General features: G+C 34.1%; 5 protein-coding genes across 6 annotated transcripts; 2 read left to right on the top strand and 3 right to left on the bottom strand.

Annotated features, from left to right (window-relative positions):
* Positions 1–21,896: 21,896 nt before the first annotated feature.
* Positions 21,897–25,293, bottom strand: LOC130932502 (WAT1-related protein At1g09380). Its single transcript, XM_057861830.1, has 6 exons — positions 25,118–25,293; positions 23,315–23,377; positions 23,053–23,169; positions 22,548–22,959; positions 22,243–22,394; positions 21,897–22,148 (listed from the first exon to the last, which is right to left on the bottom strand). The coding sequence occupies exons 1-6, from the start codon at positions 25,291–25,293 to the stop codon at positions 21,953–21,955; spliced, it is 1,116 nt and encodes a 371-aa protein (XP_057717813.1). The 3' UTR covers positions 21,897–21,952.
* Positions 25,294–28,519: 3,226 nt separating this feature from the next.
* Positions 28,520–32,229, top strand: LOC130933182 (GDSL esterase/lipase At1g09390). The gene is made up of 5 exons (XM_057862731.1): positions 28,520–28,844; positions 30,285–30,473; positions 30,767–30,927; positions 31,112–31,376; positions 31,636–32,229. The coding sequence occupies exons 1-5, from the start codon at positions 28,574–28,576 to the stop codon at positions 31,866–31,868; spliced, it is 1,119 nt and encodes a 372-aa protein (XP_057718714.1). The 5' UTR covers positions 28,520–28,573; the 3' UTR covers positions 31,869–32,229.
* A 1,430-nt stretch (positions 32,230–33,659) lies between these two features.
* Positions 33,660–35,416, bottom strand: LOC130932547 (uncharacterized). The gene has a single exon (XM_057861886.1). It carries the CDS (start codon positions 34,921–34,923, stop codon positions 34,432–34,434), a length of 492 nt encoding a protein of 163 aa, XP_057717869.1. The 5' UTR covers positions 34,924–35,416; the 3' UTR covers positions 33,660–34,431.
* A 760-nt stretch (positions 35,417–36,176) lies between these two features.
* On the bottom strand, positions 36,177–40,004 carry LOC130936210 (inactive glucose-6-phosphate 1-dehydrogenase 4, chloroplastic). Of its 2 annotated transcripts, none has more exons than XM_057866247.1 (12): positions 39,816–40,004; positions 39,478–39,727; positions 39,268–39,407; positions 39,049–39,143; positions 38,580–38,694; positions 38,241–38,446; positions 38,040–38,148; positions 37,897–37,934; positions 37,638–37,758; positions 37,371–37,573; positions 36,928–37,128; positions 36,177–36,841 (listed from the first exon to the last, which is right to left on the bottom strand). In XM_057866247.1, exons 1-12 carry the CDS (start codon positions 39,900–39,902, stop codon positions 36,604–36,606), a joined length of 1,803 nt encoding a protein of 600 aa, XP_057722230.1. In that variant the 5' UTR covers positions 39,903–40,004; the 3' UTR covers positions 36,177–36,603. The 2 variants fall into 2 exon arrangements, 1 of the variants encoding a protein (XP_057722230.1); XR_009068079.1 differs by having other exon boundaries at positions 36,607–36,841; positions 36,928–37,142.
* Positions 40,005–42,695: 2,691 nt separating this feature from the next.
* Positions 42,696–46,043, top strand: LOC130932762 (uncharacterized). The gene is made up of 5 exons (XM_057862175.1): positions 42,696–42,853; positions 43,493–43,835; positions 44,879–44,983; positions 45,068–45,115; positions 45,532–46,043. The coding sequence occupies exons 2-5, from the start codon at positions 43,551–43,553 to the stop codon at positions 45,769–45,771; spliced, it is 678 nt and encodes a 225-aa protein (XP_057718158.1). The 5' UTR covers positions 42,696–42,853; positions 43,493–43,550; the 3' UTR covers positions 45,772–46,043.
* Positions 46,044–68,463: the final 22,420 nt, after the last annotated feature.

Below are 68,463 nucleotides of genomic sequence, written 5' to 3' on the forward strand. Positions count from 1 at the left end.
TTTTTGCTCAGGTCCCTCAATTTCAGCCAGAAAATACCTGAAATTACAGAAAAACACACAAACTCATAGTAAAGTCCAGAAAAGTGAATTTTAACTAAAAACTAATAAAAATATACTAAAAACTAACTAAAAGATACTAAAAACATACTAAAAACAATGCCAAAAAGCATACAAATTATCCGCTCATCATCTGGCCTGGCCTGTTATAAAATAGGTACAGGCCCAGGCTCTTTTAAAAGCCTTATTACATTAATAGGCCAGGTCCAGGCTTACTAATTAGCCTTATAGGCCTGTTAGGCCTGCTTGGGCCTGTTAAAATATAATTAAATATATAAATAAATATTTATTATTAATAAAATTATGAAATATTTTAAATTTATTATATTTTATTATAAATATTTTTGTATATTTTAAATATGTTAAAAGTTTAAAATTTTTTATAAATATTAAATATATGACATATTACATATAACTATTTTTATTAAAAAATAATTTTTTTAAATAATATTTTTATTTTTGTAAAAAAAATTATCAGGCATTTTAACAGGTTTCAGGCCAGGCCAGGCTGAATAACAGGCCATGCCTAGTACTTTATAAAGAGCCTATAACAGGCTGCAGGCTAGGCTCAAGCCAATCAACTGTATGACAGGCCAGGCCTGTTAAGAGCAAAGCCTGGCCTGGCCTGACCTGTTTCCACCCCTAGTGGCTGACGGAGCTGCCGCCAAATCAGTTCAGCGACCGCCGCTGTTTCGTTTTCTTAGCTCAGTAAATATTTATGTTTCAGAAACACGTGTTAGTATTATGTTATGTTTATTTATAAACTCTGAGGTTCTTGTAATGTAGGGTCATGTTTTGAGCATTGCATGTCACTTTTAAGTTGTTGTGAGTGCTGCGAATGTGATCAGGGACTGAGTTTGCAGTTGATATTGGTTTCAGGTTAAGAGAAAAGATTTTGTTGACGCGTTTTGAGTTATGGTTTAGACGAGTCGAGGTAGGGGTTTTCTTAAAATTTATTCTATCTTATAGAGTTGTTATAAATAGATATTAATGTGAGAAACATATGTTTGTGATTATGATTGTTTTATAAATGTGGTTGTTTGTTGGACTGAATGACAGATTGCTTGATTGCTTGAGTGGTATGTAATTGTTGAGAAAAAATTAGTTTTAAAAGTTATTTAGTTGATTATTATGAAAAGTGGTTTTTCTTGATTTTGAAGTTATTTGGATAATGTAAATGAATCGGCTATGGAAATGATTTGAGATATGAAAATGAATTAATTTTGGAAGCGGTTTAATTTTGAATTAGTTTGATTTTATAAATGATTTAATATTTGAGTTGGTTTAATTTTGAAAAAAGATTTATTATTGAAAATGGTTGGATTTGAAAATAACTTGATGTTAGAACTGGTTGAGTTTTGGAAAATGATTGAGATTTTGGAAATGATTGAGAAAGGGTTTGAGGAAGGTTTGGACGGGACCCAAAAAGGGTGGCAGAGTCTGAATTTTAGAGAAGATGCTGCCGAAATTTTATAAAATTGGAAGTTTCGTTTGAAGTAATTTTTTGGAAAGATTTGGTTTTAAGCATTATATGTTTTAGGATTGATTTATTTAGAAAAGAAAGAATTATATTTTGAATTGGGATTGTTGATGAACGGAATGGAAAGAAGGATTATGAGAATTGACTTTGAAATATGATTTTTGAATGAATTTGGAAATGAGATATGGATAGACGAATGATGATGATATTGAGAATGACTTAGATATTGATGAATGTTGAATGAATTATTCATATGGCTTATGAATTTGAATTATCTAAGACACGATTTTCCCTGGGTAGACGCAGTGGCTTGCCACCACTTGCTCCAGGTTAAGACTCGATACTCTGTTGACCCTACGACGTAATGGTGACCGAGAACTTATAAATTTCCAGGATTGGTACCCCCATTGAGCGATTTGATATATATGTGAGAAAAAGCTATGCATAGACTCATGGGGATGCGCGTCAGGGGACACTTCAATGGTTTAGCAAACCGGACTTGTCGGGTTGGCTGTATAACCGACAGATGAACTCATTAGCTATAGGACAGGCATGCATCATATGCATTTGTATGCTTTTCTTGGGTTTGAACTTGTTTTGGTTTGCCTAATTGTTAAACTGTTCTTAACTGCTACTTAAACTATTTGCTGTAACTGCTACCTAAATATGTGCTTTTCTTATCTGTTTTATTAGTGTTTGTCCTGGTGTGCTACTTTCGAGAATAAGTTTTGGTGCTGAATTGATGATTGTGTTGATTGATTGCGTGGTTGGTTTTTGATTAAGATTTTCTTATAACAAAAGAAAATTTTTGGATTTCTGAAAGATTAAACATTGTTTCTTTGAAAAAGGTTTTGAATGATTAGCTATTGGTTTTTAAAAGATTCATAAGGCAATGATAATCACTGAGCTTGAAAACAATTTTCTTACTAAATATCTTATGACAATTCTGAAACTCCGTGATGAGATCGTGTGTTTAGGTTCCCACCCCCTACAGCTTTACCTTTTCAGGAATCGGATGAAGGAGCATTACGAAGAGTTATACTGCGTTTTAGTTTATATGATGTTGTATTAATTAGATACTTTTCTTCCCTCGTCTTTGTTATTACAATTTTGTAAGAGGGATAGAAGTTGTATGTTTTATATGTATATTATATTATAATATATTATGTAAGAAGTCTTGTATATGAATCTATGCTTGTTTGTTTTTTTAAGATAAAGTATTTGTTTCCTGTTTTCAAAGAAATTAGCGATACGGTATCGAGTCAAAGGCTCCTATTTTAATATTAAGTATATAAAGTAGTCGTAATACTTCTTGCTATCAGAGTGGCGCAGCCGGAAGCGGGACATTCTAGTATTGAGGATGTTACAACTGTGCGATAGAGGGAAAGTGAGCGAGCAGACAGTGGCTGTTCAAAGGAACGACAGCGACGGCATGAGGCAGTGGTTGGACGGAGGTGAGGGACGACCAGGAGCTTGATGAGATTGAGAGGAGCCCTCCCTAGACTGAGTGTGTGTGACAGTGTGAGAGGTGCTCTGGAGTCTGGAATGCTAGATCTGGGTATGCAAGGATGGAGTTAGGGCTTGCTGAGTCCCTCAGTGAGTGAAACGGCAACATTTTGTTGCCTTTTCAAAAAACCGGTCGGACTATGATTCGGTTCGACTGACCGGTTCCCGACCCGTTCACCGATTTAACTACGATTTATGAAATCTATAGTTTTAGCATTTGTCCAAACTGCTTTTCTTAGTAGTTCACAGTTCAACCGATTTGATCGGTCGGTCCAAACCGATTTTCAGAATCTTAATACTTCTCTCTTCTCAAGTTATTTTAGAAAAGTATCTTTATAATTATATATGAAAATGAGCATTTAATGCATAATTAGACTAATTGTCAATTATTAATATTTTCAATCATTCTAATTATATTAATTATCAATAATTCTAATTATCAATCATTATAATATAATTTTTAATCAAATATAATCTATGACAAATAGAGATTGATATTAATAATAAAAAAATTAAACATAAATTTATGATTTTAATTGGCATTAATATGATACTAATATAAATAGCTTTATTAAAATCCTCTATAATGCACGTGTGTATTAATTAACGAGAAATTGATATCATATCAATAATTAATTCCGTACTACTAAAGGTTATATATAATATTTTTTTATGGTTCATGAATCTAAGTTTGAGAACCAAAATATTTTGTTTAATTTTTTTTAATTTGTTATTTTTCTTACTACATCATAGAATAAGAATGTATTCTTCGTTTTTCATCGAAGTTGATTCTTTTAAGGTACACATTATAATTTTTTATGATTTTTTTATGTAGCCAATCTATTATTATTCTTTTGATAATCTGATAATTATTCTTACTCAAACTTATTCCTTTCGTCTATCGAACAATTGCTTCTAAGGAGTTTTATAGGTCAAGTTCAAATTCCATCCCGTCCATAGAGTAGACGGTGGCTTCGAAGGTTGCGATGGCTGCTGCGCAATGGAGGCTTTGAAGGTTGCGCAACGGAGGCTTCGAGGGTTGCGATAGCTGCTGCGTAATGGAAGGGAAGTGAGCGAGCAAACGGTGGCTGTTCGAAGGAACGACGGCAGCGGCACGAGGCAGTGGCTGGACGGAGGTGAAAGACGACCAGGAGCTCGATGAGATTGAGAGAAGTCCTCCCTGGACTGAGTGTGTGTGATAGTGTGAGAGGCGCTCTGGAGTCTGGAATGCTAGTTCTGGGTATGCAAGGATGGAGTTAGGGCTTACTGAGTGCCTCAGTGAGTGAAACGGCAACGTTTTGTTGCCTTTTCAAAAAATTGGTCGGATCACAGTTTGGTTCGACTGACCGGTTCTCAACCACTTCACCGATTTAACTACGATTTCTAAAATCTACGATTTTAACATTTGTTCGAACTGCTTTTCTCAGCAGTTCACGATTCAACCGGTTCGATCGGTCGGTTCAAACCGATTTTCAGAATCTTAATACTTCTCTCTTCTCAACTTATTTTAAAAAAGTATCCTTATAATTATATATGAAAATGAGCATTTAATGCATAATTAGACAAATTGTCAATTATTAATATTTTCAATCATTTTAATTATATTAATTATCAATCATTCTAATGGTCAATCATTATAATATAATTTTTAATCAAATATAATCTATGACAAATATAGATTGATATTAATAATAAAAAAATTAAATGTAAATTTATGATTATAATTGCATAAATATGATACTAATATAAATAGCTTTGTTAAAATACTCTATAATGCAAGTGTGTATTAATTAACGAGAAATTGATATCGATATCAATAATTAATTCCGTACTACTAAAGGTTATATATAATATTTTTTTGGTGGTTCATGAATCTAAGTTTGAGAACTAAAATATTTTGTTTAATTTTTTTTAATTTGTTATTTTTTTTTACTATATCATAGAATAAGAGTGTATTCTTTGTTTTTTTTTATCGAAATTGGTTCTTTTAAGGTACACATTATGATTTTTTTATGATATTTTTTTTATGTAGCCAATCTATTATTATTCTTTTGATAATCTGATAATTATTCTTACTCAAACTTATTCTTTTCATCTATCGAACAATTGCTTCTAAGAAGCTTTATAGATCAAGTTCAAATTCCACCCATCTATACTTTTTATGTTTATCTGAAAATCTTTGAATTGGAGCATATAATGAGATTTAATTTTCTCAATTTAGGTTCAATTTTGCTAGAATTATGTCAATTTTAGAGATACAATTTTAAAATATTAGTTATGTATTTAAATTTTTTCTTTTAAATTTTTCATAATAAAAATAATTTTATAAAATATTATATTTTTTTTTCAAAAATTACTGGCTTTCTGCTGCATTAATGCAATATCAGCTATTGATGGGAATAAATGTCAATTTATTTTTTCGGTGTGTCTATTTTATACCTTACTATATTATATGAATGGCGGATAATGAAACTTATTTAATAAGAGAATGGTCTGCATTTGTACTGATTCTAAATGTTTGATTTGATGACATTGTTTCAGTTGGATGTCGTTAATAGAATGACTCTAATATATATGTGTCTAAAAACTAGAATAACTTTAATATTATTTAAATAATTTAATTCTAATATTAGTATTTGATTAAATTAATTTTAAAAAATTTAAATTATTGTCTCAATTTATATATTACAACTATTATTTTTAGATATGTTATTTTTAAATTTTATTATATGAACTTTTTTTAAATTTATTTTTAATTTTTAATTTTTTTTCAGTATAACCAAAGAAAAAAATAAAATATTTAAGTTAAAAATTCTGCTAATAATGAATAATATCTTTGATGATAATTATTTTAATCAATTATGTAAAATTATTGTAAATAAATAATAAAATAAATTAATAATTGGGTTAAAATTTTATTAATTAACAATAGTATTTATTGAAAATTTTAGATGTCCAATAATATATTTGGTTAGGTTAAAATTTTATTAATATATATTAATGTATAATTAATTACACGTATAATCATATAATAACCTATAATAAATAATATATTAGGATAAAATTTAGTTCTCCAATAATATATATATATATATATATATATATATATATATATATATATATAATTGGTATAAATATGTTAATAACTAAAATTTATAACTATAATTAATATATATCAAATTAATTTAGTATTAATTAAAAGTTTATTTTTCTATCTTAAAAAAATCAATTCTATCATTATTACTATTAAATAAATATACCATTATAATTAACATTATTTTACGTCATTATAATACCATCCTTAATTTTATTATTTTTATTATACCACTGTTTTTATACAAATTTAGGTTTAGTAATAATTTATGAAGATTACAATGATTAATATAAATTATCATGATTTATGAATATTACACGTACACTAATATTAATAATAAAAAATAAAAAAATCATTGAATGATTGTCTGCTAAAAAAAATTTATATATAAAAGAAATCATAATTAAAAAATAAATATATTCTGAAAATAAAAAATTATTAATTATAAAAAATAATTATAATAAAAAAATAATTAATATATATAACTTAAATATATTTACTTATAATTAATATGATACGCATATATAAATAATAAAATATTTAGAATTATCTAAAAAAAATAAATTTGTTTTAAGAATAAGAAAAACTATTAATTACTCAAATAATATATATGTATATATAAATAAAAAATTATCACGATTTATGAAGATTATTATATATAAGTGATATTGATAGGACAAAAGAATCATTGAATAATTGTGAATAATTATGAGTTCAAAAGAAATAATGATAATAAAAAAATAATTAATTTATATGACTTAAATATATTTACGTATATTATATATATACATAAGTAAAAAATATCTAAAATTATTTAAACAAAATAAGTATATCCTCATAATAAGGAAACTATTAATTAGATAATTAATAGACTAGTCGAAAGAATGAAGTAAAATTGCATGGGATATGAGGCATTGAAAGTAAAGGCTTTAGTATGACTAGTTACAAGATTTTTTTTAAGCATCTTGTTATGTTTTATTATTTCTTTGAATTTTTGTATTATGTTGTGTGGTTTAAATTTGATACACAAAGACTAATAACTTAAGACACAAAGAAATAAATAATATTATCTGTTATGTGAATCTATCTTTTAAAATTATATTAGTTCACGATGATATTATAACTGTTTTGTATTTTTACCTAGTTTGTTTGAATGTATGGATTGATTGAACTTATTTATGTTGTAACTATCATATATTCCTATAGAAAGAAAATATAAATAAAATCTACTAGGATAAGTGAGGTTGAATTAGTATCTTCTTAGAAGACACGAATTTTGAGGACAAAATTCTTTTTTAAAGGGGTGAGAATATAACATCCCAACTTTTTGTTTCAAGTCATTTTTTTAATAACTAATTAATTAATTAATTAAAATGGTAATGATTTGAGATTTAAATTTAAAATTTAAACATATGAAAGCACTAGTGGTAGTAAATCTATAACCGACAGTAAACAACCTTTTAAAATATAGTCATAACTAATTCTGCATTTATTAAATTTAAATGATATTTTGTTATATGAAAAGATAAGAATACTAGCTCTATTTCTTAAGTTCAGTATAAAATCAAATTCAAATTAAATTAGGTAAATAAATCAGTTACAAGTTCATAGTAGAAAATCGCGCTCTTATCACCCAGCCTGATATACTAACAGTATTTCGGAAATATCTCAAGCTGTGGTTATCCGATTGACTTCGTTTAAAATTATTTTTAAAGCTAATTCAATTTTCTATAAATTTGTCTCTAATAGTTATTTCCAAATTCCAAACATAGAAAAAGTTATACGGCTCACAAAGTGACGATTTAAATTAAAGATTTCACCTAAATGCCTCCTAACATAATTTGTACATACCTGAGAGCTATTTGATCCTTTCTTTCTCATTCTATCTTCTTTTTCTATACAAAACATTCTAGTATACACAAAGTCTAGCTATGGAACAAGTCTCTTTTCACTAACAAACCGCATCTATTTGAACACCTATCGGAACTTTACTTGAGGTAGGGGTTTTGTGCTAATTTTTATATGTTTTTGAGCATCTATGTTTTTGAGCATATATGTTAGCATTACACGTCATGATATAATGTCTTTTTTCTTCATACACATTATGCATTATAATAACAATCTTATGTGCATTAAAGAAATGAGGGAATGATCCTTTGGTAAGGGAAGGTGACCCCCAAAGACAAGATAATCGAGATGATCCTTCGGTAAGGGAAGGTGATCGGCAAACTTTTGGGAACATTTGGTAAGGGAAGGAGACTCACATCAATTTTATAATAATATATCTTAGTTGCCATTACTTCCTTCTTGTGTATGTCTAAATAACCTTGATTGTAAATTAAATTGAGGGAATGATCTTTCGATAAGGGAAGGTGACCCCCAAGACAAGGTATCGATATGATCCTTCGGTAAGGGAAGGTGATCGAGATGATCCTTCGGTAGAATTTTTTATATAAATAATATTTAAATTTTATTTGATACAGAAATAGAGATACAACCTATAGATGTGCAACAATCAATGTTAGCGACAAAAATATGTACGCACATTTTCTCATAAAAATTAAGACATTAATTTTAGGGATGGCGAAACTCCCCTAGACGCAGGGATTTCTGCGGAGACTGTTTCGAATGGGGATCCGACTGTGGAAAATTTTTCCCGCAGGGATGGGAATAATGGACAAAATTTTCCCGAGGCAAGCGCGGGAACCCGAGCGGGGATTCCGCCCTGTCCCCCCCCCCCCACACACATATAGAAACCCAAAACTCCTAATCTTTGTCTACATAACTCTTTTTCAATTCAGAGATCCCTAACACTGTTCATACTCCATCCAACCTCTCTGCAGCTACCCCCTCGCCACTCTCCCTTTTCACCGCATCGTCACACCTCATCGTGCCATCACCCTCACCGCGTCATGGTTTCTATTTGCGGCGTACCTTTTCGTAACTCTGCCATCGTGTCCATTCTACTCTCTGATGCCGTGTTTTTCACCTCGTCCATTGCTTTGTCCTTTGACTCGTTGTTGCATTACCCCCACTGCGTCATTTCGAAAGAAGTCAGTATCATGTCATTTAGACTTTTTGTATAAAATCTTGCTGTTTTTGTACATGATGGATACTCGCAACTCTAATCATATGAAAATTAATAATTAATTAGAACTATCAGATAAATGGAGAATGTGATTCCCGCGAAAAATGGGGTCCCGTAGAGAATGGGGAAGGGAAACAATATTCTCCTACGGCAGGAATTGGGGGCGGAGATGGGGAGCAAATATGAGGACGGGAATGGGGAACAGGAGGCATCCCCGGCCCCGGCCTGCCTCGTTGACATTCCTAATTAATTTATTGCATATTACACCTTTTTCTTTAATTAATCTACTTATTTTGTGAAATTTTTTTGTTATATACTATTATTTAGTATTCACATGAATAAAAAATAAATTAGACTTAATTTAAAATTAAATATTGATGAGTTTGGAAAACTCTAAACTAAATTGATGATGATCAAACATTATTAACAGCAAAGTTATTAAGTTAATCTTGATTAATGTGTTAATTAAAATAATTTTGTTGTGCAGGTTTAATATTGGGCCGAAAACAATTTTCTGGTGCAAGTCCAAAATACATTCAGCCTTTGGTTTTGATAATATATGATGAATATGGCTGATTTGATGTTACTTGGGCCCAAATGATTTTGATTGCTCTAAGCCCAAGTGTGTTACATGCTTTCCATTTGCTTTGTGCAAGTTCCAAATTTCATCAGGAAAGCAAATGTTACTATTGGGTCAGAAATTTAAATAATGTCACAAGCCCAATTTGTTTAGCATGCATGGTCCGAAAGAAGAAATGGGATTGGGGCACATTAATGAAAAACCCAACTCTTTGAATTTGGTTGCTTGCCTCCAACGGATTCCATTTCTCACTTTGGATGGAATTCAAATTTAATTTAATGCATTGGAAACATAAGAAAGAGAGAGAAGATTGATTTGATGGCTATTATGACTATGCACGCCACTCTAAGGGAAGTAAAAGCAAGCTATTCTCAAATTAATGTGTTTAACCACTCTACATTACTTTTCTTCAGATTCTTTAATTCTCTCTCATCTCTTTCCTCTTCTTTCTTCGGTCCTTGTCCAGAAAACAATGGAAGAAATGTTCTTCAACCAAGAAAAGGAAGAAGCTGCATGCAACAAGACCATCAAGCTAATGATGGCAAGAAAACATACTAAAATAAAAATGAGCTGTGGCTGAGATTTTCACCAAATGTGGTTAGATTTGGTGAGGTAATCTCGAGCTCTTCATGCTCAGAAAAGGAAGATGAAGATTCGGCCAAGAGAAGAGATTCTTGAAGCATGGCTTGTCTTTGATTCTGCTCAACCACCACAGGGAGTAGCTAGAGTGGCGAAGTGATGGTTGAAGGCAGAGATTGAAGCAGATGAAGTCATTATCATCATGAGGCATCAAGGGCCAGAAATCCATCTTGGAGAGCAAGCCAAGGATGGAGAGCCCGGATTGATGAAGGGTGATGATCAAGAAAGGACTAGAGGTAATTGCATGTTGGTTAATGCATGGTTATCTCCTCTCTCTCTCTGTGTGGCCGAACCGGTTCTGTGTTTGTTGAAGGAGGAAGAAGTTGGTTCGGTTTTGGCTTCAAGTGTGGAGGCTTTCCTCTTCTTTAAAAAGGGGGAACAACCACTGTTTGAAGCAAGGAGAAAATTTGAGAGTGCAAGGCACAGAGTTCTCAGAGCTACCTGAGCTAACAGTTTTCTCTTCTCCTTCAATGTTCTCTGTTTTGTAATTTTTCTGTTTAATTTTGTCATGTCTTGAGTCTCATGGAAAAAGGCAAACAAGTGAGGTTTGTATGAAAAAGCCATAGAGCGAAAAAAGGCAGAGAGAGCAAAATTAAAAGAAAAAGCCATAGATGTCTTAGAGGTCCTTTGTTCATCTATGTTGTGTATCATGATTCTATGGGAATCCCCTTGTAAGTTGGGTTAGCACTTTACAAGTTGTAATCAGATTGATTATAGTGAAATTCCATCATGTTTGTGATGGAGACTGGATGTAGGCTGCACTGCACTTAGCAGCTGAACCAGGATATATCTGGGTGCAATCTTCTTCTCCTTTCTACTCCATTTCTGTTTTCAAATACACAGGAGCAAAAACCAGAATTTTTTATCTCGTGCCAAGTGACGAGACAAAAAGAAAAGTCTTGTGGCAAGGGACGAGACAAAACAAAGTTGCTCGTGTCCAGTGACGAGCAAAAACAGAAAAGTCTTCTCTGAAGGTCAGCAAGTGTTAGCATCAAAAAGGGGGCTAAGATTCAACCCCCCCTTCTCTTAGCCACTGAAACCATCAATTGGTATCAGAGCTTGGTCTCAAAGAGATCAAGCTTTGCAGCTTGGAGTAAAGATCCTCATGGCAGAAAACAGTGGCGCAAATGTGGTGTGTTACAATCTGGCTGAAGGTCAATCAAGCAACAGACCTCCTATTTTCAATGGGAAAAATTATACCTATTGGAAGGAGAGGATGAAGATATTTGTACAAGCCGTGGATTACAGACTTTGGAATATCATCTTGGAAGGTCCTAAATTTCCAACTACCACAAATGCTCAAGGAGTAATCTCTCTTAAACCAGAAGCAAGCTGGACCGAGGAAGATAGGAAGAAGGTGGAGTGAAATGCCAAGGCAACCAATCTGCTCAACTGTGCTATCAGCTTTGAGGAGTACCGACGAGTATCATGATGCACAACGGCAAAGGAAATCTGGGACAAGTTGCAAATCACTCATGAAGAAACTACCATTGTAAAGAAGACTCGGACAGACATGTTAAATAGGGAATATGAAATGTTTGCAATGAAGGAAGGATAGTCCATTGATGAACTATTCGAACGGTTCAATACCATCACTGTTGGCTTAGATGCTCTTGGAATCACACATTCAGAATCTGTGCTAGTGAGAAGAGTGTTGAGATGTCTCACAAAAGAGTGGGAAACAAAAGCTTTAATTATTTCTGAGAGTAGTAACTTAGATTCCATGACACTTGATGATTTGAGAGGAAATCTTCTTGCTTTTGAAAACACATATTTGAAAAAAGATTCAAAAAAGAAAAGGGTTGCTTTTTCTTCTGTGACTAACCCTCTGGATGAGGAATCCAGTGATAACTCTTCTGAAAATGAGTTTGTGTTGTTTGAAAAAAAATTCAGGAAAATGGCAAAGCTCAAAGGCAAAGGCAGCAGCTCAAGGAGGATGAAGAAAGACCTTAGCAAAGTAATCTGTTACAATTGCAAGGAAATGGGGCATTTCAAATCTGATTGTCCCAAGTTGTAGAAGGAAGAAAAGCCGAGAAAAGGAAAGAAGAAAGGACTAATAGCTTCATGGGAAGAATTGGAAAATGACTCAGATGATGATGATGAAGAATCAGAGACCAAGTCTCAACAGTGCCTTATGGCAGATCATGTAAATCAGGTAGTCTTTCATAACCCCGACACTGAAGATCTTCATCTTATGATAGACCACCTTTCTGAAAAAATAAGATGCTTTCTGCTGGAAAATCAAGAACTTGAAAAACAAATCACCATTCTTCAAGCTGAAAACAGTTTTCTAAAAGAAAAAGTGAGAGAGGCCGAAACTGCTTGTAATCTTGTTGAAGAGAATAAGCAGTTAAGAGCCCAAGTTAGAAGTTGTGAAAGTGACCATTCGGTCCTTGCATATGTTGATTGTTTTAAGCAAAATGAAGAGTTACTTAAAGAGGTTAAAAGACTTAAAGAAGACTTAGCCAAGTTCACCCAAAGTTTTGAAAATTTGAATCAAATCTTGGCTAGTCAAAAACCTCTTTATGATAAAGCTGGGTTGGGTTTTTATAAATCTGAAAAATCACATTCTGAAAACATTGCTTCATCTTTAAATGATACAAAGTATCGAGACCCAACTCACTTTAACAAAACAGCAACTCCAAGATTTTGTAGGCTATGCAATCGAAATGGACACTTTCCTATTCAATGTTTCTTTGGTGAAAGAATGATTGGTGATAAAGTTTGTAAAGTTATTTTTGATTACAATGGCTTAGGACATAGAAGATGGTTTAACGCAAAAGGATCCAAAAAGATTTGGATACCTAAGGTCTCTTAAGCATTGTTTTGTAGGTGTGCCTAGCATCCAAAAGAAAGGAGAACATGTGGTATATGGACAGCGGATGTTCTAGGCATATGACCGGAAAGACAACATTCTTCATAAAGCTAGATGAGTATGATGGAGGACTTGTCACTTTTGGTGATGATGCAAAAGGAAAAATAGTGGCTGTTGGGAAAGTTGGTAAAAACTTTTCTTCTTGTATAAATGATGTGCTTCTTGTAAATGGTTTGAAACATAACTTACTTAGTGTTAGTCAATTGTGTGATTTAGGTTTTGATGTTATCTTTAAAAAATTTGTTTGTTTGGTTGTTTGTGAGAAAACTGGGGATATTTTATTTGAAGCCAAGAGATGCAATAATGTGTATGGATTAACTCTTGAGGATTTAAAGGAACAAAATATAACATGTTTTACATCTCTTGAATCTGAAAAATGGCTTTGGCATAGAAAGTTGGGACATGCTAGCATGTACCAAATTTCTAAGCTAGTTAAAAAGAATTTGGTTAGAGGAATTCCAAACATCAAGTTTGATAAGGATCTTACTTGTGATGCTTGCCAATTGGGTAAACAAGTAAAATCCTCCTTTAAATCAAAAGATGGAATCTCAACCAAAAGGCCATTGGAGATGTTACATATTGATCTTTTTGGTCCTACTAGAACTCAAAGTTTAGGAGGAAAACACTATGGTCTTGTAGTGGTAGATGATTACTCTAGATTTGGTTGGGTACTTTTCCTTGCTCATAAGAATGATGCCTTTCATGCCTTCTCCACTCTTTGCAAGAAAATTCAAAATGAAAAGGATTTAAAAATTGCTCATTTGAGAAGTGATCATGGAAGGGAATTTGAAAATCAAGATTTTGAAAAATTTTGTGATGATTTAGGAATTTCTCATAACTTTTCATGTCCTAGAACTCCCCAACAAAATGGGGTGGTTGAGAGAAGGAATAGAAGCCTTCAAGAGATGAATAGGGCTATGCTATGTGAGAATGAGATTCCTAAATTTTTGTGGGCTGAAGTTGTGAACACAGCATGTTATATTTTGAATAGAACAATCATTAGAAAGGGGTTAAAGAAAACCCCTTATGAGCTATGGAAAGGAACCCTTCCAAATCTTAAGTACTTTCATGTTTTTGGATGCAAATGCTTTGTGCTTAATAATAAAGAAAATCTTGGAAAATTTGATCCAAAATCCTATGAAGGAATGTTTGTTGGATATTCCACCACAAGCAAGGCCTATAGAGTTTATCTCAAGGAGCATAGGACAATAGAGGAATCCATACATGTTACCTTTTGTGATTCTAACTTAATTCCCAGTACTGTGATAGATAATGATTCAGATGGAGAAGGAGCTGGAACAAGCAAAGAAAATCCCAAATCTGTCCAAAATGAAGAATCTGCCAGTCCAGTTTTGTCTCCTCAGATTGAAGGAGATTTTTCCAATTTGTCTCCTGAGCAGGGACGAGAAACTGAAATAGTGAGACCACCAGAAGTTCATCAAAGCTCAACACCTGTCCGAAAGCCTAGAGAATGGAAGTCCATGAGGGGCTATCCTCATGACTTCATCATTGGTGATCCCTCTCAAGGTGTAACCACAAGATCCTCCACCAAAAGGCAAACCAAACCTAGCAACCTTGCTCTCTTGTCACAAATGGAGCCCAACAATATCAAACAAGCTCTTGAAGATCCATCATGGGTTAAGGCCATGCAAGAGGAGCTTTCTCAATTTGACAAGAATAAGGTTTGGACATTAGTACCTCATCCGGATGGTAAGAAGGTAACGGGTACTAAGTGGGTATTTAAAAATAAACTTAGTGAGGATGGACAAGTTGTTCGTAACAAGGCTAGATTAGTGGCCCAAGGTTACGATCAAGAAGAGGGTATTGATTTTGATGAGTCTTTTGCTCCGGTAGCTAGAATGGAAGCAATTAGGTTGCTTCTTGCCTATGCTGCCCATAAGGGTTTCAAAATGTTTCAAATGGATGTTAAGTGCGCTTTCCTTAATGGCTTTATTGATAGGGAAGTGTATGTGGCTCAACCCCCCGGTTTTGAACATAAAGAGTTTCCAAATTATGTTTTTAAACTAACTAAGGCTCTTTATGGCCTTAGACAAGCTCCAAGAGCTTGGTATGAAAGGCTTAGTGCCTTCTTGTTGGAAAATCATTTTCAAAGGGGAACCACCGACACTACTTTATTCATTAAAGCATCTAATGATGATATCCTTCTTGTTCAAGTTTATGTTGATGACATTGTATTTGGATCGGCCAATGTTTCCTTGTGTGAAGAGTTTGGAAAACTCATGACTAGTGAGTTTGAGATGAGTTTAATGGGAGAGCTTACTTTCTTTCTTGGCCTCCAAATTAAACAAACTCCTAATGGTACTTTTATTTACCAAGGAAAGTATGCCAAAGAACTTATCAAAAAGTTTGGCCTAGAAAATTCCAAATCAATGGGCACTCCTATGCATCCCAATACTAAACTTGAAAAGGATGATGATGGCCAAGATGTGGATGAAACAAGGTATAGAGGAATGATAGGTTCACTTATGTACCTTACCTCCTCTAGACCGGATATAGTCCAAAGTGTGGGTGTATGTTCAAGGTTTCAATCTAATCCAAAAGAATCCCACCTTACGGCTGTTAAGCGCATCATTAGATACATTAAGGGAACTTGTAATTATGGATTATGGTATCCTAAAACTGATGACTTTTGTGCAGTAGATTTTTGTGATGCAGATTATGCGGGAGATCGAGTGGATAGGAGGAGCACCTCCGGCATGTGTTGCTTCCTTGGAAGCTCACTCAACATGTGGTCAAGCAAGAAACAAGCCACAGTGGCTCTATCCACTGCTGAAGCCGAATATGTTTCCGCATCTGCATGTTGCTCTCAATTAATTTGGTTAAAAACACAATTGGAAGATTACAAATTAAAGATCAATAGTATTCCTTTATTTTGTGATAATATGAGTGCTATAAACATTTCAAAAAATCCTGTCTTGCACTCAAGAACAAAGCACATTGAGATAAAATATCATTTCATTAGGGAACATGTACAAAAGGGTACTATTGATATTCAATTTGTAAAATCTGAAGACCAAATTGCTGATATTTTTACAAAACCTCTCTGTGAAGACAGATTCTGTACCTTGAGAAAAAGTTTGGGAATGTTTGATTTAAGTTTCATTGAAAATCTGTGAATATGTGACTCTGTTCAGTTTTGCTCGTAAGTTTGGACGAGATGAAAAATAATGCTTGATGGAGGAGCAATGGTTAAGGGGGAGGCTGCGCAGAAATAAACTCCTATGGGTCCCACAAAATCTGTTGACCCCACTTTGACCGTTTTGTTAGTTCCTCATTTTTTTTGAAAATCAAATCTCAAAGTTGTGTCATCATATCTTCTTGGAAGTGGTTATTGTCAAATCAAATCCCTCTCTCCATCTAATCCTTTGATTTAAGGCATCAACTTTTCAGTTTTAGATTTCAAAAGTTAAAAGGAAAATCATCTTTTTGAGTAATAACCACCCATAATGGTCATTAACCACCCACTAATGGTCATTGTTTCCACCATTCTCTCTCTCCAAGCCTCATTTAATGCGTCACCCACCTTGCTTCTCTCTCACTCAATTCGGTTATCACCCAACCTTTCATATTTCATTCCTCCATTACCATGAAAAAGAAAACCGCGCCAAGAAAGAGTGAAAGAATCCCATTTTCTCAAAAACCATCAACACCCCAAACTCACACTCATATCCACATTCATTCAACCTCATCATCTTCTCTTTCACCACCGTCCAAACAAACAACCACCATGAGAAAAAAGGTTATTGCCCACAAAAGCTCAGGCCGAGGCAAGAACAAGAAACCTGTAGTTGAAGAAGAAGAGCAAGAATCTCATACTTCCACTCCTTCACCTCCACCCTCATCACCGAAGAGAACTACCCCCGGAAAAGGCTCACAGAAGAATCAGGGGTTTGCACTCAATGAAACGACTGAACCTCCAAACCTGGAATCCATGGAATTCAGAGACAAGTATGGCAAGACTCACTCTCACTTTGATCCAAGCAGATTTAACTCTTGCACCTCTTTTGAGTTTCACCAAGAGGTTGTGGAGAAGCGCCATTTGTGCACAACCTATCTTGTTAGCCTCGAAAATCTCGACAACAAGGGCATCAACATTTCCTCTCCGTTTGAACTTCTCAACTGGAAGCCTTTGCTCCTCATCAAGAAACCAGTCTACCCTGGTCTTGTTTGAGAGTTTTATGCTAATATGCGGCTCATTGACGGTACCCTTCATTCCTATGTCAAAAGGGTTCAAATAGCCCTTGATGCTGAGATAATTGGAGCGGCCCTGGGCTTCAAGGATGAAGGACCGCGAGCATATATGGCGGAGAAATGGGACACACAAGTCGGTGTTCCATACAAGACTGTTCTCCAACACATTTGCGAGAATCTTTCTGGATTGCATGGCACCATTCCAACCCACAAAGCTCTAGGATCAGTCAATTCCCTGCTTCACCGAATCATCACTCATATTCTGACTCCCCAAAGTGGCTCACACAACCGAGTAACATTTTCTGACTGTCTCATATTATTTGCTTTGGTTACCTCTACCCCTATCTCCTTTGGTTATATTATGATTAGGCACATGTGGGATTCTGTTAGAAGCACCAGAAAGGCTAACCTGCCTTACGGTATGTTTTTAACAAGAATTTTTGAGTACTTTAAAGTTGACTTGTTAAATGAGAAGGTAGAAAACAAGGTGTCTTCAATCAGAGGAGGAGGAGCGGCTAAGGAAACCAAGGGGCGAAAATCTGCTGCATCGGATAGTGACTATGAAGGCAGGCCAGAATCTTCCAAAACCATCAAATCCATCCAACAGATTTTGGGAGAATTTTCAAACATGGCGGACATGATGTTTCGATCTCACAAAGAGGCCCGCAAGCAAGCTTATGAGAGTGAGAAAGCCTGGAAAAATTGCAAAGAAAGGGTCGACCTGATGCTGGAACATTTTAAAAAGGATTTGGGAGATGATAGTGAAGGAGGCGCTGAGGAAGAAGACATTCATTTCTCTGATGATTAGTAACTGTGGTTATTCTGTTCGATATTGGCTCCATTAGGCTCAATCTGTTTTTTTTTGTATGAGCATGACTTGATACTCACTGCTCTAGGATAATCTCTAGGATACTGTGATATACTTTTGCTACTTTATCTTGAATATTTTACTATGTTAATCATATTTTGTGCAGGTGCCCCCGTGATGACAAAAGGGGGAGGAAATTTAGGTTCCAAAATTGAAATTGGAACAAAACAGGGGCTGGAAAACAAGGGAACAGGGGTTGAAATTTTCAATTTTGAAAATTCATAATCACCCTTGTTCAAAGAATGCATGTTGTTATTGTATTGGTTTTACTATGGTCATTGCTGTTTGAACTGCATTTAGTTTTTGGTTTATCATGATTAGTTTATTTGGCATTTGGTTTATAATGATGTTTGATTTATTTTGATGCCTGGCTGTTGATTCATCATTGATAAACTTGTTGGATTGAAAATTTATTTTTGGCAGTTCTTTTAAATTGTGTAAAATATCAAAACTGCCTTGTTTTGTTCTTCAAATATTTTTCATCATGCTGTTTTGCTCTGATATCCTAAACAGGAAAATGTTTGAAAAATATTTGGATACTTTTTGTAGTTTGAGCAGTAAATCAGTTTATGATATCAAATGAGTTTTGATTATCAATTAAAACTGCTCATAAATCAAGCATTTAGCATCATGTATAAAAATGCTAAATAACATTGTTACTTGAAGCTTGATTTAAATGTTACAGGTTAATGCTTCCCTTGGTAAAATAGCATACATTAAGGGGGAGCCATGTGACATTTAGAAAAGGGGAGAAATTCAAATTCAAAGGGAGTATTCTTTACTCAATCTCAAAATTTCTTTCCATTTCAATTTTAATAATGTTTGTCATCAAGGGGGAGATTGATGAGTTTGGAAAACTCTAAACTAAATTGATGATGATCAAACATTATTAACAGCAAAGTTATTAAGTTAATCTTGATTAATGTGTTAATTAAAATAATTTTGTTGTGCAGGTTTAATATTGGGACGAAAACAATTTTCTGGTGCAAGCCCAAAATACATTCAGCCTTTGGTTTTGATAATATATGATGAATATGGCTGATTTGATGTTACTTGGGCCCAAATGATTTTGATTGCTCTAAGCCCAAGTGTGTTACATGCTTTCCATTTGCTTTGTGCAAGTTCCAAATTTCATCAGGAAAGCAAATGTTACTATTGGGCCAGAAATTTAAATAATGTCACAAGCCCAATTTGTTTAGCATGCATGGTCCGAAAGAAGAAATGGGATTGGGGCACATTAATGAAAAACCCAACTCTTTGAATTTGGTTGCTTGCCTCCCACGGATTCCATTTCTCACTTTGGATGGAATTCAAATTTAATTTAATGCATTGGACACATAAGAAAGAGAGAGAAGATTGATTTGATGGCTATTATGACTATGCACGCCACTCTAAGGAAAGTAAAAGCAAGCTATTCTCAAATTAATGTGTTTAACCACTCTACATTACTTTTCTTCAGATTCTTTAATTCTCTCTCATCTCTTTCCTCTTCTTTCTTCAGTCCTTGTCCAGGAAACAATGGAAGAAATGTTCTTCAACCAAGAAAAGGAAGAAGCTACATGCAACAAGACCATCAAGCTAATGATGGCAAGAAAATATATTAAAATAAAAATGAGCTGTGGCTGAGATTTTCACCAAATGTGGTTAGATTTGGTGAGGTAATCTCGAGCTCTTCATGCTCAGAAAAGGAAGATAAAGATTCGGCCAAGAGAAGAGATTCTTGAAGCATGGCTTGTCTTTGATTCTGCTCAACCACCACAGGGAGTAGCTAGAGTGGCGAAGTGATGGTTGAAGGCAGAGATTGAAGCAAATGAAGTCATTATCATCATGAGACATCAAGGGCCAGAAATCCATCTTGGAGAACAAGCCAAGGATGGAGAGCCCGGATTGATGAAGGGTGATGATCAAGAAAGGACTAGAGGTAATTGCATGTTGGTTAATGCATGGTTATCTCCTCTCTCTCTGTGTGGCCGAACCGGTTCTGTGTTTGTTGAAGGAGGAAGAAGTTGGTTCGGTTTTGGCTTCAAGTGTGGAGGCTTTCCTCTTCTTTAAAAAGGGGGAACAACCACTGTTTGAAGCAAGGAAAAAATTTGAGAGTGCAAGGCACAGAGTTCTCAGAGCTACCTGAGCTAACAGTTTTCTCTTCTCCTTCAATGTTCTCTGTTTTGTAATTTTTCTGTTTAATTTTGTCATGTCTTGAGTCTCATGGAAAAAGGCAAACAAGTGAGGTTTGTATGAAAAAGCCTTAGAGCGGAAAAAGGCAGAGAGAGAGCAAAATTAAAAGAAAAAGCCATAGATGTCTTAGAGGTCCTTTGTTCATCTATGTTGTGTATCATGATTCTGTGGGAATCCCCTTTTAAGTTGGGTTAGCACTTTACAAGTTGTAATCAGATTGATTATAGTGAAATTCCATCATGTTTGTGATGGAGACTGGATGTAGGCTGCACTGCACTTAGCAGCCGAACCAGGATATATCTGGGTGCAATCTTCTTCTCCTTTCTACTCCATTTCTGTTTTCAAATACACAGGAGTAAAAACCAGAATTATCTCGTGTCAAGTGACGAGACAAAAAGAAAAATCTCGTGGCAAGGAACGAGACAAAACAAAGTTGCTCGTGTCCAGTGACGAGTAAAAACAGAAAAGTCTTCTCTGAAGGTCAGCAAGTGTTAGCATCAAAAAGGGGGCTAAGATTCAACCCCCCCTTCTCTTAGCCACTGAAACCATCAAATATGTTAACATATATATTTTTATTAAAAATACCTTAGATATAAATAAAATATTAAATATTTTTCTTGCATCACGAAGGTACATATACACTAATTTTTATTTAAGACAATAAAATAAAAATAAGATAAAAGATTATTTTAAGATTAATTATTTTTTAATTGTAATTAGAATTAGGATTTATATATTTTTACAATGTAACAAGTAAAAATAGGTCTAAAACCTAATTATAATAATTTTATTAGTTAATTAATTTGCTGTAAATACATATAATAAGATAATAATTGAAAACATTGAATTAGTGATTTATATTTTTTTGTTCTTTAAAATTTTTCATTAATAAAATTATCTTCTTCCTAATTACTCTCTCATTGATTAATTCTTTTCCTATTCAATTTACGCTTAGCACCATAATGCTGTACTAGCTGAAGAAACGTGTATCAAATATGCAAGCAGAGTCAAGAGAGGTGCTAGCTAGGTACGCTATAACTGAGATGGATACATGTAATTTAATCAAGATGCAATTGCAAGGAATTTCCAACAGAAAGAGTGATACCACCGTTGTGAATCAATTTCAAATCACTAATACAATATTAAACACAACACTAGCTAGCTAGAGAGTAGAGAGAATTCCATCATATTTCGGACGTATCTCACCAGAGAAAAAAAGAGAAGAAAAATTAGATAAAGAAAGATGGTGAGCCTAGCTCTAATAATTGGTAGTAGCATATCCTGCAATGAATGAATCATGTGCTGCATCTTAGTTTATGTCCTATGATCTCCGATCCTCAATCCCCTTAATGGGTAGTTGTGTCTATGTGTATATATATTAAGCAACATCCACAATTACACGATGATTACCATTGTTGGATGGTATGTAAGATGGTAACTCCAAATCACTATTCTTTGCATTACTCTCGTTGTACTTGACTGTCTCTTTTTCAGCAATGATCTCGTTCATCTCTTTGTTCTTTCCCCATAGAACACAATATAGCCCTCCAACTATCAGCACAGACCCTATCACACTACACCCACAAAACAAAATAAAATCAGACATGTTATCTTATTAATTAATTAAACAAGATCACAGAATTTGAATTTATTATTACAAAGACATACGTTCCAATGTATAGTTTCTCCCGAAGCAATGCCCAGCTAGCAACAGCAGTGAGAACAAGTTGCAATGGACTAAATACTGAAACGTATAAAGGACCTTTCCTCTCAATGGTCCATGACATGAGACAGTACGCTAGACCAGTGCAAACTACCCCCTGAAATTAATTATTTAATTAAGAAAATATATGACTTAATATTCATAAATATATATAAATATATATCGATTGATTTTAGTATAGATTATTTTTGTTTAACTATAATAATATGAATAAAGAAAGCTAAGAAAGAAGTAGAATTAGAAGTAGTACCGCATAAAGAGAAGAGACAAGTCTGATAGGATCATGAAGGGACCAAGAAGAGGGGGTATGGTCAAAAGACAAGGCAAGAAGGACACACTGGATGCTGGCCAAGAAACACATGTAGTTTGTGCTCGTATATGGAGCTGGGAAATTCTTGCTTATGTCTGCTTGAATTATGAACCAAAGTGACCAAACAAGGGCACTAACCACAAGAAGAAAAGGACCCAGAAGCGCGCTTCCGTTCCCGTTGGAGCTGCTTCTTCCTTCCATTCTCTCCGCAAAGCTCCAACGAATGCTTGATTCTGCTATACCAATTGTTTTGCCGTGGTAGAATGATAAAAGCAGTGCTCCACCTACACACACTACTGTTCCTAACACCTTTGCTACCCCTGCTTTTCTCTTCATTCCCACACTCTCTTGTCTACACAATTTATTCAATATAATTAATTCATTGCCATTGCCATTTCTTTTTTAATAAAAAAATTTATATACAGTTATCTTTATATGAAGTTACCTGAAGATGGCTGCCAGGACAAACGTAAAAGCTGGGAGCAAATTGGTGAGTGCACACGCAACTGTGGCAGTTGAATATTTTAGACCCACGAAGAACAGAACCTGGTTTCCTGTTATTCTGCATTTCAAAATTCAAATTAAGTGTGTGAGCTTAGTGATAAAAGGAAAAAAGAATCATAACTCAAAATGGGCTGAATTTGAAAAACTCTTGGCATTAAGTGCTAGCGACTACTATGAAAGGACAGAAAAGCACAAAAGCTTACCCTGTTATGGAAGAAAGTACTATTTGGAGCATAACGCGCCTTGTCATCCTCGGAACTGTTTTCCTACGGACGCAAACCAACAACAATTACACACAATGCAAAAAAATAAAACAAATAGAAACATAAAATAAAATATTTATATTATTTTATATATTTTTTATGGTATAAAAATACATTTTTTCATATTTTTTATCGATCAATTTTAATATTAAAAATAAAAATATATAAAACAGATGTACACAAAAACAGAGCATATATAATGATCCGACTTGTTAACTTTTTATTATTAATCAAATACAAGCCAAAATTAAAAACTTATATTATATCTTGGCTGTGTTTTCTTCCCCTCCACTTCAAAGATGTATTATATATTTCAATATTTGCATACTGTTTTTAATGAGTTGGCTCGGTATATTTTTGTAGCGTAGGAAAAGAAAAGAAAATAAAGACAAAAATTACAGAGAATCGATATGTAATAAGAGCTATACGTAATGGAGTCCTAGTTCTGTATTTGAGTAACTTGCAAGATAGATTAAGTTTGTTTTATCCTTTGAGATTATTGTTTGGTTTCTCGTTTATTATTTTCAAACAATTTGATTCTAAATATATTTATTTTTATTAAAAATATTTTACCAATATTTTTATAAAAGTATCACGAATAAGGTACTTAATTTACTTTAGAATTAATTTCAAATGAAATTATGAAAAAAAATCAAAGGTCCGTAGAATATATTAGTTTTAGTCAGTATTTTTAGTCATTAATTTAATTATTTAATTTAATGATTTAATAATATATTTTTAATTTATACCTTTAAACATTGTTGGTTAACTAATTATGAATAAAAAATAATAAATTTTATTGATTTTCTAATATTTTTTGTAAAATTAATTTGATGAAGAAGGAACCTGAAAGACAATTACGGAAACTTTTCCTTGGAATAAGTATATATGAATAGTTAAAAATAGTTAAACGATTATTTAATCAAATAGGTGAAATAGTATTCACCCAAAATAAACGTGTTAGATCCAAATCACGCCTTACTATAACACAACCCATTTAATTTGTATGAGACTCTATATGAATTTGGAAACTCTTGTATACCATGCCTAATTTGAAAAAGTAGAAATTAAAGTTACTGGAACGTAACACCACTCGTAACGTGTCAAGCTAAGCATGCATGTCATCACTAGTGGTGTTCTTATAGGTTACATGAAAATGTTTGTGTAGCTTATCATCATTTTGGTGTACTTACTTTACTTGATAGTAACAAACTGACGAGTTAGATGTAAATGCACCAAAAAATGAGTAGTCTATACTATACTATATGTAGTCTAATAGAGTGAAAAAATTAGTCTTTATTGTTTCTGCTTAAAGCAAAAAAGGCTGTTAGTTACCATTTTGCGATGTTCTCTTTCTTTAAGATCTTTTTTCCGTAAACTCTCACTTATTAATTAGCATCAAGCTAAGCAAGAAGCCCCACTCATCATCTTATTATATTAAAAAAAATATTAAGAAACCAGTATTTCTAGTTCAAAACTAAAAATCGACAAATGCAAGAAAAAAAAATGTTAGTCACTTAATATTTTTTATTTTTTACAAAGCATTCACTTCATTATTTCCTTCAGTTTAGCTTTTCTTATTGCTTCATATAATAATATAATGCTCAAAATATGAAGAACAAACATATATATTAACATTTAAGCATTCATGCATGCATATGGATATAATAATAACAATAATGTAGGAAAAATAAGTAGATGGATATGATTATTACAGTAAATGAATCCAAATTGATATATTACCATTCGAGCCAATAAGTGAAGGGAGCAATGGCAATAGTGGCAAAGATTTGACGATAAGCAACAAGGATAAGAGGGTTCATGCCACCTTCTAGGGCAAGCTTTGAGGTAATACTCATCCCTGCATACGCCAACTGAACAAGAATCATTGACAACAATGGAATGAGACCTCTCGCCATTATTCTCTTCTCTCTGCCTTTGAACTTTTGAACAATGAAGGGAGAAAGTTCAAAAGAAAAGAAGTGTATCTAGGCAGAGAGAGAGGGAGAGGGAATGAGAATAATAAGAGATGGAGAAGCAAGTAGAGAAAGATGGGTATATATATATAAACACAACCAATAAAAAAGGTGAATGACATCGTGCGTGAAAAATGAGTAAAAGAAACGGTAGCAACCATATTTTCTACACATTTTTCTTTTATATCTTTTTAAGAAAAGAAAGAGTTGGATTCGATTTCTTGAGAAGCTTTGGGGGCTTGCGCGTACCTAGCAGGTTTAAATGCGTTTAATAAGAATGAGTCTTGAAGCAACTAAATTTGTTTGTTGTTGATGATAATGCGCATGTCACCATATACTATACATTATTATACCATACTAATTTAATAAAGGAAAAGTCTAGGGGACCAGCAGTTTTATTGAATTTTGGCCAGCATGTAACCAGCAGAAGAATGTGAGCCATTGGATAAAATTTCACACCAATCTCACACCATCAAATCATCACTGATAGCTAGTTGATGGCTAACAATCACAAAAATTGCTGGCCTCCTAGCATTGCTCTTTAATAAATTATAAAACTAATGGGACCCCGTCACAATTTTCCTTCTAGGTCCTTGCTAGCTGCATTTCCCAACCCACCCTGGGCTTGTTCCACGTTACGTTAATGCATTTGCATGCACTACTTCACCTTAATAATAATGCTTAGCTTTTTCTGATTTTCCCTTAAATTAAGCAAAAAGCAATTTTCACTACTCTCAGTTTGATCAGCACTCTTAAATACTCAAACCAATTACTTTTAACCGTTATTTATTTTATGTTTAATAACAATAAAAATAAAAAAAAATTCTAGAGAGCCAACTATAACATAAAATAACTCAAATTAACCTTTTATATTTTTTATTTTAAAATTCAAAAAATTAAAATAGTGAAAAGTTATATTTTTTTATAACAGATTTTTTATTTTTCAATTAGTTAGCTCTAATTAGCTATTTTTCTAACAGAACCATAAAAATAATCGTTACTATAGTTATCGATAATTAAATATCAGCCGTCTTTATACTTTGTTACTAAAAAAATTTAGTAAAAATTATACGATTGTCAATAAAAATATTTTTAATAGCTAAAAAAATATATAATTACAATTATAATAAATAGATTTTAATATAATTATATTATAATAATTATGGTAATTATTATACAAATATTATTAAATTAAAATTATATTTTTTATATTTTGATATCATTTTTTTAAACAATACTCCTTAAAAAGTATTATTTTAATTTTAATAATATTTTTTAAAATATTAGACATCATAGTCACGCAATATAATTATACTAAAATATCCTTATAACATGAAGTAATAACGATAAATATATACTATATAAATTAAATAAAATATACAATGATCATTACCTTATTATTATCGTTAAAAATTTATCCATAAAAAAAATTATTGTAGTGTTAGATGTTTTGCTTGGATCTTCAAGGCCTCATTGATTAACTAAGCAAGGATTTACGAGCCCAACTTACTTTTATCTCGGGAAAAGAATCTAATGACAGTAGTAAATAAATTTTTATTACCAGTCACACTTAATATTTAATTAGTTGAAGTTAATAATGCAAGGTTATTTTTTTTATTGTCCACACGGTATTTTTAATCCGGTAGATTAAAGATTAATCTATTATAGATCTGAGTTTTATTTAAAAGTCTGTCGCTGATCAATAAATTACTCCATGCATAAGACGAAATTCAAAATTCCGATACTTATTCAAGTGGACGAATGAGCTGACTATTCGGAGAAACCAAAATTATTGACACTTAAAAAAATATTTATTATTTTTAATTATTAATTTAATTTTTTTAATTTAATATTTTTACAATGTACTTTAACCTACATCACTTTTAAATATCAATAACTAATTAATAACCAAAAATATAAATTTTAATAGTTCTTTAACTTATTTTTATCGACACATTTGGTATGAAATAAATGAATGCAAGTACAATCATTATTCTAAGTTCTATTTGTGTTACTAATTGTAAATTTAAGACAAATTAAACGCAAGAGTCTTTTAATTTTGGATTTGCATGCTAAAAAAGCTTTTATGTAGAAAAAGAAAAGCGTTGAAGAATGAAGATAGAGTCTATGCTGACTAGAGGTCTCTTGTATTGATTCGCATATAGAATCAAACTAGGCTTTGAAGCTAAACTAACCGTAGATTATTTAAAAAAGAAATAAGGTTTTCTTCTTTTCTGAAAAGAAATAAGAATATACATATAAGATTGTTCAATCATGTAGCTTCACTTTAATTCCCTCACGAGAGGTTTGTTTCTAATCCTGAACATACGTTTAGAGAATGATTTCTGAATAACGAATCTAGACATTGCTTCTAGCATGTCTATAATCTCATGATTTATCTATGTATAGGACTAAGAGTCATGGGTGGTGTTTTTTCGTGACATCAAATTTGTCAATAGAGTTAAAGGCTGCTAATAAGATATGCATCTAGGCATGTATATTCACATATTGCGCCATCAATAGGGGGACTTAATTTACACGTAACGCTATCTTTAATTTCCGCTTATGATCCAAACAAATTGTCGGGGTTCATTTTCAGGAACAAGTAATCATAGTCATCATGGAAATCCAAACTAATAAAACGTGTTAGATAGATAGATAGATAGATATAGAGAGACTAGCTAGAGTATATGATAATAACGTATGCAATGAGAATATTTCTAGGAATATTGTACCTGTATTCTTTCATTTTATAATGACAGCTTTTCTAATATTGTAAATCATTTCCTAAAGTAGTTACAGTTTCTTTAATTTGAAAAAAAATAAAATAAAACAATGCTGTTTGAAGTAATAGTAAGTTAGTAACGAGGGCGACAGAACAAGGGATACAATAGCCAATGAGTGGAGTACCATATTAATTATATATTCAACGAAGCAGAGGATTCTACTTTCTGCAAGAAGTCAAGAACACAGTCATGCAACCAACCCCCTCTGCCTTTGCCAAGTTGTGAAAACTCATATATATTGGGTTGGGCTGCGATGTTTGAAACGGATCCCGTAGGCCCAACATTTGATTGGGCCTAAAAGAAGTGCCAAGCCGGGTTATTTTATTATTTGAGAGGAGGAGAGTCAAAAAAGGGAAGTGAGAGGAGTAGATATAGACGGGTCTTTGTCAAGTCTAATTAAGTCATGTCCTGTGTAACGGACAAGAGATAACATAACAATGGGTTCCGGTTGCGTCGGTCACTGCCTTCCATTCTCATTCTCATTCTCATTTCCATTATCATTCTTGTTAGTGCTGTGGTTCTATTCAATTTCTTCAGCTTATGGATGCGATAAAGCTCCAGCTATATTCGTGTTTGGCGATTCCAACTCGGACACGGGTGGACTCGCCTCTGGACTCGGTTACCCTATCAACCTCCCCAATGGACGCAGCTTCTTCCATAGATCCACCGGTCGCTTGTCCGATGGACGCCTCATAATCGATTTGCTCTGTAAGACTTAACTTAATTGCTTCTCTTCTCTGTTTTCTGTAAATGGATCTATCTTCATTCTTACGGGATCTGTCGGTCACTTATTCTTTTATTTCGTATTACTATTCTATTTGTGATCTCGTGTGGGGTCCATGTTTCTCACATATCTTTGACTTTGAGTCTTTAGTGCTGACGTCTGTCCAGCACCATCACCTTTGCCTCAGTTAAAAAACTCACACAACTTGTAAAAAAAAAAAAAATCCCCAGAAAGAGAAAATCTTAGTGGTCAATACTGTTATTAAAATTTAGTTTAGTTAGTATTTAATCATAAAAAAATATAATTTTATATTATTAAATATAATTTTTTATTATTAAAAATACTAAGAATAATTAATTAATTACTATAAATTAAAAAATGTGTTAGTTTCTAGCACTATTCCAAAAAAAAAAAAAACATATATGTCTACTAAAAATAATATATTTATATCTCTTTAATTAAGAGTTTAATTTTAATAAACAGAATAAAATATTTTTTATAATCATTCGATCACATGTGTTATTTTTTTTATATTTTACATATGATAATTTAAATGACTATTTATTTTAGGCAGTTAATAAAAAACTTGTTACATAGCTAATCAAAATTAAAATTTTTAACTAATTGGGTTACTCTTTCTTAATTAAAAACTTCATTACCTATTAAAATCCCTCTAGATTACGGTCTAACATTTAGTATTATAAAAAAAATTTTAATTATTTTTATCGGTTTTGTAATTTTATCAAATTTATAATTTGGTTCCTATTTTTTTTTCAATTGAATTCATACCATGCTTTTAATTTTATAATTATGTATTTTTCATGTTAAAAACATTAAAATTAACAAAAAAAATTTCTTTCAAAAAATGTAATCAAAAGATCTAATTATATATCTTTAATTTACAAAAAAATATTCAATAAATTCTAATATTTTTTATATAGAGAATAATCTAATTATAAAATTAAAAGTAATATAGAGATCTAATCCAGAAATATATATATATAAACCTAATTATAAATTTGGTAAAAATATAAGAACGATAATTAAACCTAAATAAAAATATTTTCAAATATACTACTTATTAATTTAATTAATTAGATGGCCGTGTAAATTGTCACTAAATATTATTTTAGCGAGGAAATAACAAAAATCCACTTTAAAATTTGTGATACATTAAAATTGAATTCGATGTAGTAGGATGAAAATGCGAGCAATAAAAATTAACCAACCTAGACTTTGGATGTTAGTAAATCAGTTCTTCAATTGTTAGATATGCAAATTGTTTTGTTAGTTGGTTTTTGTTTACAATTTACAATTTACTGTTGATGTATCGTTAGTATATAAAAAATTTACTTCTATATCATTAAAAGGCGTAGATGCAAAAGATGCAAGACTATTGAACAATTTCCCTCTAACATTTGCAGGCCAAAGTATGAACATGAGTTTATTGAACCCATATATGGACCCATTGTCTGGATCGACGTTCACAAATGGAGCAAACTTTGCAGTTGTAGGGTCCTCTACACTCCCCAAGTATCTTCCATTCTCTTTAAATATACAAGTCATGCAGTTCAGGCGTCTCAAAGCTCGTGCACTTGAACTTGTTAATGCAGGTAGATTTTTCTTTTTTCGTTATTATTTCATTGCTTGGAAGAAAAAGTTCATTGTTGGAGGGTTTTTATTTTCTCATCAATGTTTCATACTTTATAGAGTTCATATCCCAATTAAGGTATTTAAATGACTTTTTTTTGGGCCAAAAAATTAATACTGATTATGCTTTCAGTTCAACTTGAGGTATCATATTATTGCTATCTGATTGGGGTAAATGTTATGTTTGTAAAATATTCATATGGAGTTTGAATTTATGAATGAAGTAGAACTAAATAATTGCCTCATAAACTTACAGGTGCAACCAATTTGATAAATGATGGAGGGTTCCGAGATGCACTCTACTTGATTGATATTGGGCAAAATGACATTGCTGATTCATTTACCAAAAATTTGTCATATGCACAAGTGATCAAGAGGATCCCAACAGTTGTTGCCGAGATTGAAACGGCTGTTAGGGTGAGTCCTACTTGGTTGGTGTTGGTGATTAGTGAAACATTTTTTCCTATTGATCATATTATTTGCATCACACAATCTTTCTTTCTGTTCATGGTTGTATGATTTGAAATTTCGGCCAAACTTCTATAATTATAAGTGAGATAGATAAGAATTTTGTTTGTAATGTTCATTTCTTGATATGCAGAGTTTGTATAATGAAGGTGCCAGGAAGTTTTGGCTTCACAACACTGGACCCTTAGGATGTCTTCCCAAATTAATTGCACTGGCTCAAAAGAAGGATCTGGATTCATCTGGATGTCTTTCTAGCTATAACTCTGCTGCAAGATTATTTAATGATGCACTGAATCGGTTGTCACTTAAGCTAAGAACTCAATTGAAGGATGCTACCATAGTCTATGTCGATATTTATGCCATTAAGTATGATCTTATCACAAATGCCGCCAAATATGGTAAGCCAAACAAAAGCACCTTCTTCTTGTTCAAGTACTTATTCAGTTGGTATTTGTGTCATAATAATTTAATTGTGATCATTGATGTCTCTCACTCCCTAACTTAGGATGACATTATTAATAACAAGCACAGTATTTAACTGCTTTGGGTTTAAGTGGCAAATAGTCCAAGTTATTTGCAGTTGCCTCTGATAACATGCATGATTGAATTATGATGGCTGGAACTTTTGATGAATTCTTGAGATTCATTGATGATTAGGTTTCTCGAATTCGTTGATGGTGTGCTGCGGGTCTGGAGGGCCTCCTTACAATTTTGACCCAAGGGTGACATGTGGGCAACCAGGGTATCAGGTTTGTAGTGAAGGATCAAAATATGTTAGCTGGGATGGAATCCATCTTACTGAGGCTGCAAATACATTCATAGCTTCAAAGATTCTTTCCAAGGCCTATTCCACACCACCTACAGCTTTTGATTTCTTCTGCAATCACTGACTAACCAGTGTGCAAAGCAATGAATCAAACACTTACTCCATTAAGTGCTGTCTTTGCATCTTTGTGGTTCTTTTTTGGTCCTTATACTTCTATTTATTTTCTTTGTAGTTGTTCTCAAAAAACACAGTTTGTTATGTAGTCTCGCTCTCTTGCCCAAGATGCAAGTTCTAAAGTTAGGGGCCATCTTGGGTTGTATAATTGGTCTTTGTTGCTAGGCATTGTTTTTGTAGTATGCAAATTATGTGTGTGATGTATGAGCATTGATCAATGATACATGAAAAATAATAGTTCGTTGATCAAGCGTATTGAGTTATTGACATGTAGTGCAATAAAAATAAGAGGATTGTTCCATAGAAGATTATTTAAAGATGTGATGAGATTTCTTTAAGTATTTATAGGGCTTTTTATAATTTTTTTGCCCTCTTGATATAGACCAACTCGATATATAAAAGATTAATTTGTCGCGGATTGGAGCTTTATTTAAGGTTTGCTGTTGGCATTTGGTTGTTGCATAGATAATACGGGATTCGAATTTTGGACACTTATTTAAATGAATTAGTGAACTAACTATTAAACCAATACAAGATGGTTAGACTTATAATTAATCTACATGGAAGCTTTGCTATTTTTTTAATTTTTAATTTTTTTTTTGTTATTTTCTTGATAGGAGAAGCTTTCCTTCAATAGGGGCCCTTTGTTGTTTGTTTGGTCTCATATGCAGTTGTACAATTTAGGCCCATGTTCATGTCCGTAGCATATGTACGTATGGACTCAAAACCTGGAGAAATAATTACAGGACTCCATGGTCTCTCATTATTGTCTTACCTTTTATTTTTGTGAAAAGGAAAAACAAAGTGTATGGTTGCGTATGACAAAACGTAGACTATTATAGTATTATGTCGGTCCATAATATTCAGATTTTGATCAAATGATATTCTTAAAGAAACAAATGACATCTTGATATTTCAAAAATTTAGTTTGTTTGGCAAAATGCTTTGTTTCTAAGAATATTTGCATTTTGCAAGACTTCGGTTTGATTTGGTAAAATTTTTAAAACAAGTGTTTTGTGTTTTATAAAAGCATAAATACCTCATTTTGCACTTGATAAATTAAAAAGTTCATGTGTTTATACTGACAATTTTTTAAAATTAGGGTACTTTTAAAGCACCTAATTTTTTTTAAAAAATTAACTTGTACTTATCAAAATTAAAATATCTAATATAATTTCATATATTAATTAATATTAATTTTTAAAATTTAAAATGCCTTTAATAAACACATATGTAATAAAAAATTAGAATAAATATAGATATTTATATATAAAGTTTAAAAATATTATGTACAAATAAAAAATTAATTATCATGTAACTATATATAAATATATATGTTATTTTACTCATTTTTAATACATATTTTATTTTTCAATGTTATAGAATGATTAATTTTTTTGACTAACATATAGTTCTCAAAGTTAAAAAAATTAATATAACTTTATACAATCATATTACATTTAATATTTAGTAAAAAAAATTAATCATTCGTATAACATATACGTTGAAAAATAAAATATGTATTGAAAATGAATAAAAGAACATATATATTTATATATAATTACATGATAATTAATTTTTTGTTCATAATATTTTTGAACTTTATATATAAATATTTATATTTATTCTTATTTTTTATTACATATATGTTAGTTTTAAAAAATATTTTTATAGAAACTTTCCAAAACAGCCATAACCTAATAAACTATTTAAACAAAAGAAAAAAAATGTTCTATATAAATTGAACAATTAAAGTGTTATTAATCAACTAAGAGAGTAAAAGTACAGAAATCTCCTCAATTGCCAAGACGCTGCTTGTAAAACTTTAACAGACAAAGCCAGAAGGCAGATTATTATTAAGGATTGAGCACGAAAAATCACCACAGTATACTAAACATGATGACTCTCTTCCGTTGTATAAACAATTCCATGGTTAATCATGAAGTAACAATGAATGGGATAATATTCAATTTGATCCTTGAACTTACATGCAAGTCTCAATTTAGTCCTTGAGATTTCAATTGTCGCTATTTAATCCCCAAACTTTGTGAACATAACTCATGTTAGTCCTTAAAACAATTTTTAACGTACAAACATTAACGAAACACTGTCGTGAACAACAAATAACCCAAAAACAACATCGTAAATGGTGTTTATTAAAATTTTACTTAACAAAATAAGTAATACGATGCTGTTTTTTAGCTATTTAAATGCCAAAACCAAAACTGCATTATTTTACAAGTTTTAACATTACATCTGATGGTGTATAACAGCGCTCCATTAACGTTTGTATACTAAAAATCGTCTTAGGGACTAATATGAGGCACGTTTATAAACTTTTGGGACTAAATAAAGACAATTGAAATCTCGGGAACTAAATTGAGACTCGGGCCAAATTGAATATTATCTCAACAATAAACACTAATTGATCAATAATATAATTAATAACACAATAAAGATACAATTAGGTCAGCAAATCACATACATACATTCACATACATATATGGCATTTATCACAAAGAAAGATTTAAGTCTAGAAGATCACTTGTTTTCTCCTTCTGTTCATTTATTTCTGGAATAGGTGCCTCCAGCGTCGCCGCCGCCGCTTCTTGCAAATGTTGTTTCTCCATCACCACCACCTCCTCCTTCTGTTTCTCCGAAGGACCTGCACCTGATGCATGCGGAGTTGTTGTTGGAACATTATTATTACTATTATTATTATTATTATTATTATTATGACTACTTCTTCTTCCCAATTCTCCATAATCAATGAAATCTTCTGGCTGAAACATTGGAATCCAAGTAGCTTTTCCCTTCTTGAGGGCTTCTTCATCCTCATCAACCTTGTTATCCGTTTTGTCCTTATTGAAGAGGAGATCACGCGCCTCCTTCGTGCTTTTCACCAAGGCGAAGAACGTCTCCATCTTCTGCTCCTCATTTTCTTCTTTTTCTTCTTCTTCACTACTCTCCAATTTCCGCTTCCTTCTTTCTCCTTCCATCCTCATCAACACTACAATTTAGTCTCTCTGTATTTAATTTCCTTATATGGAGAAGACTAAGGGAGTACGAACCTTACTCTATGTTATTGGGACAAGAAAAGATGCTCACAGAAAAGTAGTGACTAGAAAAAAAGAAGAATATGAAATTAATTAATTTAATAACTTGTTTGCCTCCATTATTTTCTCTAACCCAACATCATTATCGGCAGTGTGCAATAGACAAGAGTGAAAGTGAAAGGAAATTACCATATAAAGTAGACTGAAATTAAAATTTTGGCTTCAACAAACAATAAGGTATATTCTTAAATTTCGAAACCGACTAATGCAAATTAAAACTTTGCTACACAGTCAACAACTACTACGGGATGTGGGAAATTATTATTGCCTTCTAAGTTCAAAGAGACTGAATTTAAAGCGTGTTAGTTGACCAGCAAACGAGGTCAGGACTCAGGACCGCGTTAATAATGGTTCCAAGCACCATTAATGATTTGACAATAAGACCCATGTGGCCGTGAAAACAGTAAGGGTACGATGGTAAATTGGAGCGAAAAATAGTAAAATACAAACATTGAGCCTGTAGTGTACTATATTTATATATGCCGCTTGCGTCATCCCATAACGTAATAATTCAACCAATATTGTGTCATATGGCTGCTTTATGACAAATGATGGGGCATCTTGTGGAGAAGGTGGATGATGGATCTATGGAAGGGGAGGAAGAATTATCGCTAACCATGTATGGGGATGGGTATATGACTATATGGACCATGGACCCCATAATTAAACAAATATCGGGGGGAAATAATAAGCTACCATCAATTGGGATTTGGGTGTGTCCTAACTCATGTCCGAATAATACAACATCATCATCAGTCTTATGAAAATAGTTCATGTAATTATTAACGTACATGTGTACGTCAAAAATTATAATTTTATTCAATAAAATATATTCGCAACTTGGACTTTAATTGCCTGAATATAGATTAGATTAGGCAACTTGGATTTTAGTGAAAAGCAAACAATTTTTTGTCTACCAACTGTTTTAGTGGACCAACTCAAGTTTAAGTGCGAGTAAAGCAAGCCAATCTCCACAATTTCTTAGATTAAATTAAAACCCTCAAATCACATGCTTAATTCGAGTTGACTTGACTCGATCACATATTCTTCAATAATAAGAGAGTATTGGTGTCAAATTCACTGAACTTGTCTTTTAAAATAAATATTCATTTTTAACTATTTTTAATAAATTAGACAACTATATATAACCACCTTAACAATCACCACCTTCAATATTCGAAATTTCGAATTAGAGAGTATCAGGTTCTAGATGGGAAATTTCTTTTGGTCACATTAAATTGGATTAAAAGAAATCCCGTTCTAGAAACACTTGTTGAAAATTGCAATATCTGTGGTGGTATAAGCTGAGTACTGGAGAGCACTATCACCTTACTTTAATGGATGTTCCAAATTTTAAATTAACATATCTTTCAAGACTTACATAAGCTTTATCCACAAATCAAACCAAATCATAATAATATACGAGAATTGAGGAATGGAATATGATTTGCACGCGTCCATAATTTGTCCAAGCAAAGCGACCTCATCATCATTCTTGGATTCTTGATTGCTGTGCCTGTGGTCCCATAAACATGAAAATAAAATAACAGAAAACACAAGGAGTAAGTTTTAGTCCTCCACCCAACGAACACCATGCTTAGCCCAGAGGTAGTATGCTCCAACAGGACCACGGCCCCCCAATTCATAAAGCTCCAGTGACATGTTGTCCTTGTCCATCTCATTCAGAATTGGACTTATAATGTTCCACGCAGCTGCCAGCTCATCACTTCTCATAAAGAGATGGTTATCCCCATCAATGACATCAAGCAGAAGATGCTCATATGAATCCGGCACCTCCATGTTATACCTTTTTTAACATCAATGCATGTCAATTTCGTCAGACTCAGAGACTCACAACAGTTCTTGCATTATAATCTAATATCAACTGCTTACTTGTCCTTGTAGAGCAGATTCAACTCTGAAGAGTCTAATTGTAACCCCAGTCCTGGAATCTTGTTGTTAACTTTCACCAGGATAGCTTCATCGGGAACATCACGAAGAATGAGCTCATTCGCGGCACGGTCGATATTATGCCCGATGGATTCGTTGTAAACATTTCCTGGCACATGACGAAATTGAATCCGTATCTCCATTCTGCATAACAATATCTGATCTGGATCAGCATATAACATATTCGAAGTTTTGAACCACTAATTTTTCAGACCTGTGTTACATAAGCACATCAATTATACTATTATTATTATAGTAGTTGTAATGGAATTCATGCATGCAAACATAAGAAAGTAGGGACAGAGATAGTCTTGCCATTGAATTTAAAAAATCAATCATAGAATATGTATCTGAACAAAAGTCACAAAAAAGATACAGATTTTTACTGGTGTTTGATGAGTCCAAAGCCTGTTTTAACCAAAAATGGCACGCCATCCCATCGTGCATTATCAATGTACATTGCAGCAGCAAAATAAGTGGGTGTCAGACCATTTACGCATACATCAACTTTGTCTTTGCTACTTGCTTTATACTGGCCAAGAATCACATCTCTAGGCTCCAATTTGCGAATTGACCTGAGTACCTTGACCTGAGAAGAAACCAGTCACTATCGCATCAAGCTATGTTATGAAGTTTATAAACTATAATTGTACCTTTTCATTTCGAATATCTTCGCCATCGAGGCTTATTGGTGGTTCCATGGCAAGCAATGCAATTGTTTGAAGTACATGACTGTGAACAATATCACGGATAATCCCATAGCCACTAAAATACCTGCATGGGCAACAAGGACTATGCTGATGCCCTGTCATAAAAAACTACTTGTGGAGGAAGAATTTCTGTTGCGATATTTAGAAAATCATGACATATTGATCATATTTACTTAAATGGCAAGACAACCACTATGATCACCTTCCAGGCTGCACGCCCAATTCCTCTGATAAAATGATCTGCATATATTAATTAGATAATTTGATTACAAACATCAAACTGCACAAGAGAGAAATCAAGAAATTAAAGCATGTTAGTATTCAGACTAAAGAAGGGGGGCTGACCTGTATATTGTGTATGTAAGTACGGCTCCAGAGTGGCTCAAAGACTAGATTTGCAAACCTTAAAACCGTGAGATTTTCTATGAGATTCCTTCCCAGAAGATGATCAATCCTGAAAAGAAGACATGAAACAATCAATTTATGCAGCAATATTTCTGTGTGCATGATCTAATGGCCAAGCAGGGAGAGGGAGAATATATACACCTGTATATTTGCTTTTCCTCATACTTTGAAAGGAGAGACTGTGTCAACCTATGGGAAGAAAGTACATCGAAGCCAAATGGCTTCTCAATTATAATGCGATTCCATCCACTTTGGGTCTGAGCACTGCTAGCAAGACACGATGCAACATCCAAAAGTGCTTCTTGTGGCACGGAAAGGTAGAATATCCTGTTGGCTTTGGATCCTCCCTGAGGTAGATAATAAGCTGTAATATAATAAAATATCAAAGAGCATACAACTTACAAAACAAAGATCGTTGTGACCTATTTGAGAAGAGCTGAAGAACTTTCAAATATGCTGAAGACATTCATTCAGAGTTACCTCGATCTGCTCCATTCGGGCATTCAGCATGGACATACCGTGTTTGTTGTCATACCCTCCATTAATATAATAAGTTCGGTTAAGGAAAGCATCCATCTTGTCCCCACAATTCTCTCTGAAAGTTTTTGTATTTCACATTAATGGAAAAGCTTGAATATCTTGTACTTATTGACTAAGCAGCAAGCATAGGACAAGATGAATAACAAAATTCTCTGAGAAATTAAATGGACCAACTTAATTGCAACTTTGGAGTTGGTTAGCTCTTTTAGCAACTAAACGTTTACATGTAAAACTCAAATTCAAGGAGAATTTGTTTACTATAGGTTAGTGAATATTTCACAGACCATGACTAAGCATGAAATTTCCCGAGATGCCATATGTAAGATACAGTGATAAATATTTTATAAAATGAAAGTGAGCCAGGACATATTATGTAGTAAGAATTAGGGAAGTGAGAACTAAATCATACTGATGATCAACTCGGCATGTTAATGTGGAGGCTATACAGAATCGCAGGTCCTCATCAGTCATATCCTTCCTTGAATACCCAAAAATTCCTACATTCTGCAGATAAAGCAATGGAAATTTAAAAATTTAATATGTTAAAATTTTTAGAACAAAGCTAAAGATCCCGAAAGAAGTGGCATGACTTGTCATAAGTTGCAAGGGATGAAAGAAAAAGGTGTACCTGAGGAAGGAAGCCACTATAATAGAGAGCGAATAAAGCCGGAAAAATCTTCCCCCTTGCGAGCTCACCAGTGGCTCCTATGACGGCGATGCAAAGGGAGGGTCCTCCACTAACATCCATGGAAATGGAACTGACCTTATCTGTCACAAACTCAGCATGTGTGAAACACTGAAAAATTGCATAGAACCCTAAGCATATAAGCAAACTAACCATGAGGAATAACATGAGTGTGAGTAATTGAGGGTGAAGATCCTGTTTCCAAATTGTTCTTGAAGTGATGAATTCTATCTTGACTACCATTCGTTGACCTCTTATGCAGCTTAGCTGGTTGAATTTTAAAATTGAGCCTCTCCAGTATCCATAGTTTCAAACCACGAAACTTCCGACACAAATTACCATTTCTGACATTCAGTACGAGGCGATCACTTCCTGTAACTGAACTCAAGCTGCTTGATCCGCCCTGCAGCACATGCACAGTTACAACTACAACATTCATGCCATTTTTCAGTTTCCACACGAACAATTAATTAGTAATATTCTAAACTCACAGTGACTCGGTGAGCATGGCAGCAACGGTGGATTGGGATTGAGCATTCAGATAAGGCTACGGAGGCTGAAGAAAAAGACAGTGACATTCCTGCGACTTCTTTGATATCTGCTTTGACTAAACTAGTGTGTGTTTTCGGACATGTTACGATCGGTGGTGGAGTAGGTGTTGACAGAGGACGTTTGCAATCGGAGCATCGTAGTGAGTAGTGACCCCTCCCCAAAAAAAATTGGGCTTATTGGGCCAGCCCAATCAATATGCCAACTATTGGCCCAAATTTTGAGTATTATTTTAGAACAGTGATATTCGACTTATTCGTCTATCTAAATAAATATTAAAAATTTGGTTCTTGCTTGAGGATATATAAATATTAATTAACAATAGTTTTTACAAAGGCATGAGTTTAAACTTATTTTCTGACAGGATAAAATAGAATAAAAACGGAAAGATGATCTGGTTTCCAATTCAAATAATATTTTATAGTAAATATTTTCTTTATATATTAATTGTTAATTCTGTGATGCTGGAACTTTTTTCAATTTTTTTTTAATTCCTTCATTGCTTTTCTTTCTTCATTTTCCCCGGCCAACCAGCTGTGTTAGTGCTGGAATAGATTGTAGGACCTTGGTAATTTAAGTATGAGAAAATATTAAAAACTAATTTTTAATTAACTAACATTACCTAACTTTAAACTTTAGAATTATAATTTAAAATTTATAATTTATAATTTTAAATTTAAAATAAATAAAATAATTTAAAAAATATTAGTTGATATTAGCTAAAAAAATTGACTCTCATATATTATTTTTTTAATAAATTTTTTTATTTGAAGCAAGAACAATTCAAACTTGAATAACAAATTATCAAATTTTAGAGGTATTTTTTGTTCTAAAGTTAAGAGCGAAACTCAAACTTATGACTTTTAAATGAATATGGAAAAATTATCCCATTTAAATTATAATTCGTTGGCCAAATTTTAGAGGTACTTATTACTTTTAACAAAACAAATTCCACTTTTTTAAATTGCAGAGATTAACTTAAAGCTATATTTATTATTTTTGGTACCTAACTCTGAAAGTGTGAACTGTTTTTAAATTAAGCATTTTGTCTTAAGCGGATTTAATTGAAATGAAGTCAAGAAAACCACAAATTAGAATGATTCCATATAAAACGTGGAAAAGAGAGAGCGGTGAAGAAAGGATTAATGAATTATTATAATAAAGGTCACCCACGCCAACATGCTCGCCTTTAAAAATGCGATAATTTCAATTATTTTAAAGAAAACGAACAACATTTGAAAACGATTCATGATGATATGATTATGATATGCAACCTCATCTGACAAAATAAGAGTTAAACCCCAAAATGGTCCTTGAGATTGGCGTTTTACACTGAAATCGTCCCTGAGATTCCAATTGCACCAATTACGTCCTTGAGATTGAAAAAAATGCACCATAGTAGTCCCTGACCCATTTTCCATTAACGACATGATGATGTGGCATGATGACGTGGACTGTAAGTGACACGTGTCACTTCATGATTTGGCCACGTGTAATGGTAGGATGATGTGGTGACCAGTGACACGTGGCATGCTGACGTGGATAGTTGTGCCACGTGTCACAATGTTATTTGGCCACGTGTCCAGTAGTGCCACGTGTCGCAATAGTATTTGTCCACGTGTCATCCATTATGCCATCGTTGTATATGCACCAAATTAGTCCCTCACTTTGCATTAAGTGACTCATTTTAGTCCCTGAAATTGAATGTCGTGCACCAAACTAGTCCCTTCACCAATTTTTTCTCTTTTTTTTTTTAAATTGAAAATTTTAATATTTTGGATACACTAATTTCAATTCTATTTTTTCATATATCGTTTAAATACAAGTGCTTTTATAAAAAATTTAAGATTTTAGTTTTAATTATATAATTTTTTTAATAATTTAATATTGGTAAATTTTGTAATATATAAGTATGTTATTATAAAAAAAATAATTATATGATTGATTAGACACATTTTTTTCATAAAAAAACATGTATTTTTAACAAGAAATTAATAATTAAAATAAATATTTTTTCTTATGAAATACACATTTTCGTTATGTATAAATGAGCTAGATTGAAGGTACTTCAACCACCCTCACTACCACTTTTGATCTCTGCAATCTAGACGAAAGAGGTCGGAGATGATAATGAGGGAAGCTTGAAATGCTTTCACGTCAACTCCAAGATGGCGGCTATTAGAGGTATCCGCAAGAGAAAAAACATTTTATAAAAACACTTTTATTTGAAGAACGTGTGAAAAAATAGAATTGAAATTAATCAATTCAAAAATATTGAGAATTTTGAATTTATAGAAAAAAAAAGAGAAAAAATTGGTGAAGGGACTAGTTTGGTGCACGACATTCAATTTCAGGGACTAAAATGAGTCACTTAATGCAAAGTGAGGGACTAATTTGGTGCATATACAACGATGGCATAATGGATGACACGTGGACAAATACTGTTGCGACACGTGGCACTACTGGACACGTGGCCAAATAACATTGTGACACGTGGCACAACTATCCACGTCAGCATGCCACGTGTCACTGGTCACCACATCATCCTACCATTACACGTGGCCAAATCATGAAGTGACACGTGTCACTTACAGTCCACGTCATCATGCCACGTCATCACGTCGTTAATGAAAAATGGGTCAGGGACTACGATGGTGCATTTTTTTCAATCTCAGGGACGTAATTGGTGCAATTGGAATCTCAGGGACGATTTCAGTGCAAAACGCCAATATCAGGGACCATTTTGGGGTTTAACTCGACAAAATAATATTAAATATTAAATATTGGTATTTAATTTATTTACATTATTATTACATTGTCTATAATGTAGCTCATACAGTCAGTATTTCTTGTTCTTTATATTTTTCTTGTAAATCTAATCGGAATCTTCAACTTTGAGTAGATAAGCATAACCGTAAGACTGGTCGGTGAGACCCTCCGTCCCTCCGTCCCTCCCTATTCAAGATTATTCTAATTCACGGTGAGTGAGAAATTGGAATGGAATACTCTCTCCCTCTGTCTCCCTCTCTCGATCATATGCTAATTCTTTTTTTCTCCAATTGTGAGATCACATGCTTAATTTGAATCGTTTGTTTAATTGTTTTCTGGGTCTTTGATAATTTTAATCTTCCTGGTTTAAGGTTAGGTGGTTTGGGGTTAGATATTGCCATAATTGAGCTATAATCTATTCGGTGTGTGCTGTGTCCCCGCTTGAAACTGCTTTGGAATCTTAGATTTGTGAGATTATGACAACACCGAATTGTTTTGTTTCTTCTTATGCCAATTTTGTTTAAGTTCTTTTATGAGATGATTGAATTGTCCCACTCCCATGCCCCAATCTTCATGTAAAGAACTGAACTTCCCCCAAACTAGGCTTAACTTCTAGTACTCTTTGGAGTTCAAAGAAAAACAAATTGAAATGCCTGAATTATCCCTTAAACTAAAGTTGGATAGCTTTTTTCTTTCAATTCTTATCATTCTAGCAAAGGGGATATTGATTGAAGAATGTGGTGTGATATTATATGTTTCTTTAAATAAGATTAGTTTCACTAGGTAAGAAATACTAATTATTTTACTTTTGTTACTCCCTTCACTCAAAATTTGTCATCATCTAATGCAGGTATTTGTAAGATAAGGATTTAAATATTACAAACTTAACTTTACTTACTCATTGGTAAATGGGGTCCGAAGGTCCTCCATCAGCAAAGATAACAACAATTCATGTGACAGGATTTAAAAAGTTCCATGGGGTTTTAGAGAATCCAACAGAAATAATTGTCAATAATTTGACAGAATATATGAACAAGAAGACTTTGCCAAAATGTTTAACTATTGGGAGCTGCACCATTCTTGAGACCGCAGGTGAAGGAGCACTTGTTCCACTCTACCAGACCTTACAATCTGCCCTTATTGTTCCACAAGACTCTCAATCTGAATCTTCAAATTCCAACCGAATTATTTGGGTGAGTTACAATCTTATATAAGAAGAACTAAAATAAACTAAAATAAGATAAAAATAAAACAAAGAAAACAAAGAGCACTAGAATACTTAACAATGTACCTCATACTCTTGTACCACATACTCTATTATACTAATATTATATGGATTTGTATGCATAATTATATTGTTATTGCTTAATTGTCTTCTGAATAAATAAGAGACATAAATATTATTGTATAAAGAAAATAAATATGATCAAAGAAGAAAAGAACAAAATAATCTATGATACACTGAGCAATACAGAATTGTCTCATGGTTTATTTTTGTATGTGTTAATTAAAGATTTAAATTTTGTTGTTGATGTATAGGAATCTATTCTTGTTCCAACTATCTCAAATAATTATAATTATTTTTAGAATGTGATGCTTTAATAATTGATTTATGCATATTTATTGTAGAGATAAGAGAAGTTAGACTCGTCAAAGTTCAGAAAAACAAGAAATTCAAGAATAGCTAAGTTTGTTTTTTCATGCATAATTGCTTGTTGAGTTTTTAGTTCTAGAAATAATTAATTAGAGCAGTAGTAATATATAGAGAGTACCAGAAATGATTAGTGAAAAAAGTAGATTTGTATTCATTTTGTTGTTAATAAACCTTCAATAGTTCTATTCTCCTTCTCTGTCTGCTATGTGTTTTTTTTTTACTTCCTCTGTGTTTCATACTGTAAAACTAAATATTTCATAATCTCTTCATTTATTTTCTATTAGTGTTTTAATTCTTAGTCTGGATTCATGTCTGAATATGAAGACCAAAAGAAATTAATTCTAAGTTACTCTAAAAATTTTTTCAAAGGTAGAATCTAGCTTATATAAGTTATGTTGTACTTTCTTTCTAATATTACTACAACTTAGTTCAAAAGATGAACTGAAAAAGTCAACTAAAAAATGGATAACCACTACCCAATTAGTTTTACTCAGCTATCTCAAATATTAGTTATTTCATTATATTTGCATTTCTCTTGTTGTGCATTTACATTCTGGGTGGTTCTGATATATGTTTATTCAGCTTCATTTTGGGGTTAATAGTGGTGCAACAAGGTTTGCTATAGAGAAGCAAGCTTTCAATGAAGCTAATTTCCGTTGCCCTGATGAAATGGGATGGAAGCCCCAGGTCAGATTGGATAAGTAGATTCATTTAAATATTTTTTTATCAACAAACTTTATGATTGATCTTTATATAATTCATATGCTGCAGAGAGTCCCAATTGTTCCTTCAGATGGTGAAATTTCACGAACACGTCAGGTAAAACAGACCATTGAAGTTTTACGTACACATTTACACTCGTAATTCTTTCTTAAAATAATTAACGTGTTAACATTTAGCCTGATGTTTAATATTATTGACTGTTTTCATCATGTAGAACACTTAGTGGTCAGTTTATTGATGAACGTTAAAATTAAGAATGTATAGAAGAATTTTCATTTATTTCTTTTCAAGATAAACTTAAATACTGTCAACTTTATAAAAAATACACTTATTTTTATGTGTAATTAATTTTATTACAAATGTGTCTAAACATAAAATATTAGATATCTACCAACTTTTTTTTTATGGAAGCATGCACAAGCAAATAAAATTATTTTCTATTACATAAGCAATTTGAATCAATCCCAAAGTTATGAAATAACTTCATTGATTGTGGTCCTAACTCTGTGCAGACTTCGCTTCCTGTTGTGGAGATCACCAAGGCATTGGCACAGAAGGAATATGATGTTATCCTATCGGATGATGCAGGCAGGTTTGTATGCAATTACGTTTACTACCATTCCCTTCGTTTTGCAGAGCAGAACGGGATTAAATCTCTTTTTGTTCATGTGCCACTCTTCTCAACAATAAATGAAGAAACTCAAATGCAATTTGCTTCTTCCTTGTTAGAGGTACTTGCTTCTATATGTTAATATCACCAACATAGACCCTCATATTTGGGAGCTTGATATAAAATTGTTGTGGTGTTGGAATGCTTGTGAAAATGAATGAATGAATGTAATCTTCAATGAATAATCTCTGATGACAGGAAATATATTTAAATGGAAATGTGTTGATTGAAAAATGGCATGTGTTAATAGAGGCATTTGCTTTTCACCCATAAATGTTCGTGATTGATGATTTATTACGGGGATGATAGTTTGACTTTGACTTCTTCAAGTGAATAAAATTCATTTTCTTTTCATACTCAACAAGTAGTAGTTTAGTTGGATGGTGCTCAATATGTTACTCGTATCATTATTATTTGAGTTGATAAATCAATTTATATTTGAATATTTATCGTTTATATAATCATCTGTTATAAGAAGTTTCATTTAATTCTCACACTTATAAGAAGTTTCATTTAATTCTCTATGTATCTAATAAACAGTAGTATAATTATAGAAACGGAATGAATCTATTGCTCCACCTTCTAAGGGTGTTAATATTCTTTAGTAATAGCTATCAAAAGATTACAGGTGATTTTATCTAAGAGATTTGCTTATAAATAGATCACATGTTTAAAAATCAGCTACTACATCAAGCATTCTGCAGGCTTAAGCAAAATTCTAATAAGAGCATCCTATCCAACTTCAAAGTTTGTCACTTGGTAATAAAAAGTAAAAAATACATAACCTTTGTCTAAACTCTAAATTTGGTAATAAACCAAATTTACTATTTAGTATTTTAGAATCATCAGACACCAAAATTTAGGTTCATAGTAACAAGCAAGAGCCGTAATAAATTAAAATTTGTTTCTAGAAATAAAACAATATAAATGCTAAAACACTTGCTCTTAGGTTATTCAAATCTACTTTACAAACACTTTATAAGTATAGGGTACCAACATATTATCTGCCAACTTATTACCAACAATGATTAATTATTATATTTTAAATACATATATAAAGAGACACATCCAAAAAATATATCTATAAAGATACTTCTATTAAACACAGCTATAAAAAAAATATTTTTATTAGACACATTCACGAAGACACTTTTATTAAATACTCTTATAAATAAGAGTTGGCAGATGTTGATAGAAATGTTATTGGTAACGTAGCGGGATTGATTTTATTTTTACTCTGCAAGTCTTCTTAGCTTTGAAAACATCTATAGATAATTTCGTATGCACCTAATCTTATACATTATTTAACCTTAAATGGAATTCACGGTTGTTTTTTATTTTAATATTAGAAATCAACAAGGCTAATATTTTTATTCAATAATAATTAGATTGGAAAAAATAAAAAATAAAAAATAATCTTTTTTATTTATTTCTACTTTTTTGTTTTTCAAATGCCACAATTTGATTCATCCACCATTATATACCGTTAGCTAGCAGTCATCAAGCCACCATCTATCGCTATAAATTTTAAATTTTAAATTTTTTTTTATCCTTTTTTTTAAATATAAAAATAGATATAAATTAAATGTATTCTTATATTTTAAATATTCTTTATACTGTGGCCTCCAAAAACACAGTCAGACCTAAAATGAATTAGGTCTAATTAAAGGAACTAATCCGGTCAATACCTATCCGATTTTATAGTGGTCAAACACAATGACAATGACAAGAGTCTGACCCTACTTATCTAAATAAGTAAACGATTCTTAAGATATCTCTCATTTATATAGAAGGAAGATCTTAACGACTACCCTAGAAAAAAAGGAACGGTTATCCATCAACAAAGGAGGAACTACTCTAAAAGGTGGTTATCTATTCTACTATAAATACACTACACCCTCAGATATATTCAGAATCCAATTTACAAAAAAACTGCCTAAAAGCCTAGCTAACTTAAGTATCAGAGTCCCTTACAGGTACAACCCCCTACCTCTTGACAAACAACTCGGACGGATTCATCCTCGTTGGAAAAGACATTGGACAGACCACTCTAGGGCGTGTGGACTTCACGTTCAAGACCAAAAGCAATCAGTTTCAACATTGACGCCGTTGCCGGGACCTGGAAGTTTGCCCCTAATCATGGTGAACAATCATCCCAAAGATGGACATACAGCATCCAAGTCTGAACCGGAATACCATAATGACAACCGAACACTCATGATACCTCCACGACAAGATAGAACAGGTGGCCCTAATGGGGGAGGGAACGCTAGTTCACATAAAGCTATACCTACAAATACAGTAAAAAGAAAATCATCATAACAAGTTGAAAATATGAGTACAACAATACAAACATTCAAACAAGTCCACAAGAGGTCGAACCACCCCCAACAAGGTAGAAGAGTTCCATGGTTCTTAACCTCTCATTGCAAACTAAGCAGATAAACATGAAAATAGCGTTGTTTTCTTAAGAATGAAACAACACCATTTGGGGGCAACACAGAGTAATTCCCCACATTCAAACACAAAAAATTACAACAACAAAAATTCAAGAAAAAGGAATGCAGAATCGCCAAGTAACTATGGAGGAACATTCATAAGAAACCATTTTTCACAAGCAACAAAAAGACAATATTAGAAGCGTCTCATTCTCGATGAAATAAGGTTGCAAAAAAATAAAAAGACCAACCTTGAGGAGGAGGAGTGAGCAACGATATATATGCAAGCAGCAAAACACATACGATCCAAAAACCTTCAACACACGAACAAAAATTTCTAGCAGAAATTTAAGATAGAAAAATCTTGAAATGAAAATGGGATTATGAAGAATTTTGAGAGAAAATGAAAATGAAATGATTCATAAGAAGCAGCGAAAAAGGAGAAAGAGAAAATAGTTTGAATATTTATAAGACCCAAAAGGCAAAAGGGTAAGTTCACCTTTCCTCATTTATGATGTGCACGATTACCAAAAGTAACCAGAGAGAAACGTACAAATAATTAGACGCGGCGCTTCAAGTTCATGAAAACACGTTGAATATCCAACCTATTTCCTAGAAAGGCAGTGTATCAGACGTGATGCTCTAATACCACAAGTGACCAGTCCGACCAATAAATGCTTGAGTTCGACCTCACAAAGGTCGGACTCAAGTAGGAAAACTATTCATATCCTGGTTGAAAAACACAGCCAAGCCCAAAATGAATAAGGCCTAATTAAAGGAACTAATCCAGTCAATATCTACTTGACCTTATAGAGGTTGGACACAGTGACAAGAGTCTAATCCTACTTATCCAAATAAGTATCCGACTCTTAAAATATCTTCCATTTATCTAGAATGGAGATCTCAACAACTTTCCTAGGAAAAGGAAACGGTTATCCACCAATAAAGGAGAAACTTCTTCAAAAAGTAGTTATCTATTCTATTATAAATACACTGACACCCTCAGATATATTCAGAATCCAATTTACAAAAAATTGCCTAAAACCCTTGCTAACTTAAGTATCGGAGTCCTTTACAAATACAATTCTCTACCTCTTTACAAACAACTTGGACGGATTCATCCTCGTTGGAGAAAATGTCGGACAGACCACCCTAGGACGTGTAGACTTCACATTCAAAGCTCAAAAGCAATCAATTTCAAGTAACCTTCAGAATAATTATTATATATAAAATATATTAGAAATATAATTATGATCTAAAAATATTATATTTTAAATATTATTTTTTTACCTCACATTTTAACAGTTTAACTATCATATTTAAATAAATATTTGTTTCATTTTCTCTGTATTTTAGTGATTGAGATTTGAGAGTCCTGGTTAAAATTTACTTTTCTTGACAAATATATACTTGACATCTAAACCGAGCACTTGATGGAATTATAGCTACTAATCACAGACACAAAATATTCAATTTATACATCATAAATTATAGTCGGTTAAATTTTCACATCTTTGGTTCTCCAATATATACTAGTTTACCAATTCTGCATTGCTTGGCTTGAAATGTAATTATCATGGCATTGTGAACCTTCAATGCCATTGGAAGTTTGGAACCACTTTAAAATAATTAAACTTATACATCACGCAGGTTGTAGAAAGAGTACTATCATATTTTAGAAAAAACTAGAAGTAAAAGGAGCTTTCTCTTTCATATTCCAATTTAGTGGGTGTGGTTTAATTACCTGTTCTTAATGGTTTTGATATCATTGACGCCCTGAATGAAAAATCTTAGTGAGCACATAAGTGTAAGGAGGATGATAAGAAACTAATATATTAAAAGAGAAGCTAAAGTAATATTATAGTGAATGAATCGTACATAAACTTTTAAATTTTATATAAAATTATTATGTCAAACTCCGCCCATATTACATTTGCGGTACATAGCCGGTCCTAAATCCGGAGAAAGGAGGAGGGTTGTGTTAGGTTTTCGGCAACCAACATAAAAATATAGCCGAACCCCATGACATGAATCAAAGACATTATTGCGCTAAAGCTAGGTCGTTGCCCGGAAGTAACGCGCTGTGTGGCTCGAGTACGGTGTCAAAGTAAGAGCCGCTGCATCGGTGCCTGGATGTAGTGTTAAATGAGCAAGGGTTCTCGCGTTTTCGTGAACGGACGAGGGTAAATAAGCTAGTTCACAAAGTAAAAGGTAAAGGTCGAAGCGACAGAAGGTTGAGATTTGGGGCATGGAACATAGGCACTCTAACAGGAAAGTCCATGGAGGTGGTGGACACCATGACAAGGAGGAAGATTAACATTATGTGCCTACAAGAAACGAAATGAGTTGGTGCATAGGCTAGGGAGTTAGATACTTCTGGTTTCAAACTTTGGTATACAGGAAATGTGAAGAATAGGAATGGGGTTTGAATAATTGTGGATAAGCAATGGAAGAAGGACGTAGTGGATGTCAAGAGGGTGGGAGATTGGATCATCTCTATCAAACTTGTGGTGGAGGGAGGTGCTTTCCATGTGATTAGCGCCTATGCACCGCAAGTGGGTTCAGACGAACAACACAAGATAAGGTTTTGGGAGGATCTAGAGAGTTTGGTTCAAGGCATACCTTCGGGAGATAAGATTTTCTTAAGAGGAGATTTAAATGGCCATGTTGGGAGAGAAGTGACTGGATATGAGAGTATTCACGGAGGCCATGGTTTCGAGGTGATCAATGCCGAGGGTAAAACTATTTTGGACTTTTCCTCAACCTTTGATCTTCTCATCGCAAATACATGTTTTAAAAAGAGAGACGAACATCTTATAACCTATAAGAGTGGCATGACAAGCTCTCAAATCGACTTCTTCTTGTTGAGGAGAGTCGACCGGAAATTTTGCATTAACTGTAAAATTATCCCGGGAGAGAGTTTGACAACACAACATAGGGTGCTCGTCATGGATTTTCGCGTTGAGCAAAAGTTGAGGAAAAGACATCATACGAAGAACCCAAGGACGAGGTGGTGGCGGATGAAAGGTGAGGAACAAAGAAGCTTCCTAAGACGGGTAGGAGAAGAGGCAAAGTGGGATGGGAATGGAAGCGCAGAAAAGATGTGGAGGGAGATGGCAGAAGTTATTAGAAGAACAGCAAAAGAAAGTTTTGGTGAATTTAAAGGAATAGGACCAAGAGACAAGGAGTCCTGGTGGTGGAATGCGAGTATACAAGAAAAGATAAAGATAAAAAGGGAATACTTTAAAGAATGATCTTTATGCCGCAATGCATATAACTGGAAAAAATATAAGGCGGCTAAGAAAGAGACAAAAGTAGTTGTAAGTGAAGCAAGAACAAGAGCATATGAGGGTCTCTACCAGTCTTTGGGCACGAAAGAAGGAGAAAAAGGTATATATAGAATCGCAAAGAGTCGGGAAAGAAGAACGAGAGATTTGGATCAAGTTAAGTGCATAAAGGATAAGAATGGAGAGGTGTTGGCTCAAGAGGAGAAGATTAATGAAAGGTGGAAGAGCTACTTCTACGAGCTATTTAATGAGGGACAGAAGACTCTTCTAAGCCTTGGTCAATTATGCACAAGGGAAGAAGATCAAAACTTTGACTACTATCGAAGGATTCGAGAATTCGAGGTGAAAGAAGCTCTAAAGCAGATGAAAAATGGCAGGGCAGTAGGACCTGATAATATCCCGATTGAGGTTTGGAAGGGTCTTGGAGAAAAAGGCATCAACTGGTTAACCAAGTTTTTTAATGAGATTTTAAGGTCAAAGAAGATGCCTGATGAGTGGAGAAAGAGCACTTTGGTACCTATCTACAAGAATAAGGGGGATATACAAAGTTGCGGAAACTATAGAGGGATTAAGCTTATGAGTCATACTATGAAGTTATGGGAAAGGGTGATAGAACGGAGGTTGAAAAAAGAGACACAAGTAACAGAAAACCAATTTGGATTTATGCAAGGCACATCTACCACTGAAGCGATATACCTATTAAGAAGGATGATGGAGAGGTATCGTAGTAATAAAAGAGATCTACATATGGTGTTTATTGATTTGGAAAAAGCGTATGATAAGGTACCAAGGGATGTCTTATGGAAGGTTTTAGAAAAGAGGAGAGTAAGGATCGCATATATTCGGGCAATTAAAGACATGTATGATGGGAGCACAACTAGTGTGAAGACTCAAGGTGGTGTGACAGAGGAATTCCCTATTGGTATAAGATTGTACCAGGGATCATCCTTAAGTCCATACATTTTCACATTAGTCTTGGAAGTACTCACAGAGCACATCCAAGAGCCTGTGCCATGGTGCATGCTTTTTGCCAATAATATCGTCCTTATGGGAGAGTCAAGGGAAGACCTAAATAAGAAGTTGGAGTTATGGAGAGAAGCTTTAGAAGTGTATGGTCTACGCATAAGCTGTAGCAAGACGGAATATATGGAATGTAAGTTTAGTCTGAGAAGGAAAAACTCCAATATAGAGGTGAAGATTGGAGAAAACATCATACGAAAAGTTAAAAGTTTTAAGTATCTTAGGTGTATCATACAGGATAATGGAGAGATTGAACAGGATGTAAATCATAGGATCCAAGCAGGTTGGTCAAAATGGCGGAGTGCATCTGATTTTATATGCGACAAAAAAGTGCCTCTAAGACTTAAAGGTAAATTCTATCGCATCGCTATAAGACCGGCTATGATGTATGGTACAGAGTGTTGGGCGGCTAAAGGGGAGCACAAACATAAGCTGAGTGTGGCAGAGATGAAGATGTTAAGATGGATGAGTGGTCATACGCGATTGGATAAAATAAAGAATGAAAATATAAGGGAGAGAGTTGGAGTAGCACCCATTGTGAAAAAGATGGTTGAATCGCGTCTCAGGTGATTTGGACATGTGAGAAGAAGACCGATAGAACATCCAGTCAGGAGGGTGGATGAGATGGAAGATGGACAAAGGGCGAAAGGCAGAGGAAGACCTAAGAAGACCATCCATGAGGTGGTCAAACGAGATCTACATGTAAACGGTCTCTCTGTAGACATGATACATGACAGAGCACAATGGCGTCGTTTGATTCATGTAGCCGACCCCACTTAGTGGGATAAAGCTTTGTTGTTGTTGTATAAAATTATTATGTCATCTATTATAATAATATAAAATAAATATTTTAAAACTATATTAATATTATAAAAAATAATATTTGTATAATTAATCTAATATTAATCTCATAATTTTATATATTAATTATTTAATTCTACAAAAAAAATATAGTATCAAAATATTAATTCATATCAATAGTCTAAATTTTAATATTCTATAGCCTATTTAGAGAATAAATTTTATTTTATAAAAATATATTCATCTATCTATTTATAACATATAAAAAAAATTAAGAGTAAAGTATCGTTTTTGTCCCCAACATTTGGGGTAAGTCTTATTTGTGTCCCTAACGTTTAAATCGTCCTATTTGTATCCCTAATGTTTATAAAAGTGATTCAATGTTATCCTACTATCAATTATACTAACAAATCAGATTATATTTTTCAATTATTCTTATTTGGATGTATTCATTCTCAATTAGGTCTCACTTGGATGTGTTCGATTTTAATATTATACCTATTATTTGTGTTTAGATTCAATTATGTCCATAGAAAAGTGAATTATATAAATTTTGTAGGAATTAGTTTCAATTTTTGATAAGCTATTTTTCGGAGTGGATCATCGATTCTATCCCAAACATTTGTATTCTAACTTCAAGAAGAGATTTTTAAAACTCAAACTAAAGCGTTCATGATATGTAATTGACGGCAGGATAACATTGAATCACTTTTACAAACGTTAGGGATACAAATAGGACGATTTAAACGTTAGGGATACAAATAGGATTTACCCCAAACGTTGCGGACAAAAATGATACTTTACTCAAAAATTAAATACAACAACAACTAAGCCTTTTTTTCATTAGGTGTGGTCGGCTACATGAATCAAACGACGCTATTGAGTTTTATCATGTATCATGTCTATAGATAGACCGTTTACATATAGATTTTGTTTGACCACCTCATGGATGATCTCCTTAGGTTTCCCTCTGCCTTTCATCCTTTGTCTATCTTTCATCTAATCTACCCTCTTGACTGTGTGTTCTGTCGGTCTTCTTCTCACATGTTAAAACCACTTGAGTCATTATTCTATTATCTTTTCCACAATAGGTACTACTCCAACCCTCTCTCTTATATCTTCATTTCTTATACTATCCAATCACGTATAACTACTCATCCATCTTAACATCTTCATCTCTGCCACACTTAGCTTATGTTCGTGCTCCTCTTTGGCCGTCCAACACTCTTTGCTATAAAACATAGCCAGTATGATAGCAGTGTGATAGAATTTACCTTTAAGTTTTAAAGACACTTTTTTGTCACATATAAAACTAGATGCATTCCGCCATTTTAACCAACCCACTTGGATCCTATGAGTTACATCATGTTCAATCTCTCCATTATCCTGTATGATGCACCCAAGATACTTAAAACTTCTAACTTTTTGTAGGATGTTTTCTCCAATCTTCACCTCTGTAATATGGTTTTTTCTTTGGCGGCCGAACTTACATTTCATATATTCCGTCTTGCTATGGCTTATGCGCACATCATACACTTCTAGAGCTTCTCTCCATAAATCTAACTTTTTATTTAGGTCTTCTGTTGACTCTCCCATAAGGACGATATCATTGGCAAAAAGTATGCACCATGGCGCAGGCTCTTGGATATGCTCTGTGAGTACTTTCAAGACCAATGTGAAAATGTATGGACTTAAGGATGATCCCTGGTGTAATCCTATACTGATAGAAAATTCTTCTGTCACACCACCTTAAGTCTTTATACTAGTTGTAGCCCCATCATATATGTCTTTAATTGCACGAATATATGCAATCTTTTCTTTTTTTTTTCCAAAATCTTTGTAACATCCTAACTTTTAGCTCCTCATGATTGTACTAAAAACTCATCAATGGTCTTCTTAGGTCTTCCTCTGCCTTTCACCCCTTGTCTATCTTCCATATCATCCACTCTCCTGACTTGGTATTTTGTCAGTCTTCTTCTCACATGTCCGAACCACCTGAGACGCGATTCTATCACCTTTTCTATAATAGATGTTATTCCAACTCTCTCTCTTATATCTTCATTCCTTATTATATCCAATCGCGTATGACCATTCATCCATCTCAACATTTTCATCTCTACCACACTTAGCTTATGTTTGTGTTCCCATTTAGCCGTCCAACACTCTGTACCATAAATCATAGCCGGTCTGATAGCAGTGCGATAGAATTTATCTTTAAGTTTTAAAGAAACTTTTTGGTCACATATAAAACCAGATGCACTCCACCATTTAGACCAACCTGCTTGGATCCTATGATTTACATCATGTTCAATCTCTCCATTATCCTGTATGATGCACCCAAGATACTTAAAACTCTTAACTTTTCGTAGGATGTTATCTCCAATCTTCACCTTTATATTAGAGTTTTTCCTTCGCAAGCCAAACTTACATTCCATATATTTCGTCTTGCTACGGCTTATGCACACACCATACACTTCTAGAGCATCTCTCCATAACTCCAACTTCTTATTTAAGTCTTTCCTTGACTCTCCTATAAGGACGATATCATCGGCAAAAAGCATGTATCATATGTACAGGCTCTTGGATATGCTCTATAAGTACTTCCAAGACTAATGTAAAAAAGTATGGACTTAAGGATGATTCCTGGTGTAATCATATACCACTAGAAAATTCCTCTATCACACTACCTTGACTCTTCACACTAGTTGTATCCCCTTCATACATGTCTTTAATTGCACAAATATATGTGATCCTTACTATCTTCTTTTCTAAAACTTTCCATAAGACCTCCATTGACATCCTATTGTACACTTTTTCCAAATCTGATGAGTTTGGAAAACTCTAAACCAATTTGATGATGAACAAACATTATTAAAATATTTAAATACAAAATTATTAATTTGATCTTAATTCATATGTGCTTAATTAATAATTTTGTTGTGCAGATTTTTGTTGGGCCGAAACTAAAGAAAATTAACAAAGCCCAACTGTTGCATTATTAATTCAGCTTTGTGTTTGTAATCAAAGCTAGTTATAATGGGCCAGAATAAAGATTAATGTTGCAAGCCCAACCAAATGCTTTCTTATTTGCTTCCTATGCTTGATCCGCTACATAACTCATCAGGAAAGCAAATGCTTACTAATTGGGCCAGCTTTTATTTCAATACTACAAGCCCAAGTCTCACAAATGATGAATGTTTCCAAGCTTGGTCCGAAACAAAAGAGAAATGAAAGCAAAGTGCTTCCAACAGAACCAAGTATCAACCATGTGATGGATTTCAAAATCTATTACATTGTTAATTAATGCATGGGGAACATGAGAGAGAAAATTTCAGCTGAAGTGATTGATGGCTATTATGTCAAACACGCCACTCTATAGGGAAGTAAAAGCAAGCTATGCCTAATTAATTTGATCAACCACTTTGTATTGCTTTTCTTTCAGATTCTTTATTTCTCTCTCATCTCTTTCTTCTTCTCTCTTTGGTCCTTGTCCAGTAAACCATGGACGTCGTGCTCTTCAACGAAGAAAAGGAAAGAGTAGCATGCATCAAGACCATCAAGCTAATGATGGCAAGAAAACATACCAAAAGAAAGATGAGCTGTGGCTAAGATGCTTACCAAATGTGGTCAGTTTTGGTAAAGCTATCTTGAGCCTCTCATGCTCAAAAATGGAAGAAGAAGATTCGGCCAGCTAGAGGAGATTCTTGAAGCATGACTTGTCTTTGATTCTGCTCAACCACCACAGGGAGTAGCTAGAGTGGCGAAGTGATGGTTGAAGGCAGGGATTGAAGCAGATGAAGTCATCATCATCATGAGGCATCAAGGGCCAGAAATCCATCTTGGAGAGGAAGCCAAGGATGGAGAGCCCGGATTGATGAAGGTTGATGATCAAGAAAGGACTAGAGGTAATTGCATGTTGGTTAATGCATGGTTATCTCTTCTCTCTCTGAGTGGCCGAACCGGTTCTGTGTTTGTTGAAGGAAGAAGAAGTTGGTTCGGTTTTGGCTTCAAGTGTGGAGGCTTTCCTCTTCTTTAAAAAGGGGGAACAACCACTGTTTGAAGTAAGGAGAAAATTTGAGAGTGCAAGGCACAGAGTTCTCAGAGCTACCTGAGCTAACAGATTTCTCTTCTCCTTCAATGTATTCTGTTTTGTATTTTTCTGTTTAATTTTGTCATGTCTTGAGTCTCATGGAAAAAGGCAAACAAGTGAGGTTTGTATGAAAAAGCCATAGAGCGGAAAAAGGCAGAGAGTGCAAAATTGAAAGAAAAAGCCATAGATGTCTTAGAGGTCCTTTGTTCATCTATGTTGTGTATCATGATTCTGTGGGAATCCCCTTGTAAGTTGGGTTAGCACTTTACAAGTTGTAACAGATTAATTATAGTGAAATTCCATCATGTTTGTGATGGAGACTGGATGTAGGCTGCACTGCACTTAGTAGCCGAACCAGGATATATCTTGGTGCAATCTTCTTCTCCTTCTACTCTATTTCTGTTTTCTACTACTCAGGAGCAAAAGCCAGAATTATCTCGTGTCAAGTGACGAGATAAAACAGAAAAGTCTCGTGACAAGGGACGAGACAAAACTGAGTTGCTCGTGTCCAGTGACGAGCAAAAACAGAAAAGTCTCTTCTGAAGATCAGCAAGTGTTAGTTTAAAAAAAAGGGGGCTAAGATTCAACCCCCCCCTTCTCTTAGCCACTGAAACCATCAATTGGTATCAGAGCTTGGTCTCAAAGAGATCAAGCTTTGCAGCTTAGAGTAAAGATCCTCATGGCAGAAAACAGTGGCACAAATGTGTTATCATATAATCTGGCTGAAGGTCAATCAAGCAACAGACCTCCCCTCTTCAATGGGAAAAATTATACCTATTGGAAGGAGAGGATGAAGATATTTGTTCAAGCCGTGGATTACAGACTTTGGAAGATCATCTTGGAAGGTCCTAAATTTCCAACTACCACAAATGCTCAAGGAGTAGTCTCTCTTAAACCAGAAGCAAGCTGGACCGAGGAAGATAGGAAGACGGTGGAGTTAAATGCCAAGGCAACCAATCTGCTCAACTGTGCTATCAGCTTTGAGGAGTACCGACGAGTATCACGATGCACAACGACAAAGGAAATCTGGGACAAGTTGCAAATCACTCATGAAGGAACTACCATAGTAAAGAAGACTCGGACAGACATGTTGAACAGGGAATATGAAATGTTTACAATGAAGGAAGGAGAGTCCATCGATGAACTGTTCGAACGGTTCAATATCATCACTGTTGGCTTAGATGCTCTTGGAATCACACATTCAGAATCTGTGCTAGTGAGAAGAGTGTTGAGATGTCTCACAAAAGAGTGGGAAACAAAAGCCTTAATTATTTCTGAGAGTAGTAACTTAGATTCTATGACACTTGATGATTTGAGAGGAAACTTACTTGCCTTTGAAAACTCCTATTTGAAAAAAGATTCAAAAAAGAAAGGAATTGCCTTTTCTTCTGTGACTAACCCTCTGGATAATGAATCCAGTGATAACTCTTCTGAAAATGAGTTTGTGTTGTTTGCAAAAAAATTCAGGAAAATGGCAAAGCTCAAAAGCAAAGGCAGCGGCTCCAGGAGGACAAAGAAAGATCTTAGCAAGGTAACCTGTTTCAATTGCAAGGAAATGGGTCATTTCAAATCTGACTGTCCCAAGTTGAAAAAAGAAGAGAAGCCGAAAAAGGTGAAGAAGAAGGGACTGATGGCCACATGGGAAGATTTGGAAAATGACTCAGATGATGATGAAGAGTCTGAGACTAAATCACAGCACTGTCTCATGGCAAATGAGATAGATCAGGTATCATTTCAAAACTCTAACACTGAAGACCTTCATCTCATGATAGATCACCTTTCTGAAAAAATAAGATGTTTTCTAACTGAGAATCAAGATCTTGAACAGCAAAATTTCATTCTTAAAGCTGAAAATGATTTTCTCAAAGAAAAACTAAGAGAGGCCGAAATTGCTTGTGATCTTGTGGAAGAAAACAAGTTGTTAAAAGCCCAAGTTAGAAGCTGTGAAAGTGGTCATTCTATTCTTGCATATGTGAACTGTTTTAAGCAAAATGAAGAGTTGCTCAAAGAGGTTGAAAGACTCAAAGATGACTTAGCCAAGTTCACCCAAAGTTCTGAAAATTTGAACCAAATCTTGGCTAGTCAAAAACCTCTTTATGATAAAGCTGGGTTGGGATTTTATAAATCTGAAAAATCACATTTTGAAAATATTGCCTCATCTTCAAATGATGTAACATATCAAGACCCAACTCACTTTAACAAAACTACAACTCCAAGATTTTGTAGAATGTGCAACCGAAGTGGTCATTTTCCAGTTCAATGCTTCTTTGGTGAAAGAATGATTGGTGACAAAGTTTACAAAGTTGTTTTTGATTACAATGATTTGGGACACAAGAGGTGGTTTAACGTGAAAGGATCCAAGAAAATTTGGATACCTAAGGTCACTTGAGTTTATTTTGCAGGTCTGCCTAGCATCTAAGAAAAAGGAAAATATGTGGTACATGGATAGCGGATGCTCTAGGCATATGACCGGAAAGACAACCTTCTTCATAAAGCTTGATGAATATGATGGAGGACTTGTTACCTTTGGTGATGATGCAAAAGGAAAAATAGTGGCTGTTGGGAAAGTTGGTAAAAACTTTTCTTCTTGTATAAATGATGTGCTTCTTGTAAATGGTTTGAAACATAACTTACTTAGTGTTAGTCAACTGTGTGATTTAGGTTTTGATGTCATCTTTAAGAAGTTTGTTTGCTTGGTTGTTTGTGAGAAAACTGGGGATGTTTTATTTGAAGCTAAAAGATGCAATAATGTGTATGGATTAACTCTTGAGGATTTAAAGGAACAAAATGTAACATGCTTTACCTCTCTTGAATCTGAAAAATGGCTTTGGCATAGAAAGTTGGGACATGCTAGCATGTACCAAATTTCTAAGCTAGTCAAAAAGAATTTGGTTAGAGGAATTCCAAACATCAAGTTTGATAAGGATTTTACTTGTGATGCTTGCCAATTGGGCAAACAAGTAAAATCCTCTTTTAAATCAAAAGATGGAATCTCAACCAAAAGGCCATTGGAAATGTTACATATTGATCTTTTTGGTCCCACTAGAACTCAGAGTTTGGGAGGTAAACACTATGGTCTTGTGGTGGTTGATGATTACTCTAGATTTGGTTGGGTACTTTTCCTTGCTCATAAGAATGATGCATTTTATGCCTTCTCCACCCTTTGTAAGAAAATTCAAAATGAAAAGGATTTGAAAATTGCCCATTTGAGAAGTGATCATGGAAGAGAATTTGAAAATCAAGATTTTGAAAAATTCTGTGATGACTTAGGGATTTCTCATAATCTCTCATGCCCTAGAACACCCCAACAAAATGGGGTGGTTGAAAGAAGGAATCGAAGCCTTCAAGAAATGACTAGGGCCATGCTATGTGAGAATGAAATTCCTAAATTTTTGTGGGCAGAAGCTGTGAACACAGCATGTTATATTTTGAATAGAACAATCATTAGGAAAGGGTTAAAGAAAACTCCTTATGAGCTATGGAAAGGAACCCCTCCAAATCTTAAGTACTTTCATGTTTTTGGATGCAAATGCTTTGTACTTAATAATAAAGAAAATCTTGGAAAATTTGATCCAAAATCCTATGAAGGAATGTTTGTTGGATATTCCACCACAAGCAAGGCTTATAGAGTTTATCTCAAGGAACATAGGTCAATAGAGGAATCCATACATGTTACTTTTTGTGATTCTAACTTAATTTTCAGTACTGTGATAGACAATGATTCAGATGGAGAAGGAGCTGGAACAAGCAAAGAAAATCACAAATCTATCCAAAATGAAGAATCTGCCAGTCCAGTTTTGTCTCGTCAGATTGAAGGAGAAACTTCCGATTTGTCTCCTGAGCAGGGACGAGAAACTGAAACAGTAAGACCACCAGAAGTTCATCAAAGCTCAACACCTGTTCGAAAGCCTAGAGAATGGAAGTCTATGAAGGGTTATCCTCATGACTTCATCATTGGTGATCCCTCTCAAGGAGTAACAACAAGATCATCCACCAAAAGGCCAACCGAACCTAGCAATCTTGCTCTCTTGTCACAAATAGAGCCCAACAATGTCAAACAAGCTCTTGAGGATCCATCATGGGTCAAAGCCATGCAAGAGGAGCTTGCTCAATTTGACAAAAATAAGGTTTGGACACTAGTACCTCATCCGGATGGTAAGAAGGTAACGGGTACTAAGTGGGTTTTTAAGAATAAACTTGGTGAGGATGGACAAGTTGTTCGTAACAAGGCTAGATTAGTGGCCCAAGGTTACGATCAAGAAGAGGGTATTGATTTTGATGAGTCTTTTGCTCCGGTAGCTAGAATGGAAGCAATTAGGTTGCTTCTTGCCTACGCTGCCCATAAGGGTTTCAAAATGTTTCAAATGGATGTTAAGTGTGCTTTCCTTAATGGTTTTATTGATAGGGAAGTGTATGTGGCTCAACCCCCCGATTTTGAACATAAAGAATTTCCAAATCATGTTTTTAAATTAACCAAGGCTCTTTATGGTCTTAGACAAGCTCCAAGAGCTTGGTATGAGAGGCTTAGTGCCTTCTTGTTGGAAAATAATTTTCAAAGGGGAACCACCGACACTACCTTATTCATTAAAGCATCTAATGATGATATTCTTCTTGTTCAAGTTTATGTTGATGACATTGTATTTGGTTCGGCCAATGTTTCCTTGTGTGAAGAGTTTGGAAAACTCATGACTAGTGAGTTTGAGATGAGTTTAATGGGAGAGCTTACTTTCTTTCTTGGCCTCCAAATTAAGCAAACTCCTAGTGGTACTTTTATTCACCAAGGAAAGTATGCAAAAGAACTTATCAAAAAGTTTGGCCTAGAAAATTCCAAATCAATGGGCACTCCTATGCATCCCAATACTAAACTTGAAAAAGATGATGATGGCGAAGATGTGGATGAAACAAGGTATAGAGGAATGATAGGTTCACTCATGTACCTTACCTCCTCTAGACCGGATATAGTCCAAAGTGTGGGTGTATGTTCAAGGTTTCAATCACATCCAAAAGAATCCCACCTTACGGCTGTTAAACGCATCATTAGATACATTAAGGGAACTTGTAATTATGGATTATGGTATCCTAAATTTGATGACTTTTGTGCAGTAGGGTTTTGTGATGCAGATTATGCGGGAGATCGGGTGGATAGGAGGAGCACCTCCGGCATGTGTTGCTTCCTTGGAAACTCACTCAACATGTGGTCAAGCAAGAAACAAGCCACAGTGGCTCTATCCACTGCTGAAGCCGAATATGTTTCCGCATCTGCTTGTTGCTCACAATTAATTTGGTTAAAAACACAATTGGAAGATTACAAATTAAAAATCAATAGTATACCCTTATTTTGTGATAATATGAGTGCTATAAACATTTCAAAAAATCCTGTTCTGCACTCAAGAACTAAGCACATTGAGATAAAATATCATTTCATTAGGGAACATGTGCAAAAGGGTACTATTGATATTCAATTTGTAAAATCTGAAGAGCAAATTGCTGATATTTTTACAAAACCTCTCTGTGAAGACAGATTCTGTACCTTGAGAAAAAGTTTGGGAATGTTTGATTTAAGTTTCATTGAAAATCTGTGAATTTGTGACTCTGTTCAGTTTTGCTCGTAGGTTTGGACGAGCTGAAAATAAATGGCACAATGGAAGAGCTGTGGTCTAGGGGGAGGGAACGCAGAATTCAAATTTCATGGGCCCTACCAAATTTCCATAACCCTACTCTCACAGTTGTGTTAGTTATCTCTCTATGTACTTAAGAATCTTCCTTCTTGTGTCATAATATCTTCTTGGAAGTGGTTATTGTCAAACCAAATCCTTCTCTCCATCTAATCCCTTGATTTAAGGTAACCACTTTTTAGTTTTTGATTTCAAAAGTTAAAAGGGAAATCATCTTCTTGGGCAATAACCGCCCATAATGGTCATTAACCACCCACTAATGATCATTATTTCCATCATTCTCTCTCTCTCTCCACGCCACATTAAATGCGTCACCCACCTTACCTCTCTCCCACTCCACTCGGTTATCAACCACACCCTTTCATATTCTCATTTCTCCATTACTATGAAAAAGAAAACCGCGCCAAGAAAGAGTGAGAGAATTCTGCTTTCTCAGAAACCATCAACTCCTCAAACCCACACTCATATCCACATTCATTCAACCTCATCATCTTCTCTTTCACCACCGTCCAAACAAACAACCACCATGAGAAAAAAGGTGATTGCTCACAAGAGCTCAGGCCGAGGAAAGAACAAACAACCCGCAGTTGAAGAAGAAGAGCAAGAATCTCATACTTCTCCTACTCCTTCACCTCCTCCATCATCACCGAAGAAGACTACCCCCGGAAAAAGCTCAAAGAAAAATCAAGGGTTTGCACTGAATGACACAACTGAACCTCAGAACTTGGAATCCATGGAATTCCGAGACAAGTATGTCAAGTCTCACTCTCATTTTGATCCAAGCAGATTTAACTCATGCACCTCTTATGAGTTTCACAAAGAGGTTGTGGAGAAACGTCACTTGTGCACTACATATCTTGTTAGTCTCGACAATCTCAAGAACACCAACATTCCCTCTTTGTTTGATCTTCTCAACTGGAAGCCTCTGCTCCTTATCAAAAAGCCGGTGTACCCAGGCCTTGTTCGCGAATTCTATGCTAATATGCGACTCATTGATGGCACCCTTCATTCCTATGTCAAAAGGGTTCAAATAGCCCTTGATGCTGAGACAATTGGAGCGGCCATGGGCTTCAAGGATGAAGGACCGCGAGCATACATGGTGGAGAAATGGGACACACAAGTAGGCATCTCTCACAAAACTGTTCTTCAGCACATTTGCACAAACCTTTCCGGATTGCATGGAACCACTCCAACTCACAAAGCTCTTGGACCGGTCAATTCCTTGCTTCACCGCATTATCACTCATATTCTGACTCCCCAAAGCGGCTCACACAACCGAGTAACATTTTCTGACTGTCTCATACTATTTGCTTTGGTAACTTCTACCCCTATTTCCTTTGGTTACATCATGATTAGGCACATGTGGGATTCTGTTAGAAGCACCCGAAAGGCTAACTTGCCTTATGGTATGTTTTTAACTAGAATATTTGAGTACTTTAAAGTTGATTTGTTAAATGAGAAGGTAGAAAACGAGGTGTCTACAATCCGAGGAGGGGGAGCGACCAAGGAAACCAAAGGGCGAAAATCGGACAGTGAGCATGAAGGAAGGCCAGAATCTTCCAAAACAATCCGATCTTTCCAACAGATTTTGGGAGAATTCTCAAACATGGCAGACATGATGTTTCGTTCTCACAAAGAGGCCCGCAAGCAAGCTTATGAGAATGAGAAAGCCTGGAAAAACTGCAAGGAACGGGTCAGTTTGATGCTGGAACACATGAACAAAAATTTGGGAGATGATAGTGAAGGAGGCGCTGAGGAAGAAGACTTTCACTTATCTGATGATTAGCACTTGTGTTTATTCTGTTTGATATTGGCTCCACTAGGCTCAATCTTTTTTTGTATAAGCATGACTTGATACTCACTGCTTTAGGATAATATCTAGGATGTTTTGATACACTTTTGCTACTTTATCTTGAATATTTTGTTATGTTAATCATGTCTTGTGCAGGTGCCCCTTTGATGACAAAAGGGGGAGGAAATTTAGGTTCCAAAATTGAAATTGGAATGAAACAGGGGCTGAAAAACAGGGCAACAGGGGTTGAAATTTTCAGTTTTGAAAATTCATGATTACCCTTGTTCAAAGAATGCATGCTGTTATTGTATTTGTTTTAATATGAACATTGCTGTTTGAACTGCATGTTGTAGTTTATTTGGCACTAGGTTTATAATGATTGATTCATTTTGATACCTGGCTTGTTGATTCATCATTGATAAACTTGTTTGTTTGAAAATTTATTTTTGGCAGTTCCTTTAATTGTGTAACATATCAAAACTGCCTTGTTTTGTTTCTTCATTTTTTTTCATCATATGGATTTGCTTTGATATTCTAAAATAGGAAAATGTTTGAAAAACATTTGGATAGCCTTGTGTTGTATGAAAGAGTTTGAGCAGTAAATCAGTTTATGATATCAAATGAGTTTTGATTATCAATTAAAACTGCTCATAAATCAAGCAATTTAGCATTATAAAATTTGCTAAATAACATTGTTACTTGAAGCTTGATTTAAATGTTACAGGTTTATGCTTCCCTTGGTAAAATAGCATATATTAAGGGGGAGCCATGTGACATTTTGAAAGGGGGAGAAATTCAAAATCAAAGGGAGTATTCCTTAATCAATCTTTTAATTTCTTTCCATTTCAATTTTAATAATGTTTGTCATCAAGGGGGAGATTGATGAGTTTGGAAAACTCTAAACCAATTTGATGATGAACAAACATTATTAAAATATTTAAATACAAAATTATTAATTTGATCTTAATTCATATGTGCTTAATTAATAATTTTGTTGTGCAGATTTTTGTTGGGCCGAAACTAAAGAAAATTAACAAAGCCCAACTGTTGCATTATTAATTCAGCTTTGTGTTTGTAATCAAAGCTAGTTATAATGGGCCAGAATAAAGATTAATGTTGCAAGCCCAACCAAATGCTTTCTTATTTGCTTCCTATGCTTGATCCGCTACATAACTCATCAGGAAAGCAAATGCTTACTAATTGGGCCAGCTTTTATTTCAATACTACAAGCCCAAGTCTCACAAATGATGAATGTTTCCAAGCTTGGTCCGAAACAAAAGAGAAATGAAAGCAAAGTGCTTCCAACAGAACCAAGTATCAACCATGTGATGGATTTCAAAATCTATTACATTGTTAATTAATGCATGGGGAACATGAGAGAGAAAATTTCAGCTGAAGTGATTGATGGCTATTATGTCAAACACGCCACTCTATAGGGAAGTAAAAGCAAGCTATGCCTAATTAATTTGATCAACCACTTTGTATTGCTTTTCTTTCAGATTCTTTATTTCTCTCTCATCTCTTTCTTCTTCTCTCTTTGGTCCTTGTCCAGTAAACCATGGACGCCGTGTTCTTCAACGAAGAAAAGGAAAGAGTAGCATGCATCAAGACCATCAAGCTAATGATGGCAAGAAAACATACCAAAAGAAAGATGAGCTGTGGCTAAGATGCTTACCAAATGTGGTCAGTTTTGGTAAAGCTATCTTGAGCCTCTCATGCTCAAAAATGGAAGAAGAAGATTCGGCCAGCTAGAGGAGATTCTTGAAGCATGGCTTGTCTTTGATTCTGCTCAACCACCACAGGGAGTAGCTAGAGTGGCGAAGTGATGGTTGAAGGCAGGGATTGAAGCAGATGAAGTCATCATCATCATGAGGCATCAAGGGCCAGAAATCCATCTTGGAGAGGAAGCCAAGGATGGAGAGCCCGGATTGATGAAGGTTGATAATCAAGAAAGGACTAGAGGTAATTGCATGTTGGTTAATGCATGGTTATCTCTTCTCTCTCTGAGTGGCCGAACCGCTTCTGTGTTTGTTGAAGGAAGAAGAAGTTGGTTCGGTTTTGGCTTCAAGTGTGGAGGCTTTCCTCTTCTTTAAAAAGGGGGAACAACCACTGTTTGAAGTAAGGAGAAAATTTGAGAGTGCAAGGCACAGAGTTCTCAGAGCTACCTGAGCTAACAGATTTCTCTTCTCCTTCAATGTATTCTGTTTTGTATTTTTCTGTTTAATTTTGTCATGTCTTGAGTCTCATGGAAAAAGGCAAACAAGTGAGGTTTGTATGAAAAAGCCATAGAGCGGAAAAAGACAGAGAGTGCAAAATTGAAAGAAAAAGCCATAGATGTCTTAGAGGTCCTTTGTTCATCTATGTTGTGTATCATGATTCTGTGGGAATCCCCTTGTAAGTTGGGTTAGCACTTTACAAGTTGTAACAGATTAATTATAGTGAAATTCCATCATGTTTGTGATGGAGACTGGATGTAGGCTGCACTGCACTTAGCAGCCGAACCAGGATATATCTTGGTGCAATCTTCTTCTCCTTCTACTCTATTTCTATTTTCTACTACTCAGGAGCAAAAGCCAGAATTATCTCGTGTCAAGTGACGAGATAAAACAGAAAAGTCTCGTGACAAGGGACGAGACAAAACTGAGTTGCTCGTGTCCAGTGACGAGCAAAAACAGAAAAGTCTCTTCTGAAGATCAGCAAGTGTTAGTTTAAAAAAAAGGGGGCTAAGATTCAACCCCCCCTTCTCTTAGCCACTGAAACCATCAAAATCAATAAACACCATATGTAGATCCTTTTTATTACTATGATACCTCTCCATCATCCTTCTTAACAGGTATATCGCTTCAGTGGTGAAGTTGCCTGGCATAAAACCAAATTAGTTCTCTGTTACTTGTGTCTCTTGTCTCAGCCTCCGTTCTATCACCCTTTCCCATAACTTCATGGCATGGCTTATGAGCTTGATTCCTCTACAGTTTCCGCAACTTTATATATCCCCTTTATTCTTGTAGATAGGTACCAAGGTGCTCTTTTTCCACTCATCTGGCATCTTCTTATACCTTAAAATCTCATTAAAAATCTTGGTTAACCAACTGATGGCTTTTTCTCCAAGTCCCTTCCAAACTTCAATCGGGATATTATTGAGTCCTACTGCCCTGCCATTTTTTATCTGCTTTAGACCCTCTTTTACTTCGAAGTCTCAAATCTTTCGATAGTAGTCGAAGTTTTGATCTTCTTTCCTCATGCATAACCAACCAAGGCTCGAAAGAGTCTTCTGTTTTTCATTAAATAACTCGTAGAAGTAGCTCTTTCACCTTTCATTGATCTTCTCCTCTTGAGCCAACACCTCCCCATCTTTATCCTTTATGCACTTAATTTGATACAAGTCTTTCGTTCTTCTTTCATGACTCTTTGCGATTCTATATTTTTTTCTCCTTCTTTCATGCCTAAGGACTGATAGAGACTCTCATATGCTTTTGTTCTTGCTTCGCTTACAGCCACTTTTGTTTCTTTTTTAGCAGCCTTATATTTTTCCCAATTATCTGCATTGCGGCACAAAGACCACTCTTTAAAGCATAACCTTTTTGCTTTTATCTTTTTTTATACACTTGCATCCCACCAGCAGGACTCTTTGTCTCTTGGTCCTATCCTTCTAGATTCACCAAAACTTTCTT

Source organism: Arachis stenosperma, chromosome 6, assembly GCF_014773155.1.
Source record: "Arachis stenosperma cultivar V10309 chromosome 6, arast.V10309.gnm1.PFL2, whole genome shotgun sequence".
NCBI classification, from domain to species: Eukaryota; Viridiplantae; Streptophyta; class Magnoliopsida; order Fabales; family Fabaceae; genus Arachis; species Arachis stenosperma.

What these genes read in the sequence shown, in the direction of transcription:
- LOC130932502 (XM_057861830.1), bottom strand. Translation starts at nt 25,293, where the DNA reads ATGGCGAGAGGTCTCATTCCATTGTTGTCAATGATTCTTGTTCAGTTG. An exon ending in GTACTTTCTTCCATAACAGG is followed by an intron (nt 23,170 to 23,314) that starts GTAAGCTTTTGT and finishes TTTGAAATGCAG; the next exon opens with AATAACAGGAAACCAGGTTC. An exon ending in GTCCTGGCAGCCATCTTCAG is followed by an intron (nt 22,960 to 23,052) that starts GTAACTTCATAT and finishes TAAATTGTGTAG; the next exon opens with ACAAGAGAGTGTGGGAATGA.
- LOC130933182 (XM_057862731.1), top strand. Translation starts at nt 28,574, where the DNA reads ATGGGTTCCGGTTGCGTCGGTCACTGCCTTCCATTCTCATTCTCATTC. An exon ending in ACTTGAACTTGTTAATGCAG is followed by an intron (nt 30,474 to 30,766) that starts GTAGATTTTTCT and finishes ATAAACTTACAG; the next exon opens with GTGCAACCAATTTGATAAAT. An exon ending in AGATTGAAACGGCTGTTAGG is followed by an intron (nt 30,928 to 31,111) that starts GTGAGTCCTACT and finishes CTTGATATGCAG; the next exon opens with AGTTTGTATAATGAAGGTGC.
- LOC130932547 (XM_057861886.1), bottom strand. Translation starts at nt 34,923, where the DNA reads ATGAGGATGGAAGGAGAAAGAAGGAAGCGGAAATTGGAGAGTAGTGAA.
- LOC130936210 (XM_057866247.1), bottom strand. Translation starts at nt 39,902, where the DNA reads ATGTCACTGTCTTTTTCTTCAGCCTCCGTAGCCTTATCTGAATGCTCA. An exon ending in ACATGCCGAGTTGATCATCA is followed by an intron (nt 38,695 to 39,048) that starts GTATGATTTAGT and finishes AAAAACTTTCAG; the next exon opens with AGAGAATTGTGGGGACAAGA. An exon ending in TTTGGACTCATCAAACACCA is followed by an intron (nt 37,129 to 37,370) that starts GTAAAAATCTGT and finishes ATTGTTATGCAG; the next exon opens with AATGGAGATACGGATTCAAT.
- LOC130932762 (XM_057862175.1), top strand. Translation starts at nt 43,551, where the DNA reads ATGGGGTCCGAAGGTCCTCCATCAGCAAAGATAACAACAATTCATGTG. An exon ending in AAATGGGATGGAAGCCCCAG is followed by an intron (nt 44,984 to 45,067) that starts GTCAGATTGGAT and finishes CATATGCTGCAG; the next exon opens with AGAGTCCCAATTGTTCCTTC. An exon ending in AAATTTCACGAACACGTCAG is followed by an intron (nt 45,116 to 45,531) that starts GTAAAACAGACC and finishes AACTCTGTGCAG; the next exon opens with ACTTCGCTTCCTGTTGTGGA.